This window comes from Squalius cephalus (genome assembly GCF_949319135.1).
Source record: "Squalius cephalus genome assembly, chromosome: 14".
Classification (NCBI taxonomy): Eukaryota; Metazoa; Chordata; class Actinopteri; order Cypriniformes; family Leuciscidae; genus Squalius; species Squalius cephalus.
Window position 1 is genome coordinate 908,001 of NC_137135.1, and position 72,089 is coordinate 980,089.

At 40.0% G+C, this 72,089-nt stretch overlaps 1 protein-coding gene across 1 annotated transcript; it reads right to left on the reverse strand.

Annotated features, from left to right (window-relative positions):
- Positions 1-6,028: 6,028 nt before the first annotated feature.
- LOC307171192 (polyunsaturated fatty acid lipoxygenase ALOX15B-like) lies at positions 6,029-46,311 on the reverse strand. Its single transcript, XM_079892675.1, has 15 exons — positions 46,080-46,311; positions 45,810-45,960; positions 38,658-38,859; positions 30,515-30,596; positions 30,271-30,393; positions 27,193-27,290; positions 26,292-26,461; positions 26,036-26,179; positions 25,321-25,524; positions 24,633-24,719; positions 24,290-24,459; positions 23,805-23,926; positions 23,439-23,539; positions 7,059-7,229; positions 6,029-6,734 (listed from the first exon to the last, which is right to left on the reverse strand). The coding sequence occupies exons 2-15, from the start codon at positions 45,951-45,953 to the stop codon at positions 6,555-6,557; spliced, it is 1,998 nt and encodes a 665-aa protein (XP_079748801.1). The 5' UTR covers positions 45,954-45,960; positions 46,080-46,311; the 3' UTR covers positions 6,029-6,554.
- Positions 46,312-72,089: the final 25,778 nt, after the last annotated feature.

The following is a 72,089-nucleotide window of genomic DNA, read 5'->3' on the forward strand; positions in this document are numbered from 1 at the left end:
AAATACAGAGTTTTGGACTTATTATCTTCAGATTTTAAACATAAAATGTTTAGACATGTGGCTTTAGCTGCAGTGCATTTCTAGATTGCTCCAGTGCCAACTTCAATTTTATTTTCATGAGGATGTTTCATAAAAAAAAATTTCTAATAACTTTACAAAACTTTGAAGCTATTTATAACAATTTTTGTCATTACGACAATAATTAATTCTACATTTACAATAAACTGCCAGGTGTTGGCTTTCAAACGAGATCATACTTGTGCTTTTAGTACCAAGGGTTCATGAACTGTATCTGTTTCAGTTTGGGTATGTCATTTCTGGGGATTTTTTAAAAGTGGGGTTGCAGCTTAACAGGTTAACAGCATCGCCAAAAAGACCAGATGGATCCACGGGTGCATCTAACAGAAAAGATCTATCTTTATCTTTTATATCTGCTAGATTAAGCCAGAGGTGTCTTTCAGTGGCTACTAATGCTGCCATAGACCGTCCAATTGCTCTGGCGGTCTCCTTAGTAGCTCTAAAGATAAGTCTGTGGCCCGACAAAGCTCTCGAATTTCGTCAGGCCCCACCCCCTCACTTTTGTCCAAATCTCCCAGCAGATCAGCCTGATATGCTTGGAGCACTGCCATAGTATGCAGGCAGGCTCCGGCTTGACCCGCTGCCGTATATGCTTTACCCACTAAATTAGATGTCACTTTTAATGGTTTTGTGGGTAAAGCTGAGGCCTTCATGGACGATGCTGTACCGGGAGATAAATAACTCGCGAGCGTTTGTTCTGCCCGGGGCATCGACTCATAACCATATTCTTTCAGCCCCCTTATTTGTGAATATGTGTGTACATGAGGGCTGAAAAGACGAGATGAATAAGGTTTATTCCACGATCTGGATAACTCATTATGAAGATCAGGGAAAAATGGAAGGTCTCGTGGTGGAGGTGCTCCACTCCCAAACACATTACACAAAGCTCATGTGTATCCCCACCCGTTAAATAACGCGGGCAAGGATAAGCACACTGCTTGAATACTTGTTTCGCCATATAAACGTGTGACAGACAACAGTAAATATAGACAGACAGTTTTGACACAGATCGCTTGCTGAGGCAACAGAAGTTAATGCCAGTTGCACCGGATGCGCTTTTATCTCTTCCTGGTCATGACGTCACCCGCCCGTGACGCTCATTCATTCCATTGGACTAGTTGACATAGATGTTTCAGACGCAATCACGCTAGGGGCGTTCCCAAAGCGTCATCGACGCATCGCGAGTTCCCACGAAAGGGAACCCATTTTTTGTTGGAAATTGTGTGTCCTTGTGCCTTACTACTTGGCTTATTGCAGCCCTGATAATGTACAAACATGGTCTGCAGAATCCTTGCTCAGCAGTCTCAGGACGAGGCCCGGACTGGTAATCTGGCAAACCAAGTTGGATCCAATCCAACTGCCGGAACGTGAGCCCGTCTATTTAAAAATTCTCAGTTGAGGCCCACTTGATGTTGGAACAACCCACCTGATTGGGGGTTACACATTCCCAAATATATACTGTATATATATATTGTACAAACATACTGTAAGGCAAGTGCAGGAAGTGCTGTCGGAAAAAAAGTCTCTTTGTGCGTAAACGGATTGACCGAAAGCGCCTGCCGGATGGGAGGAGCTGAAACAAGTTATGACAAGGGTGAGTGATGTCCTTGATGATGTTATTGGCCCTTCTCAAACAGCGAGTGTTATGAAGGTGTTCAAGTGATGGCATATCAATATAATGTCCTGTGCTGTTTTTACAACCTGGTGCAGAGCTTTTTTTGGCAGTTTTGGTATAGCTGCTATTAGTGTTGCTTTCGTCAACGAAAATTATGACGAAATATTGTCGTCAACGAACCGTTATCACCTGACGAAAACGAGACGAGACGAGACGTAAATGCTGGTCATGTGATGATGACTATAATACATGTATAATGCAATATCGTTGACGAATAAAAATGAGACTAAATGTGGTTTACAAAATGAAAACTATGCTAAAATGTCTCTTCATTTTCGTTGACCAAAACGAGATGAGACGAAATGTTATAACGTCACGACGAATGAGAGAGTTGTGCGTGAACCCATAGCTTTGTCAGGTTTAAATTCTGGTTTGCGATCTGGTCACCCGATTATCAGCGAATTTAACAATATTACTCCATTAGTTATTCTATTAAAATGTCTCATTGATATATTTGACACATTCATAATCATTACTTTTGCCGGTTCTTTGTGACAGCTGTATGTTGTTGGCAGCGTCTCTGGTTACATGAACGCGTCACCGCATCAGCACCAGAACATGGAGATTTTATTTTAGAGAATAATCGCACAACCTATTCGATATTCTATAATTAAATAAACTAATCGAATATCCAAAAATCGTGACTCATCCCTGCATGGAATCTCTTGTTTCTTTTCCCAAATCTTCACTCACGTCTCACCCATTTTCTAAAGGGATTATAAACGTTTCTTCATTGGTTCGCTTTTAATTAGGCCTATTATATACGTATTCTTTACTGTGGTAAAGTAGAAAAACGCTGTAGGACAGATAGCCTACATTTGTACTTGCATGTCAAATTCTTTTTTAACCCCCTGGGGTCGGCGGTATCGCCGGCGATACCAGCTCGCTTTTTTTTTATCAGTTCAAAAGAGATTAATTTTGCTCTGTTGACTTTGATATTACAAACACATTTCATACATCAATCGATTCTGTTAAATGTGTATTATTTTTGTGTTTACTCACAATAAAAACAAAGTGTTGTGCTTTTTGCCAAATAAAGAAAAATAAACATGATGTGAGTTCTGCTTTCTCTCTGTCAGTGTAGTCCATTCTGAAACGCGTCCGAAAATGAACAATAACTCAGCAAATACTCAGTCAAACAGACATACAGACACACAGACATGAAGCTTGAATTCTCTTCTTTTAAATGAAGTAATTTATATAAAAAACAAATATTCTCAGTTCATGTAATCTGTAAGAAAAGAACGAGATGTCAGTCGTTCTCATCTCATCTAATTATTTTTAATGTGACTCCTCCCACGGAGAGCGCGCACTATTCAAACGCAAATGGCTGAGGCAATCTACGCAAACCTGTGAACGCCCCCATATCAGCTCGAGAAAACACAAGTTTAATCAGATCATGGTACATGGTACGTCTCGCGGCGCTATGATTAATAATAATAATGGAAAATGTAACTCAGAAGTGCTGGTATTTCGAGGAGCAACGGATGGAATACTGTAGTAAGTTTTTTTCATTCTCAAGTAAATCGCGTTTCTGTGTGAATGAATGAACGGCAGAGATGCGCTGTTTACCACAACACGCAAAAAGATGGTTTAAATTTGAATTGCGTTTTTGTGTGTGAATGAATGTTTCGCTTTTAGCAAACTATTTTGCTATACTGAGTAAAAATCGACTGAAATATGTTGAAATAAAATGTATTTGTATAAGCAACGTATTAAACTGCAAATTAACATTTATATTCCTTATAATAAAAACGAAAGACCTATGTTACAGACATATGAAAGACAACATTTCGTTAACTAGTTTTGGATAGATTACACATTTTTACTGTAAAATATCTGCCACCTCAAATAAGCTTTTGTTTGCCAATTTTTGCTAATATGTTAAATATAGTATGTTTTGTCAATGTAGGCTATATTCAAAGTAATGAATCCTTAACTTTGAAATATGTATGATAAAATGTATACTTTAGTTTTTACAAAGAAAGATTATACTTGAATTGTTGTTGTAATTGTAAACTTTTTAATAAAAAATATATATTTACAAGGTAGATGTAAACAAATTTTAAAAGGTAAATATAAGCCTTTTCTTTAAATAATTTTTAATGTGTTTTATTATTGACAAATTTGGGGAGAAGATACATATTCCAAAACTGAAAATACAGTATGAGAATTAACTGCACAATTACTAGACATGTTTTCCTTGGATATTATACAATTTGCAAGCACAATTTGTGAAAAAAAAAAAAAAAAAAAAAAAATTTGAGATGCTTCCAACTGTGAACCAATTTGGTAGAATATACATATATATATTGCTCTTGCATTCTTTCTTGTGGCTATAGGTGACACACCTGAATGAATGGCTCATTAAGTATGCGGGCCCCACTGTCTCCTCAGGTGTGAATCACTAAATATGCATGATGGTGTTGGATTGTTGACGCCCCTTGCGCATATTGCCTTTACAAACAAAAAGTGTTTTACAAGATTTAAATCAATGTATTGTGTTATGTGAATGATTAGGCAGGATGATTTTCACATCATTTTGAAGAAAAAACTCTAGACAATATTTAGTATGTGTTTTGTGGCCTTATTTCAGAAACTTTAGTTTTTTGTTTTTTCAAAAACCATGCATAAACATTATTGTCTCAAAAATACAAACATGTACATGCAAGTTGTTCACATATTATGGTAGCCCTGTTTGTGCTAAATAGAGTGTAATTACACCTTTGCCATTAATATGTTTATAAGCAACTGAAAAAAGCACAAATGTCAGGGCATGTCAGAACATCTCAAGGACCCCAAAAACCCCTCAGACCCCAGAGGGTTAACAGAGTTTGTGCTTGTTATATTAGACATAGGGTGCGTCAAGTTTAGTTGTAAAGCGTGTTTCACACGCGCGGGTGATTTTTAGTTTCACTTTCTCTGGCAGCGCAATCTCAAACATAGCCTAAATATTTCGCCCTTGTGGAAGATAAAATTCGCTCTTCAGACCAATTTACATCAAGTAGAAAACACGAAGATATCATAAAGAGATCGATGGTCTCTTTCCTGCTCGTGTCCCACATCCCTCTCAGAGCGCAGATTGGTAGGCTATATCACGCGTCTTTGTGTGGAAATATAAAATGAGTTTTTATTTTTTTAAATACCGCGGTGGTAAAAAAAAAAACTGCCGCCGTCACAGCCCTAAAGATACTAAGTATACTAAATATAATAAGATAACCTTGTTTGAAATTCTATATTGACTGGGTTAAATAGAATTGCATTACTAAAAAGAGACTAAAATACAATTTTCGTCGACTAAAACTAGACTAAAATGTCATCAGTTTTCGTCGACTAAAACTAGACTAAAATATCATCAGTTTTCATTGACTAAAACTTGACAAGACTAAAAAGGGTATGAATGTGACTAAAACAAATAAAAACTAAAACGACAGCTTGACACAAAGACTAGACTAAAACTAAAATTAAAACAGGCCGCAAAAAAAAAAAAACACTAGCTGCTATAGTCAAGTCAAGTCATCTTCATTTACAACCAATCACCGACAGGGGGAGGGTGTTGTGAGGTTTTGTGCTCGTGCACGGCTGCACGCGAAGTCGGAGCTGAAGAAGAAGCTGGCTCAAAACCTCACAACACCCTCCCCCTGTCGGTGATTGGTTGGAACACTATTTGTTTTGGTTTTGAGTGTTTGGCTAAACCATTTGTTTTTGTGTGCAGATCTCAGAGCCTAGGCTGCCTACAGAGACGCAGTTTTTTGACGGCATGCTTATGGGGCGGGCAGCTAGCGGATCGTTAGGAAAGATTAGATGAATGTGATAAAAATATTTTTGGGCCTGAAATCACTGATACCACCTTTAATAAGAATCACAAGCTGAAGTGTAGTAAAATACATGAAGACTGTTTTTTATATCCTTTATAGACAGACAGATTGGACCAGCAGCACATCCTCTTCTACCACTGTTTGAAGAATTCATCTTCCAGAATCTGACAGTAAGTTTTGGGAGTTCATTGTTAGTCCATCTCTGCAAAACGGACTTCAGGGTAGGAGATGGATTAACAATAAACTCCAGAAACTAATTAAAACATATTCTGGAAGATGAATTCTTCAAACATTGGAAGCTTTCTTACACAAAACATGTCTTACAAATTTTAAAATCATTATATTGTTTTATCTGAATGAGTATGCAGGATGATTTTCACATAGTTTTGAAGCAAATATTCTAGGCTTTGTGATACAATTTTCAAAAGTCTTGTGAAGAAATAATCAGTATGGGTTTCATGACCTTTTTCAGTGACAATTTTTATTTTTATTTTTTTCACAAACCATGCATAAATGTCATTATTTCAAAACTACAAACTTTTACATACATGCTGCTGACATTGTATTTAGCACAAACTCTGCTACAATAATGTGTAATCAGACTTTAGCCATGAAAATGTCACAAGTAACAGAAATAAGCACAAATGTCAGAGCATATCAGAACACCTCCAGGACCCAGAAAACACCTCAGACCCCAGAAGGTTAAGTATAGTTCTGGGGTCTCTATTTTCCCCATTACCTGACGACCCTGCCACACATGCAATGTTTAATATTGCAGGATTGTACTGATTAATGTCACTAGATGGCACCACTAAATCAAATAAAAAGCACCACACATTAACTAGTGCCTTTCACATTATTTATCTTATTTTCCCTGAAAGGCAACATCCATGACTCACTTTGATTTATTTTTGCTTTAGTCTTATTTTTATTGACAACGCTATTTATAGAAAGAAAAATGTATTAAGGACTACTGTATCCTTTCAAATGGCTACACTGTTGTCCACATTTTTGGGGTTCATATAGGTGTAGGGAAGCTCCAACTTCTTGTTCCGCTTCTCGATGAAATCTGACAACTCCCTCAGATCCTTTTGAAAATCTTCAATGAGCTTGCAAGGGACCTTTTCATCATGCAGATTTTCAGGGAAATTTCCCAGAGGGTACTATGGACAGGGTATAAAGATTGTAATAGTAAATAACATGTTGATAAGAAACATGTTTATGACAATGTTTAACGCACTTCGTATGACAGCACAATAATATTCTGTAAAAGCCCACTGCAACACTACGCTTACAGTTTGTTAAATCTCCTTCTAATGTAACAGTCAGGAAATGCAAACTAGAGGAATAAAAGCAGTGTAAGTAAGCCATTGTCATCCAGAGTAATATGATGGCATACACAAGAACACCATTCAGATTTTTTACTTTTTCACAGCTAAATTGAATTCCAGTCTTTTAACATGTGCCCTGATGGTGTAAAAACTTACCTGGTCTGCAGAGTCGTTGCTCAGGAGTTTCAGGACAGCCATCCCATTCACTGTTGTGCCCACATCAGGTAGGGTTTCCAGGATCGTGTTCTCAGTGGTCTGGCCTTTCTCCTTGGGAGGGGGCTTTCTGAGGGCAGTGGGGTAGTTAGGCATCCAGCCGCCAAAGTCATACTGGGGGGAAATAATTGGTGAAAAATGTGATATATAAGCGAAATATTCATAAAGTATAACAAGAGCACATAATTAACATTACTTAGGCCATGGAAAGTGCATATGAACAGGTTTTTCTTGTCGTCATGGGCTACTTGACGGGTATTAAAGCTGACTGGGTGAAATTCAGGGAAATAAGTGATGGAAGAATGAGAGAAATTAATATTAATAATGAAATTGATTAATTAAATCGATTTAATTACTTGAGTTATAGCAGAAGCAGCAGGTCAGTCAATTCCTAGGCGTAAAGGAAATAGCAAAAAGAAGATTGTTCCATGGTTGACTGACGAATGTGGGATAGCAGTAAAAGAGCGAAACAAAGCATTTAAAAGACTTAAAAAGACTCATAACTTTGAGAACCTGATCATGTATAAAAGGATGCAAGCAAATGTCCCAAAAAAGATGCAAGCGATGCCCAACTGCCGACAGAACTCAGAGAACACGCGTGACTCAAAGTTCCTCCCCTGATCAGAATGCATCTCAGAGGGAACCCCAAAGTGAGCAAACATATCTTCTAACAGTCCCTGCATCACATATCCAGCCAGTCGCTCACATTGTGGGCAGGATGCCATACAGGTGCGCCTTGACAACTCGTCCGCATTCTGGTGACTTTCCCCCTTGCGATGCTGAATGGTGAATTGAAAGTCCTGCAGGCATTCTATCCACCATGCCACCTGTCCCTCTGGCTCCCGGAAAGACAACAAGCATTATCTGTTCGGACCACAAAATGAAGACCACAAAGGTGATGCCTGAAATGGCTGACTGCCTCTACCACGGTTAAGAGTTCTCGTCGGGTCACACAGTAATTACGCTCTGCCCTGTTGAAGGCCTGACTGTAGTAGGCAATAACCCTCTCTCCCTTTTCCCCCTCCTGGGATAGAACCGCACAGGAAGGTAACGGCTTTCTACAACAGCTGGCACTCTGGAAGCAATTTCAGACCTGCCTGGGCTATTCTGGTCATGACAAGGTCAAGGGCACTCAGGGCCGATTCAAAGTCTTTTCCATGCACTAAAATGTCATCCAAATAGATCAGGCACACCTTTCTTGGAATACCCTACAGCACCCGCTCCATCAGCCGCTCAAATGTTGCCGGAGCGTTGCACAGACCAAAGGGCATAGTCTTGAATTGCCAGAGGCCTGTCCCTGTTGTGAAGGCAGTCTTCAGTCTCGCGTCAGCACTGAGAGAGACCTGCCAATACCCGCTACGCAGATCTATCGAAGAGACCCACCTAGACCCAGCGATTCAATCCAGGGACTCATAAATAAGCGGAAGCGGGTAAGAGTCCTTGACAGTCACTTCATTCAGGCCTCTGAAGTCGATGCAGAAACGCCAGCCGCCATCCTTCTTAGGGACCAATACAACTGGCGAGGCCCACGGTCTTTCCGATGGCTCTATAATTTCCAAAGCCTTCATCTCTTCTAGGCAGTGATCTGCAGCCGACTGCCTTATGGGAGGTAACCGTTGCGCACGTTGCCGGATGGGTGGTGCATCCCCCGTGTTTATACAATGCTGTACCAACTTCGTCTGCCCGACATCACTGGCTGAGGCGGCAAGGCAAAGATGTTATCATGGCGTTCCATCACTCGCCATAATTTGTACTTCTGGAGTTCTTCCAAACCCTCACTACTTCTCTCCCAAACAGCTTTTGCCGCTTGCATCAAAACTGGGCTCTCCCCAACTTGACTGCAGTTCCCGCTATCAGGGACGGCAGGTGGTGGAAAGGTGTAAAGCCCTGACCGCAGAGCCAGGAAATGGTGTCTCTACAGACTGTAACGTTGGTGACAAAATGAAAGAGGGACTCCCTGGGCTTGTGAGCTAGGATTCAGACGCCCCATGTAGCGCGACTGAGGAGCCGGCCATATAGAATTAAAGTGAATTGGCACCGAACATTTTCTAGCTAGCGTTAGGGTCGCTGCCCTCAAGTCCAAAACCGCAGCTGCCTGGTGTAGGAAGTCGATACCCAGGAGACAATATTCTGGAATCTCAGCGGCCCAAACCCACATAACTGTACTGTGTCCCTCCACACAGATTTCTGCCTCACAACGGCCTATCAAAGTTGCCTTCTCACCCATGACAGTGACCAGGAGAACACGAGAGGTCTGAAGGACCCTTCTTGTCAAGAATTTAGAATGAATAATGATGACTGTAGAGCCAGCATCCAACAAAGACTGTACCAGTTGTCCATCCACTTTGGCCTCTATTCGGCAGCACTCTACTGGACTAACCAAAGTAACAGACGATCCACAGGGAGGTTCTGGAATGGCTGATGGGCCGAGAGCACCTCCCTCTACTCCTGCCCTGTCCATTTCCAGACGGCGGAGTGGACACAGCCACATCCAGGGTCGCACATTCATGGCGCAAATGACCTGTTTTTCCACAGCGCCAACAAACCACAAGCTCCCTCTGGGACGTATTTTCCTTAACAGTTTGCGACTGGGTCTGCTCCGCGGAGTATGCAGCAAAAACCCTGGGGTGGCCAACATTATTGTTGCTTAACCCTCTGGGGTCGGCTGATTGTCTCGCTTTTTTTCTTATCAGTGCAAAAGAGACTCAAATAACTCTGTTGATTTTTGTCATACAGGCCAGTGTTATACATCATTCAAAACTGTTAAATGTTTACTTTTATTTGTGTACACTCATAATAAAAACAAAATGTTCTGCTTTTCGTAAAATAAAGAAAATACGTTCGGCCGTCTCTCTCAGTGTGAAGTTCATTCTGAAATGGGACAGAAAAATGAACTGTAACTCAGTGAATACTTGCCACCCACAAGTGATAGTTATGTCTTTACTAAGCTTGGAGTCTTTGTTTTAAAATGATGTAATTCATATTGAAAACAAATATTCGTTTAAGTAATCTGTATGAAAGCAACGAGAGGTACATTTTCTCACACGAATGCTCATTATTTTTAATGTGACCACACCTACGCGCGCAAGAGCAATTGACATGCAAATCGTTCACGCGGTGCTGTTAACGCCCTCATCACCTCTAAACAAAGCATGAAGAGAAAAGAGAAACGTCATCATTGTTCTTCTTTTCATCGAGTTTGGAAGGCATCCTGTGAGTTTACACTGGATTTACTTTAGAAGAAGAAGAACGCGATTTGAAGATTCGATTGTTAAGGTAAGACATGCATTCCCATTTATAATAGTTAGTTAGCATGTTAATGGTGCATAAACTTCACATTGTACTAGTTGAACTGGCGCCAGACTAAAATTTAAGAAATCGATGGAAACATGTTAAAATATGAACTATAGACAGGTAGGCAACCTTTCAATGATAAATAAATATACATGTACGACACGATCCCAGATAGTGCCAGATCAGCATCCCAGATAGCTTAGAAGAACTTGATATCGCAACAGAAACTTTTAACTCTCTCTTTTCCAGCACTTTAGACACAGTTGCTCCGTTGTGCTTAAAGAAGATTAACCCTCTGGGGTCGGCAAAAGCGCCGGCACGTTTTCCTTGATTTTTTTCAGATAGCATCAAAATAGACTTAAAATACTCCGTCATGTTTTGTCATGCATGAAAAATGAAAAAATAAACTGTTAAATGTCTTCTTTTTTATGGGTTCACTTAAAATTGAAATAAAACATTGTGCTTTTGTAAAATAAAGAAAATAAACAGGGTGTGCTTTCTGCCTCTCCGTCTCCGTGAACTTTTTTTCAAGAGCACGTCTCTAAACTTAAACAAAACTCAGCAAATACTATTCACCCAGGCATGAGCAATATATCTTTATAATCATTTAAGTGTTTAGTTTTAAATTATCTAATTCAAAACTAAAACAAATATTCTCTGTTTATGTAATCCATATAAAAAGAGAGAGATATCAGCCGTTCTCATTATCGTTCTCGCAGCTCATTATTCTGTTAATGTGACACGCCCACGGAGAGCACGCGCTATTCAAACGCAAATTATCTGAGGCAATACATGCAAAACAGTGAACGCCCACATCAGATGGATAAAACACAGAGTTTAATCAGATTAATGTAAGCTACTATGTCGTCTTGCGAGGCTGTGAGGAATAATCCTGGGAAATTTACCTCAAGTGCTGGTTTAGTTTCACTTTGAGGAGCAACGGATCCAGCTGCAGATTGTGAATATTAAGTGCTTTATTCTTAAGTGCTTTGTTCTAATCGCGATATGGAATAGTGTCTGTGAACCGCAAAAAGACTGTTTAAATATGAATCGCGTGTCTGTGTGTGAATGAACGGCACAAATGCGCATGGTTGTTTATAGGCACTTACATTAGTAAATATGTTGTTTATACATGAACACATCTAACGTTACTAGTTTAGCTTTTACCAAACTGCTATATTGAGATGAGTAAAAATCGACTGAAATATGTTTAAATAAAATGTCTTTGTATAAGCAATGTATTAAACTGCAAATTAACATGTATGCCCTAATATATCATACAAACGATATTACAGACGAATATTTTGGATGGATTATAAAGTTTTTACTGTAAAATAGACTACTGCCACATCAAATAAGCTTTTCTGCATCAATTTCTGCTCATATTTTAAATATATATTATGTTTTGTCACAAATAAAGTCATCAACTAAGGTGTTATAGTGTTTGTTCCAATGTAGGCTATATTCAAACTAATGAATCCTTAACTTTGACATACATATGATAAAATTAATACTTTTTAAAAAGAAAGATTACACTTGTTGTTGATTTACATGTGAAAACTATTTAATAAAATAGCAATAAATATATTTACAAGGTAGATGTAAACAAAATCTTAATAGGTCAATATAAGCCTTCTCATTAAATTATTTATTGTTTTTTATTAGTGACACATTTGGGGAGAGGATATATATATATATACCTTATAACTTATCAGGCCTTATAACTCTCAGAAAATACAGTATGAGAATTAACTGCACAATTACTAGAAACGGTTTCCTTGGATATTATACAATTTGCATGCAAACAAAATTTGTGGAAAAATAAAAAAAATTTAAGATGTTTCCAACTCTAACTTTGAACCAATTCTGTAGAATGGCCCATATAGGTAGGCCATTCCAGGTATGACATGTACTAAAATTGTGCTTTTGACTTTCATTTATATTCAGATTTTATTGTTATATACAGTGTGTGTGTGTATATATATATATATATATTAGTGGTGGGCCGTTATCGGCGTTAACGTGCTGCGTTAACGTGAGACTCTTATCGGGCGATAAAAAAAATATCGCCGTTAATCTATTCTCAAAGTTGGGTTGGGAGCTGGGTCTATACTACGCAAGCTATGATGACTTTCACCTTGATATTTTAGCGCGGATGTACACCTAGCCGAATTCGGTTCAGTGTTCGGTACGCATTTTCAAACCGAACGGTTTGTTGGAGCATTTTTCCTGCTGACCAAAATTTCTTTATTTCAAATGTAGGCGCGTTGCGCGTGGCAAGCGCGCTCATAATGTAAGAGACGCTGGTGCGACCACAACATTGTCCGACATCAAATGGCAAACGTAATGTAAGCGGAACGAAACTGAGCTACTCCTTATTGTGTGGTTGACGGACCGTTGTTTATCAGTTTGGACCAAAGCAGCGCGATCGTGATCATGCGACACTGTAACTACACAGCGCTAAGAGATCCAGTAAAGAAAGCATTTTAATTCGCCACAGAAGTAATAACATTGCTGCGAGATCTAGTGAGAAACATTCGCATTTCTCCGTTATTAACGGATCAAACAGTGCGTGGAAGCCAGGAAGAAACATTGTGCCATGAATGAACTATCCATTATTCATATGACATTATGAATAAAATTGCTGTCCTCAAATGTTAATCTGAACTAAAAATAGACCTTTGTTTATAACTACTACAATATTAGGCTACGTTTCATTTTTTCCAAGGAGCTGTTTTGTTTTATTTGCTCATAAGAAGAGTCTATTATAGCTCCATCATTGCTCAAAGTAAAAAAAATAAAAATAATAATTCATACTTTATTATGTTAGTTTTAATAATAATAATAAAAAAATCTCTGGCATTTCTTCACAAGTTCTTTTAAATGTCACTTTGTATTTAAGAAACATGTGCCCTTTAGTCATTATTTGGGTAGCACACATATTCTGAATGCCTTCGGCAGAATTCAAATGAGCCATTTTAATCTAGATTAATCTAGATTAATTTCAAGATTACAGTGAGATTAATCTAGATTAAAAAAATTAATCTATGCCCACCACTAATATATATATATATATACTGTATATATATATATATATATATATATATATATATATATAAAAGAATTGTCCTCTCATTCTTTAGTTCCCTCTCAGAGACATACATGACTGAAAGGCTCATTATGCAGGTCATTGTCTTCTCAGGTGTGAATCAGAGCATTATTCATGATTATTCACGCCCACACGCATATTGCCTTTTCTAACAAAAAGTGTTTTACAAAATTTAAATCAATGTATTGTTATACGTGAATGATTAGGCAGGATGATTTTCAGATCATTTTGAAGCAAAAACTCTAGGCGACAACATCCATTAGTCAAAAGTATCATGGACACACATTTAGTATGGGTTTTGTGGTCTTATTTCAGAAACTTTCATTTTTATTTTATTTAATAACCATGCATAAACATTATTCTCTCAAAAATACAAACATGTACATACATGTTGCTCACATATTATGATAGCCCTGTTTGTGCTAAATAGACTGTAATTACACCTTTGCCATTAATATGTTTATAAGCAACTGAAAAAAACACAAATGTAACGGCATGTCAAAACATCTCAAGGACCCCAAAAACACTTTAGACCCCAGAGGAAAAAGAAAATAGTCCAACGCCATGGTACAACAAGCACACTTGGCCCTTAAGAGAGCAGCCAGAAAAATGGAGCGCAACTGGAAGAAAACAAAACTAGAGGTATTTCGCGTTTCATGGAAGGAGAGCTCGATTGCATACAGAGAGGCTTTAAAAGCTGATAGATCTGCTTATTTTTCAACCCTATTAGAAGAAAATAAACATAATCCTAGGTATTTAATTGAAACAGTGGCTAAACTAATGAAAAAGAAAGCTTCAAACCCAGAAGTTTCCAAGCAGCACAGCAGTAATGACTTTATGAACTTCTTCACTTATAAGATTGATAATATCAGGGACAAAATTATAACTATGCAACCGTCTACCACAGTATCGCATCAGGCAGTGCATTGTAGTCTCCCTGAGGAAACATTTGATTCATTTATTGCTATAGGAGAGGAAGAATTTACTAAACTCGTTAAATCATCTAAATCGACAACATGTATGTTAGACCCTATACCGACTAAGCTACTGAAAGAGTGTCACATGTCTGTCCTGTCTTGTTCTGCACTTGAGTGTCTGTTATGTTGAGCCATGTGCTTGTGTCATTGTTAGCCCCGCCCTACTTGTTATCTGATTATTGTTTGAGTTCTCCCACCTGTTCCCCCTGATTAGTTTCCCTTTATTAGTTCCCTCTTGTTTGCAGTCTGTGTGGATCGTTGTCTCTGTTTCCCCCATGTTATGTTCTTGAGTTTTTGGCCTGTCTTGTTTTCCCCCACGAGGGAGTTTTTTGTTCTGTTCTTGTTTATTATTTTTTAAATAAATTCCTTTCCTGCAAGTGAATCCTCGCTTTCCTTGACTACCATGACAGAACGATCCACCGCAATGAGGATTCAGCAGAAGGATTCCTGCCCTCACCTTAGGCGCATCATGAGAGTCAGCAACTTGGTTTCTCTCCGACAGCAGGGGACCAGGGTGAAGGATTTCGCCCTGAGATTCAGCGCGGCAGCAGAGGGACTCGGGCTTGGGGATATAGTCCTTAAGGACTTATTTAATGTTTGTTTGGACGATCCCTTGCCTCGATGGGAGATGAAGGGGCTGGAGATTTTAGACTTTCCGAGGTTCACTAAGTATCTCCACTATCGTGCTCGGTGGGATACATCGGACCCGCCTGCATCCCCGCTGCCCAGCCCAGAGAATGCATCGCCGCTGCCCAGCCCAGAGAATGCATCGCCGCTGCCCAGCCCAGAGAATGCATCGCCGCTGCCCAGCCCAGAGAATGCATCGCCGCTGCCCAGCCCAGAGAATGCATCGCCGCTGCCCAGCCCAGAGAATGCATCGCCGCTGCCCAGCCCAGAGAATGCATCGCCGCTGCCCAGCCCAGAGAATGCATCGTCGCTGCCTAGCCCAGAGCTCCATCCACCATTAATTCCGTCCAGACCAGAACCTGCACCTCACCATCGAAGACGGCGGAGGAGGAGGAAGACCTCCGGCCTCCCCAATGTCCCGGAGGATTCCGTTGCGGAGGAGCCAGAGACTGTTCACGTCACGTCTGCCCAGCCAGAGACTGTTCACGTCACGTCTGCCCAGCCAGAGACTGTTCACGTCACGTCTGTCCAGTCGGAGCCTGGTCACGTCACGCCTGCCGAGCCTGTGTCTTCGGACAAGATGGCCGCCGCCGAGAGCGTTCCCGTCACGTCTGCCGAGCCTGTGTCTTCAGACAAGATGGCCGCTACCGAGAGTGTTCCCGTCACGTCTGCCGAGCCTGTGTCTTCGGACAAGATGGCCGCCGCTGAACCTGTTCACGTCAAGCCTGCCGAGCCTGTGTCTTCGGACAAGATGGCCGCCGCCGAGAGTGTTCCCGTTACGTCTGCCGAGCCTGTGTCTTCGGACAAGATGGCCGCCGCCGAACCTGTTCACGTCACGCCTGCCGAGCCTGTGCCTTCGGACAAGATGGTCACCGTAGAGCCAGTGTCTGTCCCTGAGTCGGAGCCCGTGTCTGTTCCTGAGTCTGAGCCCTCAGTGACCGCGACACTGGCCATTATGGCCACAGCCATGTGGTGTGTGTGGGCTGCACACACACTTGAGCCGGTGGTGTCTGTTCCTGAGCCGGTGGTGTCTGTTCCTGAGCCGGTGATGTCTGTTCCTGTTCCTGAGCCAAAGCCAGTGTCTGTCCCTGAGCCGGAGCCCGTGTCTGTCCCTGAGCCGGAGCCCGTGTCTGTCCCTGAGCCGGAGCCCGTGTCTGTCCCTGAGCCGGAGCCCGTGTCTGTCCCTGAGCCGGAGCCCGTGTCTGTCCCTGAGCCGGAGCCCGTGTCTGTCCCTGAGCCGGAGCCCGTGTCTGTTCCTGAGCCGGAGCCAGTGTCTGTTCCTGAGCCGGAGCCAGTGTCCGCTCCTGAGCCGGAGCCCGGGTCTGTCCCTGAACTGGAGCCCGTGTCTGTTCCTGAACAGGAGCCAGTGCCGGAGCCAGTGTTTGTTCCTGAGTCAGAGCCAGTGTCTGTCCCTGAGCCGGAGCCCATGTCTGTCCCTGAGCCGGAGCCCATGTCTGTCCCTGAGCCGGAGCCCGTGTCTGTTCCTGAGCCCGTGTCTGTTCCTGAGCCGGAGCCCGTGTCTGTTCCTGAGCCGGAGCCCGTGTCTGTTCCTGAGCCGGAGCCAGTGTCTGCTCCTGAGCCGGAGCCCGGGTCTGTCCCTGAACCGGAGCCCGTGTCTGTTCCTGAACAGGAGCCAGTGTCTGTTCCAGTGTCTGTTCCAGTGTCTGTTCCAGTGTCTGTTCCAGTGTCTGTTCCAGTGTCTGTTCCTGTGTCTGTTCCTGTGTCTGTTCCTGTGCCTGTTCCTGTGTCTGTTCCTGTGTCTATGTCTGTTCCTGAGTCGGTGGTGCCAGTTCCAGGGCCTGAGCTGGTGGTGCCAGTCCCAGTGCCTGAGCCGGTGGTGTTTGTTCCAGTTCCTGCGCCGTGGCCACCCGAGAGGTCTTCTCCGCCGTGGCCGCCCGAGGGGTCTTCTCCGCCCTGGCCGCCCGAGGGGTCTTCACCGCCCTGGCCGCCCGAGGGGTCTTCACCGCCGTGGCCGCCCGAGGGGTCTTCTCCGCCCTGGCCGCCCGAGGGGTCTTCACCGCCCTGGCCGCCCGAGGGAAAGTCTCCGCCCTGGCCGCCCGAGGGAAGGTCTCCGCCCTGGCCACCTGAAGGAGAGTCTCCGACCTGGTCGCCCGAGGGAAAGTCTCCGCCCTGGCCGCCCGAGGGAAAGTCTCCGCCCTGGCCGCCCGAGGGAAAGTCTCCGCCCTGGCCGCCCGAGGGAAAGTCTCCGCACTGGCCGCCCGAGGGAAAGTCTCCGCCCTGGCCGCCCGATGGACAATCTGCTCCACCCTGGCCGCCTGATGGACAGTTTGTCTCTTCCGTCCCGCCCTGTTCTGTCCCTCCCGTCCCGCCCTGGTCTGTTCCTCCAGTCCCGCCCTGGTCTGTTCCTCCAGTCCCGCCCTGTTCTGTTCCTTCCGTCCCGCCCTGGTCTGTTCCTCCAGTTTCGCCCTGGTCTGTTCCTCCAGTCCCGCCCTGGTCTGTCCCCCCCGTTCTAGTGGAGTGTCTGGAAGCCACTCCTTAAGGAGGGGGTTATGTCACATGTCTGTCCTGTCTTGTTCTGCACTTGGGTGTCTGTTATGTTGAGCCATGTGCTTGTGTCATTGTTAGCCCCGCCCTACTTGTTATCTGATTATTGTTTGAGTTCTCCCACCTGTTCCCCCTGATTAGTTTCCCTTTATTAGTTCCCTCTTGTTTGCAGTCTGTGTGGATCGTTGTCTCTGTTTCCCCCATGTTATGTTCTTGAGTTTTTGGCCTGTCTTGTTTTCCCCCACGAGGGAGTTTTTTGTTCTGTTCTTGTTTATTATTTTTTAAATAAATTCCTTTCCTGCAAGTGAATCCTCGCTTTCCTTGACTACCATGACAAAGAGATGCTTCCAGAGGTCACAGATCCTCTTCTTAATATCATTAATTCATCTTTGTCACTAGGATACGTACCAAAAACCTTTAAGCTGGCTATGATTAAACCGCTTGTTAAAAAAACGCAACTTGATCATACAAAATTAGTCAATTACAGGCCGATCTCAAATCTACCTTTTCTGTCAAAGATATTAGAAAAGGCAGTATCCTCACAACTGTGTTCCTTTCTAGAAAGAAATGATATCTGCGAGGATTTCCAGTCAGGATTTAGACCGTACCATAGTACTGAGACAGCTCTCGTTAGAGTCACAAATGATTTGCTCTTATCATCCGATCGTGGTTGTCTCTCTCTATTAGTGTTACTCGATCTTTGTGCTGCATTTGACACTATTGACAACAACATTCTTTTAAATAGACTCGAACATTATGTTGGCATTAGTGGAATTGCACTAGCATGGTTTAAATCATCCTTATCTGACCGTTATCAGTTTGTAGCAGTAAATGAAGAGATGTCTTATTGATCAAAAGTTCAGTATGGCGTACCACAAGGCTCAGTACTAGGACCGCTGCTGTTCACTCTGTACATCAGGGATGGGCAACTTCAGTCCTGGAGGGCCACTGCCCTGCAGAGTTTAGCTCCAACCCCAATTAAACACACCTGAACAAGGCAATCAATGTTTACTAGATAGATACAGGCAGGTGAGTTTTTATCAGGGCTGAAGCTAAACTCTGCAGGACAGTGGCCCTCCAGGACCGGAGTTGCCCATCCCTGCTGTACATGCTACCATTAGGAGATATCATTAGAAAACATGGAATTAGCTTTCACTGTTATGCCGACGATAGTCAGCTCTATATTTCTTCAAAACCTAACGAAACCTACCAATTCACAAAATTAACGGAATGCATTGCTGATATAAAAAATTGGATGACTCGTAATTTCCTACTCCTAAATTCTGAAAAAAACAGAGATTCTAATTATTGGACAAAAAACATCCACAAGTAATAATCTAGAACAGGGATTCCCAAAGTGTGGTACGCGCACCCCCAGGGGTACGCGAGCTACCACCAGGGGGTGCGCGAGAGGAAAAATGTAATGGCGGTCTGTTTTTTTAAGTGGGATTTTTCCACACAATAAAAAAACATGAACAGTAAACATTTCCTTTGTAAATTCCTTTTCCTTTTATTTTAAATAAAAAACTATAATTCATTAGTTTTTGATAAAACAAATACATATGAAATGCACAACGACACACCTAAAGTTGCTCACGCACATACAAGCAAACTCTACACACACGAGATACTCACATACTCATATGAGACGCGCGCGCGCACACACAAACTCTCCACGCACATACTTATATGAAACGCGAGCACACACACACACAAACTCGCGCACATACACATACTCAATGTGAACCGAGCACACACACAAACTCTCCGCGCACATACTCATATGAGACGCGAGCACACACACACACACACACACACACACACACACAATACCATAAAGATGTGGAAAAGTCTATCAAAAGTGTGGCTACATTTCTCCAGGCTCGATGCCAACAGCGCGCGATGCAGTATTTGCGGTAAAATAATTGCTGCAAAGACCGGTACCACGACAGATATGATGAAGCCCTTGACAGTGCACGGAGTAAACATAATAGCAGAAAGTTGCTCCGTCTTCGACTGGTAAATGAAGATATACCTTGTTGATCAGTCTGATAGTGTTTATATTGCAATAATGACCAACTGAATGTACACTGCCGTTCAAAAATGTGTTGGTTAGTCAGAATTTTTTTTCAGTAAGGATGCATTAAAGTGATCAAAAGTGACCTTAAAACATGTCACATGTGTAATGTTACAAAATATTTCGTTTTTAAATAAAACTAAATTACGCGGCTGAAAATAACCGTGCTTTCTGTTACTGAGCCTGTGTCTGTCACTCCTCTTAAAAGTGGAAGCTTGTGCGTAGCTTTGTTGCATTATATTGAAACTTTGTTGATGTTGATGTTGTCATGCGTGTTCTGGTTATTTGCGCATGATTAAACATGAGTCTTTATATGGCGATAAAACAAAGCTTTGTTGCGTTATTTTTTTGAAGTGGGGGGTTGGGGGTGCGCCAACCCGGTTGGGACATAGTAGGGGGTGCGCAGGAAAAAAAGTTTGGGAACCGCTGATCTAGAATACTGTCTAACACTCGATGGCTGCTCTGTTAAGTCTTCGTCGTCGGTTAGGAACCTGGGTGTGCTCTTTGATACCAATCTTTCATTTGAAAGTCACGTGTCTAGTATCTGTAAAACCGCATTTTTCCATCTTAAAAATATTTCCATCCTAAATTACGCAATATGCTCTCATTTACAAATGCGGAACAATTAGTTCATGCGTTCATGACCTCAAGGCTAGATTATTGTAATGCTCTACTGGGTGGTTGCCCTGCACGCTTAATAAACAAACTACAGCTAGTTCAAAACGCAGCAGCTCGAGTTCTTACCAGAACCAGGAAGTATGACCATATTAGCCCAGTTCTGTCAACACTGCACTGGCTCCCTATTAAATATTGTATACATTTTTAAATATTGCTGATTACTTACAAAGCACTAAATGGTTTAGCTCCGCAGTACTTGAGCGAGCTCTTAACGCATTATAGTCCTTCACGTCTATTGCAATCTCAAAATTCCGGCCAGTTGATAATACCTAGAATATCAAAATCGACTGCTGGCGGTAGATCCTTCTCCTATTTAGCACCAAAACTCTGGAACAGTCTTCCTACCATTGTCCGGGAACCAAACACACTCTGTCAGTTCAAATCTAGACTAAAAACACATCTCTTTGACCTAGCATTCACATAACACATTATAGACTTCTATAATTCAATGTTAGGCTGCATAGATTAGGTCAGCCAGAACTGGGAACACTTTCCATAAATCCTGATGTACTCGTAACATCATAAGAAGAATGGCATCTACGCTAATTTTAGTGTCTTTGTTTATCCCGAGGTTTTCCCGCAGCCTGTTGGATCCAGGACGTATCCAGATCTGATGAAGGACCTTCGCTTGGACCCGATGACAACGCAGTGCTGAAGTGCCAACTAGTCTCTCCCGTGTGAAGGATCCCTTTACCACCCTACAGATAAAGCGTTGTTGGGATAATTTCGGTTTCACGTATGTACCCTGAAGTGATAGAATTCTGTATAAAAATGTTAAGGCCAGACAAGTAGTTTGTTAACCCTCTGAGGTCGGCAAACGCGCCGGCGCGTTTTGCTGGATTTTCTCCACATTGTAGCACTATAAACTTAAATTACTCCATCTTTTATGGTCATACAGAAAAACGAAATATAAAAAAAGAATCTTTGATATTTCTACTTTTGTATGTGTCCACTTACAATCAAATCAAATTATTGTGCTTTTGTAAAATAAAGAAAATAAACAGGGTGTGCGTTCTGCCTCTCTGTCGCGGTGAACTTTTTTTTCTTGAGCACGTCTATAAACTGAAACAAAACTCAGCGAATACTTGTCACACATTTATGAGCCATATACCTTTATAAACATTTAAGTGTGTACTTTTAAATGATTGGATTGAAACTGAAAACAAATATTCTCTGTTTAAGTAATTTGTATAAAACCAACAAGATGTTCAGCTTTTCACGCGCTTCCTAATTATTTTTAATTTGAACACGCCCACTCGCTCAAAAGATATTCACATGCAAATCTCCACATGGAACGCGATCGCGCTCATTACCTCAAAAACAAAGCACGAAAACACTTCACAAGTCTCTGCTTTTCGTCGAGTTTGAAAGACGCGCCGTGAGCTTACATTGGATTTACCTCAGAAGAAGAACGCGATTTGAAGACAAGAAAGATGTAAAGTAAGAAGTTCTTACATATTAGTTTGTTATTGTTGCATACATTTCACATTGCAGTTGAACTGTTGCTAGATATATGGTGATTATTATAATATTTAGACCTGTGTTTACTGTTACTGTGTTTGTGGATATCTGCTCAAATGTAGATATGTATATGGTAACCATAATGTTTTATATTTGAGCGTGATCGCGTTTGAATGTATCATATTTTGGATCGCGATCGCGTTTGAAAAGCACCAAACGGCTTCATGTTTTTACTATTATCTCATTTCATATCATCATAACGAATGGAAACATTTGAAGTAACATGATAATCAATATATTTTTCTCTAGCTTAGTTGTTACTGAAATATTTTGGAAGATTTATAGGCTGCTATGGTTGTTGCTATTATTATTTTATGCAGCACTGCGCATAGCCTATGCCTACAAGGCACAACAAACCTGGTGTTCATTATATTATATATTGTTGGAAACATTTATGTGTGTGTGTGTGTGTGTATTCTGTGAATTTTAAAAAGCAATTTTAACCAGAAAAATCTAAAATTTATTCCCAAAATCGTGAAGGCCTTTCTCTTGATATCAGTATGTTCACTTTTTTTTTTTTTCAGGGCCCAGATGCCACTGAGTCCTGCTGACTTCAACATTCACATGAGTCTCTGTACATGAACATGGTAAAGTGAAAATCAAACACCTTGGAAATGAAAGGTATGTACAATGTTTTTAGGAATGGCACAAAGGTCTCTGTCTTTGGATCATTGTTTTCAATGAGTGCATTTTTGTCATTTGTTGTGTATCTTTGGATTATGTTGTGTTGTAAATAAATCCAAAAAATCTAAAAGCCATTCTTTTTTAAATCTCCTCATTCTTTGTGCAAGGTTGCTCAGGGCCTGATAGCTCCTAATAGGGCCGTTAGGGGAGGGTCTTTAAATCAATATATTGTCTTCTCTGAATGAGCAGTCAGGGTGATTTTCACAAAGTTTTAGAGCAAATATTCTAGGCTACGTCATACAATTTTCAAAAGTCTTGTAAAGAAATTATCAGTATGGGTTTCATGACCTTATTTCACAAACCACGCATAAATGTCATTATCTCAAAACAACAAACTTTTACATACATGCTGCTGATATATTATTGTAGCAGAGTATGTGCTGAATACAGTGTAATCAGACTTTAGCCATGAAAATGTCACAAGTAACAGAAATAAGCACAAATGTCAGAGCATGTCAGAATACCTCCACGGCCCAGAAAACAGCTCAGACCCCAGAGGGTTAATCGGCTATCGGTGAACATGTCAAACTAATGGTCAAAGACTTCAGAATTTAGCCAAAGATCAGAGGAATCTTTTAGGATTTGATCAATTTGTCTCAGACGACCAAATCGTGGCCAAAATCCCACAGTGTGCACTCGGCTTAACACACAGGCCGCAAAACACTAGAACAGAACTATACACATGAATCAAAACACATGAACACGTGACACTGAATGTACAGCTCGAGGAATGTGAGGAGCAATTCGCTGGGTTTGAGGAAAAGTGTATGAGATTAGGACACACGGACTGCAGCTTTAATGGCTCTGTGAGATTGGAATTCAATCAATTGAATTAACTTGTACCAACTGACCTGTCCACTGTTTACAGCAGCATGCTGGGCTGATGCAGTGAAGATCACCATGGTGACAAACTTGATAAGCTCTTTCAATGTCTGAAAAGATGATGGTATTCCTGTGAAGAAGAATGAAAGGCTGTTTCTGTGAGGAACTCAGTTTAGGATGTTTATACATGCGTGCTCACACACACACACACACACACACACACACACACACACACACACACACACTAGCACAGAAATAGCAAGTGGAGCCATAATTCAAACTAGTTTTGACTATTGACCTGGTTCAATTATTTTCCATAAAACAGTGAATTACACTGAAATCACACTTGCAGCATCTTCAACTGCAACAGCCCTGATAACGGATTGATAACAGACCTGAGGCATCACTTCTCAGGAAGCCATTGGTGAATATCTCACTGATCCAATGCTGCAGCTCTGTGTCCTTCTGCACGTGTTCATCTTCTTGATAGTAGTGTGACAAGTGACCCGCAACAAACCTGTAAGCACCCACAGTCAGATGTTTTCCAGGTTTACATATTTACAGCTTTACTTTTTTTGTACATTTTCTTTTGCATTTATTTCTTAAGCAGGAATTTATTCAAAGCGACTTACAACACAGTACATGTACAGCATGTGCTTACTGACTAAACCCATGAACCTGTGTAACTGACACTGTATTTGTTGAAATATGAATCAGAAATTGCACCAGGATGTATTAGTACATCCAGTTTTTAGGGCTGAACTATGTAACACACACACACACACACACACACACACACACACACACACACACACACACAGAGTAGAAAGCATAATGCCTATCAATAAAACACTAGACTAAACTCCACTGGTAGTCATACTTGTTGATGATATCCCACAGTCTCATCCCGTCATCTCTGTAGTAGTAGCAGGGCACAGTCTCCAGGCCTCTCTCAGAGATGTTATCAGGAAGACAGAGGGCGCTGTAGGTCAGGGAGGCAGTAGCGCGCTTCAGCAACTTTTCCAATGACTCTCCACCTACTCCTGCATGCTAAGAGTAGTATCATTAATGGAGAGAAGACATAACATAAAGTTAGGTTAAAGGCTACTGTATAAACAAAGTAAATTAACCCTAACATAGGATAGTGAACTGAATTCAACAAAAAGTGTATTGGATTATAATTGAAGACCTTTAGTGCCTCTTTAACCATGACATATGCATACCGTTGTAAAGAACCCATCCTTGGATATCAGTTGACTCCGGGCCATGATGTTGATCTGGAGCGTGTATCGGATATGGGGGAAGAGGAGCTACAGAAGGAAAAGTATTTAAGAGATTAGCATTCACTGCCTTCACATTCTTTGAAGATAAAAATATATGAATGAGGAATGAATTTTAATTTCTTGTCTGTGAGTGTGTGCGTTATTGCACCTGCGTGTGTGTTTACCTGCACCTGCAAGCCTGCTTTTGTATGTGACTACCTGAATTCCATTCCAGTTATTTTTACATGATTTACAGAATGATTCTATTTTTTGAGAGAATTGTTAGAGGGAGGTGAATGGGTTTGAGAAAGACATTACTTGTGTACCTAATGTTCTGTGTAGTCTGTGACCACAGGCTATAGATCAGCCCCGCTCTCCAAAGGTAAATAATGAAGGGCAGGCTTTTTAAGTGAGCAACATCTCTGAGGTAAAATAGACAGCTGTGACCACAGACTACAGCTGAAAAACTCCCCTGCCGTCAAATATTATAGAAGTAACATACATTATTTAACTGTCTATCATTCTCTCTCTCTCTCTCTCTCTCTCTCTGTGTGTGTGTGGATGTGGTATGTCTGGAACACGCTCCTGTTGTTCTATGAGCCCTCACCGTTCACACGTCAAACCAACTCATGCGCGACAGATTCAATACCTTGTAGAGAGGGTGTGGAGAGGGAAGATTGCGCAACGTGGCCACGGTGAACACCTCCGCCAGCAGGTGAGTCCTCAGCAGGTGAAAGTCCACCTCGTGAACGGCAAACTCTGCGTTTCGGACGAAGATCTTGGCCAGTATCCAGTCAGCCTTTGAATCCGTCGGGAGGAAGATGGGGTTGTCTTTGCTCGGCTTTTGCATTAACTGTGCAGATTAAGTTTGAACATACATGAAATTAGTACAAACGGTTTCTGAGGGAATCTTGAGTATTATTTTTCTCTTTTAAGAAAATGAGAAAGGATTTCCACAGCATCTGTCATAATTACTCTATAAAGACATTGACATCTTAAAAAAAGGTTTATTTAATGTTTAATCATTTAGACAAGTTTGCCTACTCATCAGTTGTACATTACCTATATATCACCTTTTCTTTGTTTCTTTGTAATAATTTGGTTATTTACCTCATCTTTCAAGATTTATTCATCTGTATTTAATTTAATAAAGACTGACCATGTAGTTCTGTTTCGGTCAAAGCACTTCGACGTCACCCTGGGATATCGCTTCTTGAGCATTTCCCAGCTGAAGCCAATTCTAATCCCTCTACATGCTCAAGGAGCGATATCCCATACAGCGTGATGTCTTGTATTCTCCCTCAAAGAGCCGAGGTTTTGTTCATAAGCCGAGGATTTCTGCACTCCGGATGCAAGACACGCACCTGAATGGCGATGGGCAGCATCATGCCATGAGGGTTGCAGTACAGCAGGACCAGGGGAGCCGTGAGATACTGCTGCTTGTCATTGACCACATTCCCCACCAGCCCGTCCAACATCTTATAGTCAGACAGGAAGATGTTCCCTTTCTGGGTATGGGGGTAGATCACACCAAAGAATGAAGAAACACAGGAAATTAGACAACACCAAAGCAAACCAGACCCAGTCACTGCAAATCATTGCCAGGAGCAAGTAGCGTACCTCCATCTCCTGCTCCAAGCTGCTCCCTCTTAGTGAGTCTTTGACCATGTCATCTGTGACCGGGAAATTCTCAGGCAGAGTTGAGCAGCGCTGGATCATCATGGGATTGAGGCCATTCAGAAACTGGTAGCCAAAGAACTCGTCCTTATCCCAGTTCTCCCGACAGTATTCTGCAAAGCATGCTGTGTCAGAACATATCCCTTACGGAACGAAAATATATTCCCCATATATGAATGATCAATATATTAAATGGTTTAACAATAATATAGTGTGTTCATATATTACAATGTATTGAATAATACATAATGAATTGCCACTTTTTATATATTGAAAAAATGTGACAATATATTTACTAATATATCATAATGTATGTAACTTTATATTCAGTAATACACTTCATAATATATAGATGTATATGTGATTAGATATGGTACTGCATGTGTAATATATTGCCGATATATTATTAATTACTCATATAACATAAATACACATATATAGAGAAAAATAGAATGTAATATAATGTAAAAAATAAAAAAACAAATATATATATAAGTGTTTCATATTTTCAAGCTAGTTAACAAAAGCACAAGCACACCTGCATGTACTAAAGTATTCAGCCAAGAGACAAGAGACTTGTGAATATTACATGTAATATTACATACATTTATAAATATTTTATATGTATTATTATATATCCATGCATGGTCAATGCATATATTGCATTATTTTGAAAAATATAAGCACTAGTTTCCCATATATGGACATTTATTATGTAATATATTGCATTATATTTTGCAGTATATTCCCATATATTTATGTTCAGTAAGGGATGCTACAGTACAGACAGTACTTTATTTGCAATACAGTCATTTTGAACAGTTCATTCATTTAAGATGAGTACCAGTTGTTTTCGATCCGTTTCCACAAATGTCCAGTTTGTTGATGCTTTCCCATGAATTTCTGCAGTCAGCATATCTAGTTAGCTTCAGAGCAACTAACCTGCACACACAGAATACACAGGTACACAGTGCAAACATTAATAGTGTAACTAACCTTGATATACTACCTATGGTCCATCCTAGCTTTAGTTGTGAGCATCTTTGTAGTTACTATTAGATATTACATCATTACTGTCTTTGAGAAAACAAAGCTATTTTGCGAATGCCATCCACTTCCATGCAAAATACACTGAATATACAGGTGCTGGTCGTATAATTAGAATATCATCAAAAAGTTGATTTATTTCAAGAATTCAACTTAACAGGTGAAACTAATATATTATATTGACTCATTACATGCAAAGTGAGATATTTCAAGCCTTTATTTGTTATAATTTTGATGATTATGGCTTACAGCTTGTGAAAACCATGAAATCGAAATCCCAGAAAATTAGAATATTACATGAAATCACACAGTAATTACACAGTGATACCATGGTCATTGAAGCAGGTTTTGGTTATTTTGCCAGTGTGGGCCGGTGCAAATCCTGCGGGGAAATGAAGTCAGCGTCTCCATAAAGCTTGTCTGCTGAAGGAAGCATGAAGTGCTCTGGAAATGTCCTGGTGGACGGCTGCGTTGAGTGGACAGCACAGTGGACCAACACCAGCCGATGACACGGCTCCCCAAACCAACACAGACTGTGGAAACTTCACACTGGACTTCAAGCATCTTGGACTGTGTGCCTCTCCATTCTTCCTCCAGACTCTGGGACCTTGGTTTCCAAATGAGATGCAAAATCTGCTCTCATCAGAAAAGAGGACTTTGGTCCACTGTGCTTTATTAAATCCAGAGTCAACGCAGCCGTCTACCAGGACATTTCCAGAGCACTTCATGCTTCCTTCATTTTCCAGCAGGATTTGCACCTGCCCACACTGCCAAAAGAACCAAAACCTGGTTCAATGACCATGGTATCACTGTGTAATTACTGTGTGATTTCATGTAATATTCTAATTTTCTGGGATTTCGATTTCATGGTTTTCACAAGCTGTAAGCCATAATCATCAAAATTATAACAAATAAAGGCGGTAACCCTTCCTTTTACAGTTCCCTAATTACTAGGTATTTACCTGGTAAATATATGGTAAGTTATAGTTGGTTATTGGTAATTACCACAGGTAACAAGTATGTAAATGCAGAGAAACTACTAAGTATTTACCTGGTAAGCATATGGTAAATTATAGTATTTTAGTGTGTAATTACTTAAGGTGATTAGTATGCAATTACAGAGAAACTACCAGGGAAAAAAACACCACTGTTAAATATCAACTCAACAAAGTACTGTGTACTTGTTACCTGTTTAGGTTGGTAATAACTCCGATTTAATTGTGTACTTCCTCAGAATGTAGGGAGACAATTTTTAGAAACACCTCCAGTATTACCCATCAATTCAAGTTAGGTTTGTAGTTATCCTAGGGTTATGTTGGTAACAGTCCATGTTTATTTATTACTATCTTGAAATTAAGACGGTAGTTTCCAATAAATTACCTTGTCTCACATAGTTGTTGTTCATTGCTACACCCATTTATAGAGGGTTTATCAAATAATTTACCTTACACTTACCTGGTAACTACCCCGCAGGAACAGTTTTCCCTAATGTCATGGCACATCTTAAATACTGGGTATGTTCTTGCAGATGTTTTTACAATTTACTCAGTAAGTAAAGTGTAACTGTACTGTAAAATGAAGCCTTGTTTATTTCCATGGCATTACCGGAATTCTACCATATAACCTGATCATTCCCTTTTCCATATAGTCACAATTTTTTACCTTGTATGTCCTGCAACGTTACCAAGGAAAACATGACAATTTACTCGGTAAGTAAAGTGCAACTGTACTGTAAAATGAAGCCTTGTTAATTTACGTATGAACAACTCTACCGACGTCAGCTGGTATTATTAAAGGTTAAAAATAACAAATTAAATATAATGCTGTTTTCATTATAATAACAATTATGTAATGACACAAGTAAACATATAATAAATATGTAATTAAGTGCACATATTTAGCAAAATACTCCTCTCTATAGCTATTTTTTCAACTAACGTGCTCTGGTCATTAAATGGCTTTCCTGAGGTAAATGTAACGTTATGTGACAATTGTTCTCCTGCAGTTTTATTGACCTCTTTCCGTGGTTAAAAAACACTGATTGATCGATATTATGTATGAGGCATATATACCTTTCGGTAAGTTGTACTGTATCTTTAAATAAAAAGTAACAGATGATCGGTTTACTTGAACTAAGGCGCTACAGCGATCCGTCACGTCACATTTAAAAGCGCCAAAACTGTATTTATTGTCTGAATTTCGTAATAAAATGGACAGAACCCGAGAGCTAATCAGAGTGCGCACGTGTTTTGCACAGCATATATGCAGTGTTTGTTTAAGCGGTTGATGGAAAATAAGCTAATGCGTGTTCTAAAAATCTAAATTCGGATCTATTATTTTTCACGGTATTTTGAAGTGCCCACGATAACAATATCGTGCATATCCATTACCGTGATTTATCGCATTACCGAATCCGCACGTCTAACCTGGATGCAACAGAAATGTGTAAATCGTAGGTGAGAAAAAGCAAACATGGTAAAAAACTGTTAATCTGATGAAAAACAGATGCCGTGCAGTGTGAGAAGCTACACCACCAGTCAGACACAGTTGCAAAAGTGATATATTTTAAGCACGAGAATCTATCTTCTCCCTCATGTGAAACTACACTGATGGGAACCTGCTGCTGCTACCAATAACTGTGATCTGGAAGAGGAAGCCTATATGGCAAAGATTAACCATGAATAGGCCTACTGTCTATATTGTTTGTAATTTCAATTAAAATAGAGTCGACACCTGTTAAGTTGGTTCCCTACATTCTTATGGTTCTGTTGTTCTAAAAACCCAATATTGGATCCAGCAGACATGTGAACACTGAACAGTGTGTAACAAAGAGATGAACACTACAGGAGGGTTAAAAGATGACTTAGTCACTTACTGTGTTCCTGCGGTGTAATAAAACTCATTTTCCTTTGCGTAAGAGAATTGGACTTCAGGCGGCAGAGTGAGGGGAGTGTCGCAATCAATAACTTGAGGCGTGCCCTCAGCATAGACACGCCACCTGGGGGTAGAATATTCAGCTTTATTTCAACGGAAGGAATTTCATTTCTCTGAATTAATTTTAATATAACACAGACACTTCACTGTTACACCCGACTTGTATTGGCGTGCTGCCCACCAACCTAAATAACTTTTGTTGCTCCTCTAGCTGCCTCATCCTTTGTCTTTGGGCTATTATGTTCTCGTCCAGGAACACAAGTGAAGCTGAAATGCAAATGCCAACATTAATTCACAATCTAAATTTGTTTATGTTTGCATTCGAAAACATAAATTTAAAAAAAAAAAAAGTAGGCTAGGCTATATTTTGTATATATATCGTTTCTTGACCATAGGACGATGACTTGTCATCCATGTCATTTTTTTTTCTTAGACACTTTAATTTGATTACAAATGTGCTTTATTTGAAAAAGGCTAATAGTAGCATTAGTCTATAGCTAATATAGCACAGTCTTCTGAGATACATAAAAAAAAGATGTCTTTGTAAAAAAAACAAACACATGAATGACAACTACATACGGGTCCGTGTAACGCTTCACAATTCAGTTTTCAGACCATACAATGCAAATGAAAAAATGAAAAATTGAAACCAGACATTCTTTTTTGTTTGTTTTCCAGTACATTATCAATGGATATTTGCCTTTTTCTCCCCTTTTTTTCAATTTTACTTTTGCTAAATTGTGACTTAAGAAACAAACATTTGAATAAATGAAATCTAACCGATTTTCTATTTTTCCATTTTTCGTCTTGTAATTTGTGTGGGCGGTACCATTAGCACGGGGGTGTGGCCGTGGACTAACTTTACTATCATTTCATTGATGTAACTGCTTTATTTACACTGCATGCACGTTTGAGGAGAAGTTTAAAAGACGAAACACAGGACAACATTTTTCACCCGAAGTGCCATAACTTTTATTATTAGGCTAATAGTCTACGTGTACTAAATTATAAGGCAGTCTCGGACCGGCCATCGGGAGCAGCCGGGAAAAGTGAAATCCCGGTGGCCTGGGTATGATTTGGCACATTGCCCTTGTTTGTATTGACCTTATTAATAAAAATACTACCAAGCGAAAATATAGAAAAAAAGCTTCTTCTTTTTGTTAGGTTTTTAGCTCTCGTTTGTAATAGCCTACAATAGGCTACAATAAAGATGCAGATGTTTTCATTGTTCGTTACCACGGCATCCGCTTGAGCTTCTGTGTGCTTTAGCTCTACACCGCTTCTCGTTCCCGTGCCCTTAAATCTAGCATAGTTGTAGAACTCTAGTCTGTTCATTACAATAGAAGCAGTTCGCCGGGATATGAGCATGAGGCGATACTAGGCTATAGCTAACTATCAAGAGCAATAATATTTATTTATTTTCAATAAATAAACAGAAATACCTTGCAACGTTTGGCACATTGCCCAGCTTGTTTTTTATTTATTTATACGAGCACATTAAATTCGCCATTCGATAATGAATCAGCACTAGACATTAAATATTGTATTAGCCTACAAACGAAAGCTAACGAGAGAGGGGGGGGGGGGGGGGGGATAAGAAATATGCTTATTTCTTTCTATATTTTTGCTTAGTAGGCTATCATTTTTATCGTTATTCTAGATTCCCGTGAAGGATCTTGGAAAGCGCTGCTGCTCGCGAGCCACCCCCGTTCTGCTGCACTGAAAATGAACTGTCTGGGATCTCGTGGTTGTGGCTGCCTAGGCTACTGTACCATGTAAAATGAACAACAACAATGATATAGCTATATATTAATAAAATTAAGTAAGAATGAATAGGTAAATACAAACAAGGGCAATATGTGCCAAATCATACCCAGGCCACCGGGATTTCACTTTTCCCGGCTGCTCCCGATGGCCGGTCCGAGACTGCCTTATAATTTAGCACAGACTATTAATAATAAAAGTTATGGCACTTCGGGTGAAAAATGTTGTCCTGTGTTTCGTCTTTTAAACTTCTCCTCAAACGTGCATGCAGTGTAAATAAAGCAGTTAAATCAATGAAATGATAGTAAAGTTAGTCCACGGCCACACCCCCGTGCTAATGGTACCGCCCACACAAATTACAAGACGAAAAATGGAAAAATAGAACATCGGTTAGATTTCATTTATTCAAATGTTTGTTTCTGAAGTCACAATTTAGCAAAAGTAAAATTGAAAAAGGGGAGAAAAAGGCAAGTATCCATTGATAATGTACTGGAAAAACAAGAAAAATGAATGTCTGGTTTCAATTTTTCATTTTGCATTTGCATTGTATGGTCTGAAAACTGAATTGTGAAGCGTTACACGGACCCATGCGCAGTACATCTGCAATCCATCACCCAATGAACATCATAACAATGACAGCCAAGTAATCTCTAGTCTTGACCCTGTGCAGGAGTTATACTTTATTTGAGCATCTGACACTTTTGACATTATCTCTCCGTCATATGAAGACACAAAGGTTCGCTTAAAGGATTTCTTCTGCAATATACAAAAATGTGTGTGTGTGTACATGTTTTTCTATCCTGATGGGGACTTAAACCTGAATGCACACAGACTCATGGGGACTCGTGTCATTGTGGTGAACTAAACTGAGGTTCCCATGAGAAAAACAAGCTTATAGACCATTTCAACGGCCTTTCGTCTGTTTAAGGAAGTGACGTATTTGGCCCTAGGACGTTTCCGGTTAGTTGTCGAGCGCATTCAAAACAATGGCGGGATGCGCTTGATGTACAGTGGGATTGCGATAATTTATTTAATCCTGCTATTTAGAATATCTAAATTAAAATTAGGTCCTTGTTGCTCGTTAGTTGGGTCCTCCTTCTGGCCCGAAACGAATTTTTTTTTGGAAATTAAAATGTTTAAATTCCTGAAAAACGCGCCTGGATTGCATCAGTGAAGCGAGAAGGCGGAACGCAACTAGCAATATACAGCACACATTTCGATTCTGGTAAGTAAAATACTGGATTATTTGTATTTCTTTACGTTAACTGTTTATGTATGCTGCAGCATAATTTAAGATAGCTCTGTTCGTTATTGTTTACATATAAACCTAGCATTTTGACGCGTGTAATTTAGTGAGAATAGGCCAAGCTTTTAGTTCCGTCTTTTCCCCTAAATGTTCTGTGGGCTGTAATTAAGTAGAGTTAACATTTGTTGGCTAGTTGTCTAGTTAGTTGACAACTGCAGTAAGTAGGTTAACACATTACAGAATGTATACTGTATAACAGTTACCTGAATGGTGTGCTGCAGTAGTTTACAAAAGGTAACGTTAACGGTAAACATTTTTCATCACTTAAGATTGGCTAATGTTAATTCCAACATTTACTATAGTACACAATAGTAGCATTAGTTCTTAAATATTGTGCATTAACCAGATTAAGTTAATATTTGTTTTTCTGCTTTTGTCTTCAATAGGAAAGCCATCATTTGTAATTTAAGACGTCCAAGACTACTACAGGGAGACAGGAACAACAGCCAAACCACATGTGACCATACAGTGTGTGCAGAATTATTAGGCACCTTGATTTTCTGATCATATTTTGTTTTTCAGACACATTTTTACCAATTCAAAACCACATTAATAACTACTACCGCTTAATAACTACTATTCATTTTGTATTTAATATATTTAAGGGATATATAATTGTACATGAAGACTGGAAATGAAAACGCCTTATATTCAGGTGTGCATAATTATTAGGCACGTTTTCTTTTACAGATAAAATAAGCCAAAAAAAGAGATTTAACTCAGACTGAAAAGTCACAAATTATTAAATGCCCATGAGAAGGAGCATGACCATTGGACAGTGAAATCCTCATTGGGTCAGCAGGGTCAGACAAAATCAGGTGGAGAAGAAAAGTTAACTGCAAAATAATTAAGTGTGAAACCATCAGGAACCCTTTAGTCTCCAGCGCCACCATTTTCCAGAACTGCAACTTACCTGGAGTCTCCAGAAGAGCAAGATATCAGGATCTCAGAGACTTGGGTTCACAAGCTGAAGTGTAGTAAAATACATGAAGACTGTTTTTATAGGCTTTATGGACAGACAGATGGGACTGACTCTTGAAGGACCAGCATCACATCCTCTTGTTCCACTGTTTGAAGAATTCATCTTCATCGGTAAGTTTTGGGAGTTCATTTTTAAAAATGAACTCCTAAAACTTAATGCCAGATTATGGAAGATTAATTCTTCATGTATTTTACTACACTTCAGCTTGTGATTCTTAAGTGTGGGGCATTTTTTAGTATTATTTACCTCTCTTTTTTGGCTTATTTTAACTGTAAAAGAAAACGTGCCTAATAATTTTGCACATCTGAATATAAGGTTTTTTTAATTTCCAGCCTTGATGAACATTTCTATATCACTTATAAATTATTAAATACAAAATTAATTGTAGTTTTTGTGGTTTGGAATTGGTAAAAATGTGTCTGAAAAAAAAAAAATATGATCGTGAAATCAACGTGCAAAATCAATAATTCTGCACACATATGAACCCCCAGATGTGTTCGAGACCTTGAGGATTGATATTGAGCCCCTTTTTTCAGGGACTCATAACTCCATTTCTGTTTGTCAAAAAAAGTCTGTGAAATGTGTTTTATGTTGTTGTCTCAGTTGTTGAAGCAGATTATGTTCATACAAGTATTTATTTACACATTAAGAAATTTGCTGGAAATAGCTGTTAAAAGTGAGAGGATGTTTCTTTTGTTTATGTATTTTTAATATACAGTAGTCAACATATGAAGTGGATAAAAACCTTTCATTAAAGTTAACATTCATTTTGAACAATACCCGTTCTTGTCTTAGGACAACTTTGATTAACTTTTTTGATCCACTTCAAATGTTGACTACATAAATACACACACAGCTAGCAAATCTGTATGTGACTATACTAACCATAAAATAAGATTTTCCCTTCAAGGACCTAAAAAGTGTATTCTGTATGTTTTATTCTTAATTTTACAATTATTAATCTTCACGTATACATTTCTCTTAAATGACTAATACAGGTTTATGCATTAGAAAAAAAAAAAAGACAGCCAGCATTACATTGCTTTCACCTTCTATTTATTTGTGACCACATGAGGGGCTCAGATAGGACATTTAAACCCTCTCGCACACCGTTCCACAGCAACACACTTCACCCAACTAATGCACACACATTTGGAAACGAATGAAATGAGTACTGGCATAACTTGTCATAAATGAAGTCCGTTTACTAGCGTACATTTAGCGTTGTAATATACATGCATGTTCTCTAAAGCTGCTCTGAAACGATATGTATTTTGAATAGCGCTGTACAAATAAATATGAATATTTGCGCATAGATATGCCAGCAAATGCAAGTGAAATGCCCACTCGTAACCTCCCCGGACAAACCATGATAAGTACGTTTTTGACGCTGTTTGACTTGCTTCATCTTCACCAAACACAAGACAGATGTCATCAACATTTTACGAACGAATGTTCCCAACCTTTCTGCTAAGAAATTAATTGTAAGTATCCAGACTGCGATAGTTTTTTTTTTTTGCATCTCTCGTGTACACGCAAGCAGCCGCAACACCCAATCGGACTAACTTACTCAGGCAAACGTTGTTCTGTGTAAAAAGTATACGCATCAAAGTCTTATTTAAAGGGTCCGGTAATTGCAATCATCGTTTATTTTCAGTTTTTGGAAATACTTTAACTGTTGCCTTTTCGCTAGACGTAAGTTACGCGCTTGTTTTCACAGACAAACGCCGCCACCGGAAATGCTTCAGGGCCAGACATGCGCAGTAGCATTCCAACGGAATGTTATTGTTTACGTCCTTGAAATGGTCTATAGAGAACAAACAAGCACCAATGCTAAATTTTTCTAAATGTCATTATCATTTGTTAACAAACTGGTATTTTTACTTCAATGTGCTCATTGTTTCTGCATTAAATTATTACATTGTTTAAATTAATACATTTTTCACTAACTGTGATTTTGTACATTTCTGAAATACATAACTTAGACAGTTTCCTCTGAGAACCCATCACCCTAAATTGTAATATGGACTCATGCTCTTTTTTGTAACACCGTGTCCTAACTACACGTGAGGGGTGTAACGGTACGTGTATTCGTACCGGACCGTTTCGGTACAGGGCTTTCGGTTCGGTGCACGTGTGAACCGAATGACTGAATGCAATATTTTGTGTGCGGAACATAGGAACATTTTCGTGTTTCCACACGAACATATTGTGGCGGAAGTCTCCGCGTTCAGCGCAAATCCCGCCCTGCAGCTGATTCTAATGTTTTACCAGTGTTTTACCCGTCGTCACTGTAAACTAAACCAATGAAATCGACTGCAGGGCGAAAAAAAAGCTTTTCCGCGCCGTGTGCGCCGCCGCACTCTCCGTTCCGTGTGTGTGTGTGTGTGTGTGTGTGTGTGTGTGTGTGTCGGCCCGCTGCGCTCTCTGCTCAATGTTCGAGTCCGTGTTTGCGCTGCGCGTTCTGCTCTGTCGTTAACGGTCCAAACACTCCAATCATGTACCGATCACGCACTGGAAAAGCAAAGTCCGCTCAAATAAGCTGAAATTTCTCAGTAGTAGACTTCTGTTTGCTGAGCTGGTATATAGTTATGCTGGCAACAATGGTAAAATGACCTGCTCTGATCACATGCTCTGGTAATAATAGGTTTGTACTATAGCTTTGGACTATATTTTATTTTGATAATTAGTAAAAAAGTGAAAAAAAAAAAAAAATCTTAAATTGATTATGTTGATTGATTATTGAAAAATAACAATACATTGATATATTTATGTTTAATATTATTTTAATATAGGGCTATTTTCTGTTCCTTTTTTCCCCGTGTTTTATTTAATTAGGTGATTCTAAGTTTAATTATTGATGATTACAAGCTTGGAGGAATTTCAATTAATTACAGCAAATTGTTCAATTAATTAGTTTTTTTTTTTTTTATCGATTCCCAGCCTTAATTTTTAAATATGAGCAGGCCTACAAGCTGGGATTGGTAATGCTGCACTGTAATCATAGTTATTTATTTATATTTTTCATTATATTTTATTGTGTGATATTGAGACTGCGAGTATTTTATTTAGTGGAGAACTTTGCAGCAGTATTTTATTTCTTATTCTTTTTTTTATTTATATCTATTTTATTATATTTTATTAAAAAGTGTTTAAAAAAGTGTAAACAAATTGTTAAAAAAAGTTTATAGTAATAAACAACCTGCAGTTTAATGTTTGCATTTCTTTCCCTTACTGTACCGAAAATAAACCGAACCGTGACTTTAAAACCGAGGTACGTACCGAACCGTGATTTTTGTGTACCGTTACACCCATACGTGACATGCAATAAAAGGTTATTTTCCATGTTAATCAGAGTTTTTGTCCTAACCAGCCGCGACGGCGACACGTGACGACTCTATTTTAGAAACTATTCCTATTTCTGCAACGTTGCAGCTGGAACAACAAACACAAAGTGTGGCAATGATAATCTCAGGCACTGTTTATGTGCTTTATTTAAAGAAGCATTATGCAGCTTTGCCGATTTCTTTGCTGTTTTCTCGCTTTTTGCTCACGGGTTTCTCTATAGAGCTCCCACTACAGCTTCGGGGAATAGATATTTGACAACACTGTCTTCAAAACTCGTTGGCGACTCTCCCCCCTCCCTTCTTCTCCCGCTGGTCATGTGCATTTGTTTTCAAACAACCCGGCGAACGCACAGAGCCATGTCCACTGAGGTGTGTATGATACACAGAAGGCTAGTATATAAATGTTTAGATAGTGTATGTGTGCAGTGCCGTAAAGCAATTCGTTACATCGTGAGACCTGATATCACGCGATACTTCCTGATGCTGAGGCCGGCGGCCCAAAGTTGCAAGGGTGGTTTTTCCGCTCACAGGCTCTTGGGGGGTGCGAGACGACCACCATTCAACCCGAAAAAAGTCATATAACTATTCCAATGACTCCGAAGCTGTTCGGTTAAGGTAAAAAAGTTACTTCGTTCACCTTTAATGTTAAAAGCGTGTAATGTGACTTTGAATATCATTTAGTGCTTCTAGCTTTGTAGCTGTTAAAGCAACAATGGATAATTCACCCCAGATCATGAAATTAAACAAATCAAAATGAACCAGACTGTGTGTGTGTGTGTGTGTGTGTGTGTGTGTGTGTGTGTGTGTGTGTGTGTGTGTGTGTGTGTGTGCGCGTGCACATGCAGTATATTTGCAAGACATCACCACTGAACTTTCAAGTACACCGGTAAATGTTAATTTTGGCCATGACTTGAAATTGGAGTGCTTACCTTTAGCAGGTCTTAAATAGAGCTTCTCGTTCCAGTCAAGCCAGCAGTAGCAAGGAAACAAAATCTCATGACCCTCTGGCGTGTTGACCTTGATCTTATCGCAGAACCACTGGTCGCAAAGACCCATAAACGGCTTGGAGTAGAGCTTGACTGTTATGAGCTCGCCCAGGGACGCTTTACAGTCTATCTTAAATTCTTGTTCCTAAAGAGACATATGTGCAATGGCGTATTAGAGCCATTGTAGGTAAAAAAAAAAAAGAATAATATGCAGTTGGGGGAGGGGGGGAGGGGGGAGGGGGGGGGGAATTCAGAGAAGCAACTCCAGAATTTCCATGAAAAAACATTCTTATTTTTAAATATTTTTAGTTTTTATCATTACTCCATACAACTTTTATACTCACTCTTTCATTTATCTTCCATTAAATGTAGCATTGACTGATAGTTTTTAGTCCAAAACTCCACACTGTTGGTTTAACCCTCTGGGGTCGGCAATCACGCCGGCGTGATCTGCTCACTTTTTTTATTATCAGTGCAAAAGAGAGTCAAAATACTCTGTTGGTTTTGATTTTACATTTAAGTGTTTTACATCATTCGATCCAGTTAAGTGTCTATTTTTTTTTTTGTGTACTCACAATAAAAACAAAGTGTTGTGCTTTTCGCCAAATAAAGAAAAATAAACATGATGCGAGCTCTGCCTTCTCTCTGTCAGTGAAGTCCATTCTGAAATGCGTCCGAAAATGAACCGTAACTCAGCGAATACTTGTCACTCAGGAACGAGTGATGTGTCTTAATGGTCCGTGTATCTTTTGGTCATGTGATTTCCTGTTTGGAAGGAATAACGAGAATTGAAAACCAGCTAGTTTATTTGTTTTTTAGATTAGTTTAAAGAACGAAAAATGAGATTTTGGCTTGATTTTTTTTATTTTTCGTTTGCGGTTTACAAATCGGTTTATGGGTTCGATATTTCATTTGCACACGTGGGTGGCGCTGAAACGCCCCTTTAATCTGATTGGTCAAAACGCTCCGCCTTCAGTAAGCTATGAGCTTTTCTTTCTGTCAGGCAGAATAAGAGTCAGTACGAGTGCGGCACTGACAAATGCACTTTAATAAAATAATGTCTGAAACCACTACGCACAATATTTGAAGCAGAAATATGTTGCTAGTCACGTAATTCGTTCTGCTGCGACTTGCAAGTGACCCCAATAATGTGAGCCACAGTATATGACAGATTATTTTAGCATGATGTATTTCCCATTGATAAATACAGTGCAAATAGTTCCGTCTCTTTGGATAAAAGGGTAAAAAATCAATAATAGGCTGAACTGTACCATGATAATATGTCCGTAACAGTAGATGTCTGTAGATTACCTACTCATAACTGTTATATTAGAGTTAGGGGATAACACAGTTTGTACAGTATAAAAATCATCATGTCTAAAGTTCCCATTAAACATGAAAATCCAACAACCCAATGGGAATATATACTTGTTGTGTAAAACATCCAGAGGTGGACAGTAACAAAGTACATTTACTTGAGTACTGTACTTAAGTACACTTTTACTGTACTTAAGTACACACAAAAGCCCAAAAACTTTAAATATGGCACTATTTGAGGGAACAGCCATTTGGGTGTCTGAAACCATTGTGGACGTTCTTGAGTGACTTATTCAATCTCACATTCAATCCCACTACTGGAACTGTGTTCTAGAAATAAATTTGATATTGATATGAGGGTAGGCAGGCGTAGATTCAGAGGCATACAGTACTTTAAAGGTACAATATGCACGATTTTTTTTTGCCGCTAGAGGGCGCTACATTCCAAACAACAACAACGGCGTAGCTTGATGACGATGTGAAGGAGCGTGGAATGATGGGAACTGTCGTTTTAAACTCCACCGTGGATGTAAATCAGTCAGACGGGAATTGAAAAATCATGTTCATGGATGAGGCTAAGTTCTATTTTTATAATGACATGCTTTTGTGGCGAGGGGGGCGTGGTTCAGCGCGGTCTGTAATGGGAGAGAGAAGAGACGAGCGGGACGAACACCTGTGTGTTTTGCTGTGATCCGCGTGGAGAGACGCTTAAAGCCGCGCTGGAACGAGAGAGAGACTGAAGAGAAAATTGGACGCAGAGAAAGAAAACCGGTGGATCCAAGCTCTCGTTTTTTAACTGTTTTGTGCCGTCGCGGTTGCCTCGGTGAATGCGCGTTGTGCGCGACTTTTGTTTGTTTTGCTTTATTTTAAGTACGAGTCCCAGTCACGCCGACCCCTGTCTTCTTCCTGACTCCTGAACCTCATCACACTTTTATTTCATTAAAATGAATTAAGCGCAAGAAAAGTAAGTTTTAATACTAAATTGGTGATCATAGATGTTACTATATGTCGAATTCATTGTTGTGATAACGCGGCGCAGTTTTACGTGTTCTAAACAATTGTTGTAAAAGTACATTCGAACATACCCACATCATTTGCCAAAATACTGATTAATCTTTATGTATAACACATGCTATATACATGGCCATAAACACCAGACGTGATAAACAATGTCAATAAACTAAACACAAATCTAAAGCAATAATACTTTCCTTAAATAAACATAACTATTACCGAATGCTACATTTGGAAAATATAAAATTAAGCATGCTTAGTTTGTCGACAGAACCAGCTGCAATCGGTAAAGAATAATTGTGTTCCATAACGACGGCAAGATACAAGCTAACGTTTTTTGCTTGATAGACCCTACAACTACAACTTCCGCCTTTGTCCAGGACTCCACGCAGTACGAGCGGAAACCGAGGGTAACGCGGATATGACGCCATTGACTAGCGACTCCCAGCTCCCCCCTGCTCACACGCCCCGTTTCCTTGGTTAAAATCACAATTTTCTCACGATTTAAAAATAGTTGGAAACATTTGGGATATTGTAAGTAATCAACTTAACAAAATATATAACACTGGCCTTGAGATTTTGGGATGTTTTAATGCAAAATTCTTACATATTGTACCTTTAAGTATTACAAGCAACAATGCAACAATAATAAAACAATGCATTGACATTTACTTTTGATACTTAAGTACTTTTAAAAATGAGTACTTCTGTACTTTTACTCAAGTAAAAATCGGTCTTTACAACAGAGTAATATTTGACCAGTAGTATCTGTGCATTCACTCAAGTAAGGAAGTTGTGTACTTTGTCCACCTCTGAAAACATCTGTTCATAATCTGTGATTACACAATTCCAATACGAACAGCCCCGGGAGGCGCCTGGAATAACTCTGCAATGATCAATCCACATTTTTAAGCCAGCTAATTTTACAGTAGGCTCATATTCAAAATGTCTTTCTCACATAACACCAACAACCGCACAAATGGGCTTTGTGAAATATAGCAGATCACCATTTTAAATAACATTTTAAAAAAGGTGGTCTGCTATTTTTCTCAAAGGAAGCTCAGTCAGATAGATAGATGGATGGATGGGATGGATAGATAGATACAGTAGATATATATATAGATAGATAGATAGATTGATTGATAGATAGATAGATAGATAGATAGATAGATAGATAGATAGATAGATAGATAGATAGATAGATACAGTAGCAATTTTGCAGAGTAAAAACAGAGTTTATGTTGTTGAATAATTTTTTTTCTAGTAGGCTACATCTTAAAATATAGAGCTCATGACAAATAAAAGTTCCAGATAGACAAACTTTAAATGTAAAAAACAGTGTGAATAACAATATGTTAAAATAAACTAGAGAGTGGATACACAGATATGGCCTATTTATGAATGAAATTCATGCATTTATTTGGCATTTAAACTGATGCAAACAGGGAAAGAGTAGAAAAGACTTATCCTGTCCCCCCCTCTAGTGGACAGCATTAAGTATTACGGCCTTCATTGCTCCGGTAATGCAAGTCAATGGATTTTTTGGAAAAAAAAGGAAGTCTGACCAGAAAAGATATAAGCGAGTCAGACCAGTCTTAAGGTCTGAGCTGAGTTTGGTGAAGCATTAAAGTTCTAGGCGGAGTCAATTTCTCATAATAATTATAAATAATAATAATAATGTTCAAATATGCTGGCTTTCTTAAGCCAACATAATAAAGAAAACTCAGAGAAACATTGACCAATTCAGTATGTAATAAAATTTTACTAGTTTTATAATAAAACTAATAACATTTTAAAGGTATGCCGTGCTCTTCAACCGACATGATTTAATTAATCCCAAACCTGGTAATTTTATCAGTATTAATGTACGTTCACTGATTCTAGCTTCTCTCTTTTCTGTCTCTTTCTTTTCATGTGAACTGAGTAGGCCACACATATGCTTACATTCATAAATATAAACTTTATTTCTATTCAATTTTCTGAATTATTTATAGCCTACAGTCTGGCATATGTCACACACACACATATGTGTGTACATTTCAGATTTCACGAGTTCACATGTTAATGAAATCTGATGTAATATTATAATGCATATTTGGCTTGCTGTCCGGGGGAGGCCCGACCCCAGAGTACTCCACCCTATGAATGTATAGATCATGGGTATCTATGAGCAGACCCATCTGAATGTGAGGTGATGGGGTGGTGGCGGGATGCTGAGAAATTTGTCATGATACAGGAGGTAAGGGAAGGCTTATTTATACTGGCTTCTTCTTGTGCTGATTGGATGATTACCTGAACATGCTCCTCCCGAACTTTGTTACATAAAACTTCATATGTCACACACGCCTTTTGATGTAAATAAAAGACGAGAGTGGTAGGCTACATGTTACGGACATATTATCATGGTACAGTTCAGCCTATTATTGATTTTTATTTCCACTTCCCCTTTATCCAAAGAGACGGAACTATTTGCACTGTATTTATCAATGGGAAATACATCATGCTAAAATAATCTGTCATATGTTGTGATGTTTTACACAACAAGGATATATTCCCATTGGGTTGTTGGATTTTCATGTTTAATGGGAACTTTAGACATGATGATTTTTATACTGTACAAACTGTGTTATCCCCTAACTCTAATATAACAGTTATGAGTAGGTAATCTACAGACATCTAATGTTACGGACATATTATCATGGTACAGTTCAGCCTATTATTGATTTTTTACCCTTTTATCCAAAGAGACGGAACTATTTGCACTGTTTTTATCAATGGGAAATACATCATGCTAAAATAATCTGTCATATACTGTGGCTCACATTATTGGGATCGCTTGCAAGTCGCAGCAGAACGAATTACGTGACCAGCAACATATTTCTGCTTCAAATATTGTGCGTAGTGGTTTCAGACATAATTTTATTAAAGTGCATTTGTCAGTGCCGCACTTGTACTGACTCTTATTCTGCCTGACAGAAAGAAAAGCTTGTAGCTTACTGAAGGCGGAGCGTTTTGACCAATCAGATGAAAGGGGCGTTTCAGCGCCACCCACGTGTGCAAATGAAATATCGAACCCATAAACCGATTTGAAAACCACAAACGAAAAATTAAAAATCGAGCCAAAATCTCATTTTTCGTTCTTTAAACTAATCAAAAAACCAATAAACTAGCTGGTTTTCAATTCTCGTTATTCCATTCCAAACAGGAAATCAAATGACCAAAAGATACACAAACCCTGAATGAAGCTTGAATTGTCTTGTTTTAAATGAAGTAATTTATATAAAAACAAATATTCTCAGTTTATGTAATTCGTTTGAAACCAAGGAGAGGCACAGTTTTTTCATTCTCCCTTCATTAACTTTAATGAGCTGAGGCAGCCACGCCCCCCGGCGCTTTCACATGGTAATAGTTTAGGTGATCTGCATCGCACACGACACGCCCCCCGATCAATGCTACAAAAACACAAAGGATTCGCTGATAGTTCATTGCGTTTTTGAGGATGGCACGCTTCTCCAGAGGCCCTTCAGATGATTCTGGACAACGAGGAAGAATATTCAGAATGCATTTTTTAGTAATGTTGGAAACAGTTGTGCTGATTAATATTTTTTAAAACCTGTGATAGGTTTTTCAGGATTCTTTGAATAAAATATTAAAAAAGAACAGCATTTATTTTAAATATAAATTTTCTTTTTTGGAAAGGATGTGTTAAGTGATAGTAATGACTTATTAAGAAAGGTTTCTATTTTGAATAAATGCTGTTCTTTTTAACTTTTTATTCATCAGTGAATCCTGAAAAAAAATCAGGATCAGGTTATAAAAAAATATTAAGCAGCACAACTGTTTCCAACATTGATAATAGCTGATTATCAAATCAGGATATTAGAGTGATTTCTAAAGGATCATGTGACACTGAAGACTGGAGTAATGATGCTAAAAATTCAGCTTTGATCAAATAAATAAATTCTAGTTTAAAAGTATATTAAAATAGAAAATCATTATTTTAAATTGTAATAATATTTCACAATATTACTGTTGTTTCTGTATTTTTGATCAAATAAATGCAGGCTTCTTTCAAAAATATATAAAATAGTAATGTGTCCAAACTTTTGACCGGTACTTATGTTTATATATGTAGCACTGTGGTCTTGTGAGGCACAACATTTAGTTCCTCCACATAAAGGAATTACAATAAAACAGATTGAAAAACAAAACCTTTGAATCTCATCTCATTCCTTTGTTCAGGCTGCCTCACAGCACCTTGATGGGGCATTAGCCATTGGGGGAGTGTCTTTTGTCTCCCCTGGTGTGAATCACATTAATATTCATGGCCATCAACACGCCTACGCATACAGCAGTGCTGATACAAAAACTGACTTACAAAGTTTAAATCACAAATATTGTTGTTTGTGAAAGAGTGGTCAGAATTTTCACATCATTTTGTAGTAAAGATTCTAGCCTACAAGAATGGTAACGTAAATGTCTTGTGGACAACATTCACTGTGTGTTATATGGTCTTATTGTGGTGACATTTTTTTCCCCAAAACGTACTAACCACGCATACTATTTTTTTTTCTATAAAATGCAAACATGTAACTCCATTTTGCTCACATATTATTGTAGCAGAGTTTGTGCTGAATACAGCAAAATTACATGTTGGCCAATGATATAAGAAGCTGAAATAAGCACAAATGTCAGGGCATGTCAAAACATCTCAAGGGCCCCAAAAACACATTAGACCCCAGAGGGTTAATTGTGTGTACTTACCGATCCTGGCCAAAATCCCTGAAAGCAATATAGATTCTGTTCCTCACTCTCATCCTCAGTACCACGCAGTTTGATGTAGATAAAATTATTGGTGCCCGCCATGAGCCTATTTCCTGTGTACGCCGTTACTGTGTAGATCACCATGGCTGTTCTGCAAAGTAATGGACAATGATTTTTAAGAGAAAATACAAACATGATGAGACCACCAAAGAATATCACCACGTCCAGAGAGGGAGAGAGAGAGCACGTTAGTGAAAGAGAGAGTCTTACCTCTTACTCACAATGTTACTGCTGTAAGAATTGCAACAACTGTTGTAACTAGATTGATTGTAAAGAGATAGCAGTTTATGTCATGGAAATTACAACAAAAATGAAATAGATTTTAATTGAACACTCCGTTGCAAAGATCGATTTTTTGCCAAAACAACGACCTTGTTCCTTTCCAAATGACCTGAACAAGAAGAAGCCAAGCATTTTATAACTTCCTTCTAATGTATTCATTTTCGTCAGTGTCATGACACCCGATCTAAAGAGTAATACCTTTTTTTGTAGAAATAAGGAAACGTCTTCAAACTTAATCTTATGATTGGTTGCAATGTTTCGTGACACTGACATTTACCCCTCTGGGGCCTGAGGTTTTTTCTGGGATCTGGAGGTGTTCTGACATGCTCTGTCATTTATGCTGATCTCTGATACTTGTATAATTTTCATGGCTAAAGTCTGATTACACAGCACTGCATGAAAAGGGTTAAATCCGGAAATATCTGGCCATGGTAAACTGCAGTGTAATTTCAGGTTTGCCGGATGTAGGTGGAAAAATCCTGAGCCAAATTACACAGAACAGCCAATTTCCAGAAATACCCAGATACTTGGTGTACATGGACATATACAGGAATCCATGAAGTTTCATAGACACACACAGCTGAAACACTGTAATCCTGCACAGTTCTGAGCAGAATTCACTTCAACATCATGCACAACACAGGTAAGACTGATTCCCTTTCGAGAGGTCTCTCGTATTGTGTAAGCTTTCGCTTTGGTAAAACTCTGTTTCTTGAGAATATTGAAGCCAAATTAAACACCTAGCCGAGTACGAAGAGCGGTCATTGGCTGTGCTGCGGCAACTGCTCAAACCTATGGCGAGGCAGCTAATGCGCACGAACCAATCAGGTCGCTTTGCGCCCTGACGTGTTATAGCCCACCAGAATGGGTGTGGCTTATGACTATAAGTATAGCCCATTTTCGCCATTCACCAGATTTTATCCCCTTCAGCGAGTCTTCACTTTGTTGCCGTCGAAAAGGCCCTCTCAGCGGAACACGCGCCTGTGACGCAGCCTGAGGACGCCGGCTCCTGTTTCTACTTGACGCTGCCTTCAGCCTGCTGTTCTGCTGTGCCATGCGGTGCGTTATATCCTTTGCAAAAAGCTAATTCAAGAGTGCTCGCAGCCGTGACTCTCTTTCAAGAAAGAGCAATTTCCAAAGGCGTTGTTTCAAATTCCTCGGGTTTCCTGCTCCTCGTGCAGAGGCTCGCTCTTCGGCGGAGATTGCCACATCCTCTGCGCTTCCTGCCTAGGCAGCGACCACGCAGAAGCTGCACTCTCTAAGGGCGGCTGCCCGGAGTGCGATGTGATGGCGCTCTTGACATTGCGGGCTCAACTGGCCAGTTTCGACGACCCGCGTAAGAAGAAACGCCGCGCACAAAGGATGCCTGAGCGGACTGTTACGAGTGAGCACACGCCGGCTCAGTCCCCGCATGCCTCACTCTCGCCTAGAGAAACCCCCTCGCCGGCCCTGTTCACACAGGTGGACCAGCGCCCCTCTCAACGAGCAAAGACCTGCACCTTTCTTTCCTGAGGTACATGATGAGCTTACGAAGTCATGAAAAGCACCGCACTCAGCTCGTCTAAAGCCATCATTCTCTTCAACGCTCTCGACTGTAGACGTCGCTGTTGAAAAAGGCTACGAGGCGATGCCTCCCCTTGAGGTAGTGGTGGCCGCACATCTCTGCCCACACACCGACACGGAATGGAAAGCTAAAGCGACTCAGTAAAAAGTAAGGTGCTGTGCCAGTTTGGCAACGTTATAGGCATTATTACATGTTTAGGAGGAACATATTCCCCTTAAAGTGTTGAGAGATGTGGTAAGTGTTGTTACCAAAATTACCATTTGTCATGTGGAGATTATAGAAATGCATTTTTTTTTTTGCAAACATGCCAGTTACAGGTTATTTGTGTGTTTGCTTTAATAGAAATTATGCTATTTTTTTGACTGCATTGTTGAAATAAATGTTATTCTGCTGTCACATTTAAGCATCATTTCCTCATATTTGGACACTGTAAAATAATGATTGTTTTGCAGCTTACAGTAATCAGATGATTTGCCTGCTTACACATTTCTATTGCAACAAGTGAAGTAATTAGGGGATGTAGAAAGGGTTGTAAATGCCTTGTATACACGTACAGATCATTTGTAACAGTTAAGAAAGATCTACAAATGACTTGTAACACATTTACAAGTGATGAACAGTTTACACTTTAGATTAGGGGATGTAGAAAGGGTTGTAATTGCCTTGTATACACGTACAGATCATTTGTAACAGTTAAGAAAGATCTACGAATGACTTGTAACACATTTGTAACGTAAGATTAGTTAATCATTATCTTATTACTTGTAAATTACTTATAACTGAATCTGCAAAACATTAATAAATAACTAACATATCACTTATTAATCATTTATGAACTCATAGTCATGTTTCATAAATGATTAGTTAATCATTTACTAATCACTTGTAAATGATTTGTAACGGCATTTACAAAACATATATAAAATGTTAGCATATCACTTCCTAATCATCTATATATGTTTTGTAAATGATTAGTTCATCATTAACTAACCACTTATTAATGACTTACAACTGAACGTTATTATAAAGTGTTACCGTTTTTTCTTCAAAATTATGTGAAAATAGTCTTGCTTTATCGTTCACATACATTTATCGTACATTGATTTAAATTGATGTAAAACAGGTTTTGCTTGGAAAGCCAATATGCGAGGGGGAGGAGTAGTTTACACCTTAGAATACAATGTCCCACCCACTCTGAATAATTAGCCATTCATTCAGGTGTGAAACTGACTGAGCCACAATGCAAGGACAAAAGATATATTTAGAAGAAGACTTATATTGACCATTTAAGATTTTGCTTACATCTATCTTGTAAATATGTTTTGCTATTTTATTAAAAAGGTTACAATTACAACAATAATTACAATTTCAACAATATTTCAAGTGTACTCTTTCTTTGTAAAAAGAATGATTATAGGCCTACATTTTATCTATGTATTCATATTTCAGTCGATTTTTACTCATCTCAGTAGCAATACAGTTTGCTAAAACATCATCATTCATTCACACACGCGATTTAAATTTAACTTCTGGCAAAGATGAAGTTGACGATAGGCTATTGACTCACGATCTTCGCAGTAGGCTTGTGAACGCACTGGAGAAATGCACATTTATTAGGCTACATAGTTTTTTGTTTTGGATGGTTTTGTTTAGAACCAGCTTTCTGTAAATATATTTCACATTTTTTAGACATGTGAGGCGAGTGGGCTACGGTCTGGTTCATGATGATCTCCAGTTCAAGCACCTTATGTTGTGATTGCTAGCCTATATTTACTTTAAATCCAGGAAATTTGTTAATGAAAAAATTATTAAAATTAAGATACAATTGATACAAAACGAAATTCGTTTTAAAGAAAGGATTTGTACTTTCTGTTTTGAGGTCTCTGTGAAAGTTTGAAAGTCTTTTAGTGCTTTTTTTAGAGCGCTCGCGTCCATAATGGAGAACTGTCACGTAATATTGTTTTTTCCTCATAAATGCGAACACGAAAAATAAAAGACAAAAGACTTTTAAGTAAAACTTACTCCGAAATTGTGTTCTCGGCGGAATTCGCTCTTCAAAATGCTGCCGTTCGTCCTCTGAGGAAAAGGTGCATTCTTCCTCGCTGTCCAGAATCATCTTTCGCATTGATCGGGGGGCGTATGCGATGCATACTAGATCACGTAAACTATTTACATGTGAATCGCGCCGGGGGCGGGGCGGCTGCAGCTCATTTAGAGATAATGAAGGGAGAAGGAAAAACGGTACCTCTCCTTGCTTTCAAAGGGATTACATGAGTTGAAAACATTTGTTTTTATATAAATTACTTCATTTAAAAGAAGAGATTTCAAGCTTAATAAAGACATATCTCACGTGCCTGTGTGAGAAGTATTCGCTGAGTTATTGTTCATTTTCGGACGCGTTTCAGAATGGACTACACGGACAGAGAGAAGGCAGAACTCGCTTCGTGTTTATTTTTCTTTATTTGGCGAAAAGCACAACACTTTGTTTTTATTGTGAGTATACACAAAAATAATACACATTTAACAGAATCGATTGATGTATGAAACTCCTATGGAAAATCAAAGTCAACAGAGTATTTATGAGTTTCTTTTACACTGATAAAAAAAAAGCGAGCTGGTATCGCCGGCGATACCGCCGACCTCAGGGGGTTAAGCATACCACCTCGAGGAGTTACCCAGAGACACCACGAGACCAGACAAGATAATCAGTATCAAACTTTGTATTTTTATTGAATTAAAATAGGCAAAATCCTAAACTAAAATCACATGCTGGTCTGCCTCTCTTCTTCGTCAGGCTGCGTGGGAAGTTCACACAGCGATTCCTCTTCGGACAGCCAGAGGTAAGTAATGGGGCGAACACTTCGGACAGCCAGAGGTGAGTACTGAAGCAGACACTAGTATGGGATTCACACAGCGATTCCCCTTCGGGCAGCCAGAGGTAAGGAATGGAGCCGACACTGGTAAGGAATTCACACAGCGGTTCCTCTTCGGCCAGACAGAGGTAAGTAATGGGGCAGACACTGATACAAGGTTCACACAGCGGTTCCACTTCGGGCAGCCAGAGGTAAAGAATGGAGCCGACGCTGGTAAAGAATTCCCACAGCGGTTTCTCTTCGGGCAGACAGAGGTAAGTAATGGGGCAGACACTGATACAAGGTTCACACAGCGGTTCCTCTTCGGACAACCAGAGGTAAGGAATGGAGCCGACACTGGTAAGGAATTCACACAGCGGTTCCTCTTCGGCCAGACAGAGGTAAGTAATGGGGCAGACACTGATACAAGGTTCACACAGCGGTTCCACTTCGGGCAGCCAGAGGTAAAGAATGGAGCCGACACTGGTAAGGAATTCACACAGCGGTTCCTCTTCGGCCAGACAGAGGTAAGTAATGGGGCAGACACTGATACAAGGTTCACACAGCGGTTCCACTTCGGGCAGCCAGAGGTAAAGAATGGAGCCGACGCTGGTAAAGAATTCCCACAGCGGTTCCTCTTCGGGCAGACAGAGGTAAGTAATGGGGCAGACACTGATACAAGGTTCACACAGCGGTTCCTCTTCGGACAACCAGAGGTAAGGAATGGAGCCGACGCTGGTAAAGAATTCCCACAGCGGTTCCTCTTCGGGCAGACAGAGGTAAGTGATGGAGCAGAACACAAAAGGCTGCAGGTTGCAGGATCGACAGACGGTGGATTTTCTCTTCTCACAGGACAGCATCAGATAACTGAGTGTCACCTCTCTTTCACAGGACGACAAGGGTTGGACGGAGGACCAGGACCTTTTTGGTGAGGAGCAATAAGCAGTATATGGTAGGCAGAAGGCAATAACCATCTGATAGGATGCGGTAGTCAACAGTAGATGCCGGGCAGGGCACAAGAGGCTACAGGTGGGTGGCAGCAGACAGTGGGCTTTCTCTTTTCACAGGACAACGTCAAATAACTGGGTGTCACCTTCCTTTCACAGGCCAGCGGCAGTTGGAGTGCAGCGACGGATAATAGGATCCCCCGCAGAGCAGCGATGGCAGAATGCAATGGCGGATAGCCATTTCTCTATGTTCACAGAACCACAGTGGTGAGTACAGAATCCAGCAGTTAACAACTTAGTCTTCTTTCTACAGGACAGCGATGGCAGCATGCAATAGTGGATAGCAGTTTCTCTATGTTCACAGAACCACAGTGGTGAGTACAGAATCCAGCAGTTAACAACTTAGTCTTCTTTCTACAGGACAGCGATGGCAGCATGCAATAGTGGATAGCAGTTTCTCTATGTTCTCAGAACAACAGTGCATGAGTACAGAATCCAGCAGTTAACATCTGAGTCTTCTTACCACAGGGTAGCGATGGCAGAATACAGTGGCGGATAGCAGGTTCTCTATGTTCACAGAACAACAGTGGTGAGTACAGAATCCAGCAGTTAACAACTGAGTCTTCCTTCTACAGGACGGCGATGGCAGCATGCAATGGCGGATAGCAGTTTCTCTATGTTCTCAGAACAACAGTGCATGAGTGTGCAACGAATCCTCTTTAAGTCAAACAGAAATCAAGTACTCACGTCAGGAATCCTCTTCATTGTGGACAGTTCAATGGGCAGAGAATGCTTCCTCTTCGAGTCACAGAGTCAAACAGCAGTGCATAGATACTCAACAAATCCTCTTCAAATCAAAAAGTAATCAGATACTCACGCCAGGGATCCTCTTCAGTATGAACAGCTCAATAGACAGATAATGCTTCCTCTTCGAGTCAGGGAGTCAAACAGCAATGCATGAATATTCAACACATCCTCTTCATTGTCAGACAGGATGGAGCTGCAATCCTGCACAGCATACACTCAACACACAGCAGCTAGTTAATTTCAATTCGGAACTCGAGACCAACGAGTATGCCAACTGGGGACACGAGCAGACACAAAATTATAATATCCACACCTGTGCATGCATCAATCACTTCAAGTGGTCACACGTGTTCACTTCACACTAAGCACTGCAACTCACAACAACTCACAGTGAATAAGGTCTCCACTCGCGGTCCCAGCCAACTCCCTCCTCTCAATTGACGATACTGTACATCCAAAACTGTGTGGGAAGTGTACTATGAACACACATCTGGCATTAGAGTCTTCAAATCGGATCTCAATAAACTCCGGGGCAGTTTCACCAAACTGTTGTATACAGCGGGTACTGAAGGCATTAGGTTTCCTAATAAGAATTACAGATGACACTTAACTGCTTGATGGAGTAACATAGATCCACTGCCTCTCTTCCTTTGTTAGCATTATCTCTCTTTATGAATCCAGATCCATCAAAAACCACTGATTTAAGGTTCCTTCCTCCTAGTGTGCAGTCTCTCCCCACTCTGTGTGACCCCTCTCTCCACACAAACAGGTCTTTTTATAATCCCCCTCGCGAATACATGTCTCTCTCGCGGCTCAATTGCGGCTCGTTACACAGCTTCTTCTTCTTCTTCTTCTTTTGGATTTGATTGGCGGCTGGCATCCAGCTTATAGGTGCATTGCCGCCACTTACCGGACTGGAGTGTTAACACCTTAAACCCTATACATTAACCCTGTTTCCCTCAAGTATTTATATACATGCCTCCTAATGTTTCCTGATCTTTGCAACATGTTTTCTACTGTGAAACTAACATTTTCCTTTTGCAGTGCGGCTCTTAGTTCTCTCCTCTCTCTCTCATATTCCTTACATTCCATAAGAACATGCTGTACAGATTCAGATTGCTCACATGATCTACATTTCCCTGTAGGATGTTTCCCAATTCTTTGTAACGTGCTGTTAAGGTCCGTGTGTCCTAATCTAAGGTGGGTGATGACCACCTCCTCCTTCCTGCTTCCGCCCACCACTCCTCCCTTCCCCACCTGTTTTTGTATGCTATAAAAGTGTCTTCCTGTCTCATTTATATCCCAATACTCCTGCCAAACTTTTTGCATTTGTATTTTAATAATTGCCTTTCCTTCTGTTTTCCCCAGTGGGATATTGTTCACTGTTTGTAAACTAAGTGCTTGTTTTGCGAGTATGTCTGCATCTCGTTACACAGCTGATGCTCATTTCCCCATTTACTAAGCCCGGCCGGACTGTTTACACAGAAGGACCCGGAACCGGCCCGTGAAATCGCTCCCACAGGGAAACAACATTGGGCAAAAAATAGTTCCGCTTCGCGTCATCCCGTGACACTATCATTGTGCAGAACACTATCAAATAGTATATTTTCTGTCTGATTTTTTTATCTGATGCTAAATTAGATCACAGAAGATTATTTAAAAACACTCGACTTGCGTTATAAAGTAAGTTTGGAGCATAAACATGGTTTTAATCTCATAAATTGTCATGTATTGATGGTGTGCTAAGCTAACATGCTAGCTAGCTCTAGGTGCTTCTATCTTGAAAAACATTTAACTAAATACAGAGTTTTAAACTTATCATCTTCATATTTTAAATATAATATGGTCAGACATGTGGCTTTAGCTGCAGTGCATTTCTAGATTGCTACAGTGCCAACTTCAAGTTTATTTTCATGAAGATGTTTCATAAAAATAAATTTCTAATAACTTTGAAGCTATTTATAACTATTTTTTTCATTATGACAATAATTAATTCTACATTTACAATAAACTGCCAGGTGTCAGCTTTCAAATGAGATCATACTTGTGCTTTTAGTACAAAGGGTTCATGAACTGTATCTGTTTCAGTTTGGGTATGTAATTTCTGGGGATTTTTCAAAAGTGGGGTTGCAGCTTAACAGGTTAACAGAGATGAAGGATGCGGATAGGGCAGCTTTTCTTAACTCCCCTATTTCCACCACCGGTCTGTTTGGTCCAGCTGTCAAGGGTTTTGCTGAACGCTACACCAAGGCCCAGAAAGCATCGCAGGCTATGTGGCATTTCCTCCCTAAGCGCTCCAGCTCTGCTTCGGGTCGCCACACGATGGCACCGTCTCGCCAGCCATTAAAACCAGCACCGCCGGTCTCCCAGCCTCGCCCAGCGACTGAGGTACGTCAACGCTCTCGTTCTGCGAAACGTCAGCAGTTCACGGAGTGACAGGGACCCCGAGCCTCGAAAGCCTTCCTAGCCGTGAAGGCAGGAAGAAAGAGGAGGTGTTCAATTCACGCTGCGGCCTGACCAGCCTCCAAGAAAGCTGTCACTTTTCTTCCAGTCCCCTCTTTACAGGCGGCTGGAGATATACGTACAGCAGTAAACTAGCCTGTTTATGAAACATTCACACTTGCAAACAAACGCCGTTTTTACGGCGACCCAAATAAAACACAAAAAGAGCATTTGTCTGTCTATTCTCCCTCCAGCTTGGGCTGGAAATGTAATAAACGTAGGTCAGGTGCCCTCTGTGAAGTATGCACCCCTGCACATAAGCACTGTTTCCACAATGCCAAATCTCCCCCCAACTCGCGCTGGAGATGTAATGAATGTAGGTCATGTGCCCACTATAATGTACGCACTTCTACTCACAAGCACTGTTCTCAAAGTGTCACAAGCCCAAAGCAGTTTTTTTTTGCCAAAACAACGACCTTGTTCCTTTCCAAATGACCTGAACAAGAAGAAGCCAAGCATTTTATAACTTCCTTCTAATGTATTCATTTTCGTCAGTGTCATGACACCCGATCTAAAGAGTAATACCTTTTTTTGTAGAAATAAGGAAACGTCTTCAAACTTAATCTTATGATTGGTTGCAATGTTTCGTGACACTGACATTTACCCCTCTGGGGCCTGAGGTTTTTTCTGGGATCTGGAGGTGTTTTGACATGCTCTGTCATTTATGCTGATCTCTGTTACTTGTATAATTTTCATGGCTAAAGTCTGATTACACAGCACTGCATGAAAAGGGTAAAATCCGGAAATATCTGGCCATGGTAAACTGCAGTGTAATTTCAGGTTTGCCGGATGTAGGTGGAAAAATCCTGAGCCAAATTACACAGAACAGCCAATTTCCAGAAATACCCAGATACTTTGTGTACATGGACATATACAGGAATCCATGAAGTTTCATAGACATACACAGCTGAAACACTGTTGGCTGTCAGGTGTGAAGACCTTTCATATGTTATTGACTGGCAGTTAAGGTGCTTGCTGCGTTCTTAGATGGAGGGAGGGGGGTGAGCCAGGGAAGTTTCACAAAACAGCCTCAAAAATAATCTTAATATTATTGAACTCAAATATAGCTAGCTTGATCAATTTTGACAAAGCCATTAGAGAGCATATCTATGTTTGGGTTAGTTCACACTTTCACACTTCTCGAGGAGTCGTTCAAACACACCAACAGCTACAGACTGAAACACTGTAATCCTGCACAGTTCTGAGCAGAATTCACTTCAACATCATGCACAACACAGGTAAGACTGATTCCCTTCTCACTCCAGCTCATGCTGGAAATGTAATAAACGTAGGTCAGGTGCCCTCTGTGAAGTATGCACCCCTGCACATAAGCACTGTTTCCGAAATGCCAAATCTACCCCCAACTCGCGCTGGAGATGTAATGAATGTAGGTCATGTGCCTACTATAATGTACGCACTTCTACTAACAAGCACTGTTCCCAAAGTGTCACAAGCCCAAAGCAGCTGGGCTGCCGGGTCCCTATCACAAAGTGGCCCCTCCCCAGATATCATTCAACCCCTAGCTATGCGGGCAAAGGCCTGGAAGGCCATCCCTGGTATATCAGAATGGGTTTAAACAAGAGGTGGGCATAGATTATTTTTTTTAATCTAGATTAATCTAGATTAATTTCAAAATTAATCTAGATTAATCTAGATTAAAATGGCTCATTTGAATTCTGCCGAAGGCATTCAGAATATGTGTACTACCCAAATAATGACTATAAAAGTAAGTCTTTGAGAACGGGTTTCTCAAGCCAGGTGGCGCATTAGACCAGGGGCTTATCTCCTGTTTCCAAAATGCATCACAAACTGCTTGAGAAAGCTGTTCTACTCATAGACTGTAAAAGGTTACTACTGTACTGTTACCGTCCGTAGGCAACATTAGGTAGGACTACTATAGGCTATCAATTAGGGATGGGCGATATGGCCTAAAATCTATATTGTGATATACATTGCAGCCTCTTGCGATAACGATATACAGTATATTATAATAAAACCATTTCAGAACAGATTACACAGACCCATGCTAAACAACTGCTAAATGTATTTTTTTTTAAAGGGTGTATGTAGTTTTGAGAACATATATTGTGCAAAACTGTAAGTATACAACATAATTTTGCAGATAAATAAAATTTAAGTACACTAGCTGCAGAGACTTAAGTAGGTCTAATGTTTATTATGGCTTGGAGCTTATGAAACCCCAAATTTAAAATTAGAATATTGTCTAACTGATGTCTTTTCAGTTAAAAAGAAACACAACAACGATTCTTAAAATCGAGATTATGTGCTACACCACTAAGATATATTGGAATGGGAATAATACGCGCGCGCTGGTATTCAGTGATATCATGTTTCGTTTTGAATTTGAGGTGGTAGAACGGATTAGTCGTGTGTTAACTTACCGAACTGTTACCCCACACACTCTGTATTTGCTGCTGCTCGTCTGACGGCTTAAACCCGAACCAAGTCCAAATAATGGATGTTGCACCGATCTTTTTCACCAGCTTTCACTTTCAGCCGTGTTTACTTAAGATGACGACGAATATGCGTTGCAGCCGGGTTTACCTCGCGGCCGCGGGTAGATTGCGTCATCATAGCTTGTGTAGTATAGAGCCATCTCCCAACCCAACTTGGAGAATAGATTAACGGCGATATTTTTTTTATCGCGCGATAAGAGTCTCGCGTTAACGCAGCACGTTAACGCCGATAACGGCCCACCACTAGTTTAAACATAATAGAACGAGGCTACTCACTACAGTAGAGAACTCTCAGACCAGATGCGCTTCCGAGCCGTGGTCGAGACAATAGTGAAAAGTGACGTGGCTCACATCCTTCGCACAGAAGTGTCGAAACTGTTAGCAAAGGGGGCAGTAGAACCAGTCCCGTTGCCACAGAGCTGCTATTGTCTTGTTCCAAAGAAGGATGGCGGCCTCAGGTCCATCCTAGATCTTGGGCACCTGAACAAAGCACTGATGACACGCCCGTTCAGGATGTTGACAACCAAACTAATCCTTGCGCAGATCCGCCCGGGGGATTGTTTTTTCTCAGTGGATCTGAAAGATGCTTATTTTCACATCCAGATAACGTCCTATCACAGGCCATTCTTGAGATTCGCTTTCGAGGGGCAGACTTATCAGTACACGGTCCTACCATTTGGTCTATCTTTAGCACCTCGTACTTTCACAAAGTGCATGGTTGCAGCGCTCGCCCCCCTGAGACAACAGGGAGTGCGAGTGCTGAACTATCTTGACGATTGGCTGATTATAGCGCAATCGCGAAAACAGTTAATAACTCACAGATCCTGGATCCTCAGCCATCTAGAATGCCTGGGTCTCAGAATCAATGCTTCCAAAAGCGCACTGTCTCCCAGCCAGAACATTTCCTTCCTGGGAACAGTCATAAACTGTATAAATGAGAGCGCGCGCTCACTATTCAGTGCTGAACCATTCTGAACCAGGGTGCAGCTATGTTATCCAGGGACAAAGTTCCCCCAGGGGAATGGTCGCTTCACCCGAGAGTGGTTCAGCTAATACGGAGCATTTTTGGCGAGACAGAGATCAAACTCTTTGCCTCAGAAGACAACACTCACTGCCGAACATTTTTCTCCAAGGACAGGGATGTGCTCGCCCACGACTGGCCGAGCTGCCCACTGTATGCATTTTCCCGGGTCTCGATGCTTCCTCAGGTCATAGATCAGATCAGGGAGAGCAAATGTGCTGTGCTTTTGATAGCCCCACTCTGGAAGAACCAGCTATGGTTCTCCGAGTTGACTCAGCTGCTGGAAACAGCTCCATGGCCGGTTCCGCTGTCGAGAGACCTCCTCTCACAAGTGAACGGAAGAATCTGGCATCCCCGTCCCAACCTGTGGGCTCTCCATGTATAGCCCCTCAACAGGTACCCGGGGACCTCCCAGAAGGGGTGTTGAAAATTATTACTGAAGCTATTGCGTCCTTTACCAGGCGGCTTTACGCTTCAAAATGGTCAGTGTTCTCCAGCTGGTGCACAGCCGGGAAATTGGACCCCTACTCATGTGGATTACCGACGGTCCTCTCCTTTTTACAAGAGCTTCAGGACGTGGGATGCTCCCCGTCCACACTTAAAGTATACGTTGCAGCAATAGCAGCGTTTCATGTTAATGTGGCTGGACAATTACTGGGAAGAAGCGACCTCGTCGTGCGCTTCCTAAAAGGTGCCAGAAGGTTAAACCCACCTTGGCCATCCTCCGTGCCCGTTTGGGACCTCTCCATGGTCCTGGAGGCTATGAAAGGAGCCCCATTTGAGCCACTTCAGCTCGCTGACCTGAAGTCTCTTTCACTCAAAACTGCTCTCTTGCTGGCACTGGCGCTGCGCTGGCGTCAGTCAAGCGAGTAGGTGATTTACAAGCACTCTCTGTAAAAAAGTGCAAACCAACAACAGAGCAGCCGACGGAAAATTCTGCGCCATCACTCCAACGGGGCCAGAATTGGACACTATCTTCACCATCATACCCTTCTCCAGAGAAAAGCTCACCAGTGCCCAGGGTGATGACGACACGCTCCAGGGACTTCTCTCACACCACTCAACCAACCAACCGAGTCGAACAGCGGGAACACCAGGGCTTGCTATATTGGTGGATCCACTAGGGGAACGACAACATGAAGATCCAGCTCGTCGTTCCCAAGGTCCTGATCCAGCAGACGTTACAGCACTTCCATCGGAGGTAGAGAGACATCATGGGCGGCTGAAGACCCTACTGCTGATCCTGGAAGTTGCCTGGTGGCCCACTATCTGCAGTGACACCTGGAGGTTCATCAAGGGCTGCAAGTCATGTGGTGTGGAGATCAAGGAGTGTGCTGTCTTCAACCCTGACAAGAAACCCCCTCACCATCAACATCATCACCGTTCATCATCATCACCGTTCATCATCACCGAAATAGACCCTTAAGCCGGATAGGAGGAAATGCTGGGGTGAGTGGCATGCCAGGAAAGATGGGTGCTTTAGGACCCTGGGAGGAATTGTGTCACCGACCCAAGGACATCCAGGCTGGTATCTGATTTCACTTCTCCCCAGTGTTCCCATAGATTCTTCCGGCAGACTAGTGCCTGTGTGTGAGCGCCTAGTTTTATTTAATTTATTACAAAGACCTTTTAAGACACACCTTCAAGGGGATACCCACTATATGGACAATGGATGACAGTACCTTCAAGGGACTAGTACCTGCCCCGGGGGGCCATAGGCTAGGGGAGGGGACTATGTGACACTGTCACACATGACACATGTTTTAACCACTCTATATATTTTATGTATATTAGAGTTTTAATAGGTTTACATGTTGTCTTAATCAGAGTGAACAATCACTTAAAGGGTGAGCAATTACATGACAGGAAACAGGAAATAGACAGTATAAAGGTGGTAGCATGTCAACGTTGCTCACACGGCCAAAGGGTGATCAAACTGGACTGTGGAGTTATTTTTGTGGCACTTTCCTTTCCGGCACTATTTGGATCATCACGTCTGTGGACTTTGTATATACACCGATGGACATGTTGTGGCAAAAACAATAATTAAACAAACAGCATCACAGCATAAGAGACATCAAGATTCAAATTGTATTTCAAAAGATGTTTATTCATCTTCCATGAGGCCTGTTCACAAAAATACCACAGCAGCTACCCTGTGGTAGGAGCAGACCTAATCACACAGAAAAAGACAGCCTTCTTATACAAGGTCCCTTCTCATGTAATTTTCCGACCAGATCAAGCTGGTTTAGACAAAAGGTCTTTCTAACCCTTACTGTCTTCACACCCGTGAGGTCAAAAGGTCTTTATTCATGGCTAAATAACCCCTCTGTTTTTCCTGAATGCAAATTACCCGCACTAAAGAGTTAAAAGGCTTTCCCAGCAGTCACTGAACCATTTGGCTTGCTGTGTGTGTGCCTTTGCACAAACATACATACATTCCAGAAGAGAAATACATGGTTTAAAATGAAAAGAAAACCCACACAATGTCTAAGAAAGTAAATAATGTAAAAGGAAAAGAAAAGTAATAAAATAATATACATTTTTCCACAACAATTCCTCCTCTTTATCATTCACTGATAACTGAATAAAATCCCTCATTTCAAACCCTGTCCTTGTACGCCATCTCATAACACGGATGACTGCTGCTTGCAAAAAACAAAAAAACAATAATACATTTCCTTAACTCAATTAATACATTTCACTGTAACTTCCGCTACTCGAATCGTCTGCATAATTTTGTTCATCCTTCTAACCAATGTAGTTGTTCAAAATTAACTCTAATATTTCCATTACGGACCGTCTTTTTTGCTTATTACACATCAATAGATTTGCTTAAATCAAGTAAAATCATCAAAATCATCACAAAAACAGATTCTTCTGCTAAACTTAAACCATTAGTTGGTCGAATCGTCTTTCTCCAGGTGTGTTGATCATCTCGTTGCCCCATGGACGTTCCATCTTCACCAGTTTGACACTTTGCACACCGTTGCAATGGTCTTTCCTTCGTAGGCAAGGGAGGCCGTTACTAACACGAGCCTTTGATCCCTCACTTTGTGTTCTATAGGATGGTTTGAGGCTTGTCAGTGTAGTCTAAGGTGAGAGGCTTGGACCCAGGTCTCACACTCTCCAATCATTTTCCGATCCTTACAAGATTTTCCCTTAGATCACGATCGCACCCCACTGGTATGAACCATTTACTGTCTGCTGTCACCTGCGAATGGAGACCTTAAGTGATTTTGTTAGTGACCGCTTGTCTAGCCGGTCGTCCCTTTTGGTGTGACCTGTGGAATTTTCAACCTGAAACATATCATCGGATAATTTCTTGAATGTAAATTCCTTACACTAACCTTTGACCTTTGTTATTCAGACTTTTAAGCACCATCATGTCTTATAATGGTCCTTTGTCATGCCCAATGACCTGCATTAGTCAAAACTATGATATAGACAATATCAACATCAACATATAGTTAAAGGTCCCGTTCTTCGTGATCCCATGTTTCAAACTTTAGTTAGTGTGTAATGTTGTTGTTAGAGTATAAATAATATCTGTAAAATTATAAAGCTCAAAGTTCAATGCCAAGCGAGATATTTGATTTAACAGAAGTTGACAACATCGAACGGCTGGATTGGACTACATCCCTCTACTTCCTTCTTTAATGACGTCATTAGAACCGTGTTTTGACTAACCTCCGCCCACAGGAATACAGGCGTATTGATGGCGAAATGTCAACAGATGTGGTTGATGTTTATCTATAATCGGATACCGCAAAAGTTTGATTCGAAGTTGTTAGTTTGCTCTGTCCATTTCACCACGGACTGTTTTTCAAACCTGGGACAATATCAAGCAGGCTTCTCTCAGCGTTTCATACTGACGAAGGGGGCAATTTCAACTATATTCCAGCAAGCGGTAAGTAGTGATTTACTATGGAAGTAGCGATCAACTTCACATCGTTTCTCTTAGTAGGATGAAAATAATCTTACTTAAACTGTGATTAATATACAGAAAGCGATATAAGAACAATCCCTTTCCAATCGCCCAAGCTGTCAATCACACAGCGCGAGTTTATCTGGACACTTGCCAAAACTCGTTATGAAATCAATGACGCTGTTACACTGCACAACGAAGCTCTTACTGTATTTATATGCCTCATGTTTGCATTGGTGAAATCATTAGTGAGAGTGCAGAAACTGCGTTGCAATGATAAGATCTTTTTTCACGTGATCAACAGACTGTCATCTGCTCAATGCTCATCACTGCAACCTTTTATGTGACGGGAATAGATCTAAATACTTAAAAAACTTCTCACGATTCGTTAATCCCGATAGCTGTAATAGTAAAAACGTATAATAGCTGTAATAGTAAAAGTTTTCCAGATAGTTCCCCATGTAATGCCAGATATTTCATATGCAAGCATGTCAGCCAATCACAGCAGAGGGCGTTTACACTGAAGTCTCACAGCAGACACACCCCTTCAAACAGAGCGTTCAAATCAGGGGATGAAATCAGGCTAGGAAATATGCCTTTTATTTCTAAATTATAACAATTTTTGATCTAAAAACATACTAATATTATAAGGGCACCCCAGGAAACATTCTAAAATTATAAAATAATCCATGCAATGGGTTTGCAATGCAATGGGACCTTTAAATATCAACAAAATCTCTGCATTTTCTTAAGGCAACTAACATCATAAAACATTTTGTTACTGTCTCCACAACATATAATTGCATTCACCTCATGGTCTCAGCTGGCTCTTGAAAGCCCATTTCCATTAGCTCTTAATCTATAATTTTCTTCTCTTCAGGGTGTTGTCCCCTGGCATAGTTGTAGACACTTGTCACAATGAAAAACAAGCCATAGAATGAATGCGGTTTCTGGTGAGTGGTATAGAGGAACTTACATTTCTGGGGCAGACTGCCGTAACTTCTCACAGCTTCATCCCCCCTTAATGATATCAGGATGCAACTGGCCTCACAACCATCTGCTCAACTCTCATACCCGACAAGCGTTTTTTTTTATTTAGTTCAAAGTTACTATCAGATTTAATGTTATACCTTGACAAACTATACATCATTAAAAAGATATAAGGCTCAAGTTTCAGTATTTGACCACTATTGTATTCTGAGAAACTTATATTGACAGTTAGGTCTTAATTTGTGTCAGGAGTTATGAAATGAAAAAATGAGTTGATACCTTTAATATGAATTATGCGCGTCATCCTCTCCCATTCAGAAAAAAACCTCTGTGCTGTCGTCATGACAGCACTTGACAAAACAACGTCCCTCGGGGCTTTTAGCTCAAAAATGTGCAGATTTGGAGAAATATTGACAGATTCTCATAAAATTACATCATATTTCTATAGACAGGAATAATATTTATTGAATTTATACCCAAATGCGACGATGTAATCATTATGAGCGCTTCATACTGTGATGTAATGTGTTTTCAATCCATACCAGCAGCCTGAGGGCGCTATATGCACAATAATAGTCCATATATTGAACATGAAGAAGAGCCATGATCATGTGACATTCCAGGAAGCCACGAACACACACAAAGCTAACAGATGTCGTTGTAACATGCAGATAAAGACGTTTTGAAGACAATAAACATGATTGCAATGATATTTGATTAACCTGTGTTTTTCAAGCCACGTCAGGTATTTTCATAATAATAGATTATATTTATAATGTAATGCTAATCGATATAGACTTTATCATCGTGCAGAATACTATAAAATAATATATTTTCTGTCTGATTTTTTTATCTGAAGCCAAATCAGATCACAAAAGATTATTTAAAACACTCGACTTGCGTTATAAAGTAAGTTTGGAGCACAAACATGGTTTTAATCTCATAAATTGTCGTGTATTGATGGTGTGCTAAGCTAACATGCTAGCTAACTCTGGGTGCACCTGCCAGGTCTAGCAGTTATTCTTTTATGATTTTTTTCTAAATAGGAATGCTTACTGAAATGTTTCTTTATTCAAGAAGGGCATTTGATACAGTTTCAAATGGGAAGTGAGAACTTTGATAAAAGAAATTAGGGTTTGAAAACCTATGAATAGCCCGTGAATAGCCAGTCGTTAGTAACTATAATGCAGACAAAAGAAATGCATATTTAGAGCCATAACCAGGCTGGAGAGGTGTGAATGTGTGCAGGGGGAGACTGAGACTGAATGGGGATTGTTTGCACCACAAAACAATAGAGACAAAAGACTGAATAGATGACTTAGAAGGTGACTATAAACATCAGTAGCATTTTAGAGTCTAATCAAAATAAAGTCATATGACATGATCTTGAAAAACATTTAATTAAATACAGAGTTTTAGACTTATCATCTTCAGAATTTGAATATAACATGGTCACACATGTGGCTTTAGCTGCAGTGCATTTCTAGATTGCTACAGTGCCAACTTCAATTTTAGTTTCATGAAGATGTTTCAAAAAAATACATTTCTAATAACTTTATAAAACTTTGAAGCTATTTAAAACATTTTTTTCATTATGACAATAATTAATTCTACATTTACAATAAACTACCAGGTGTCCGCTTTCAAATGAGATCATACTTGTGCTTTTAGTGCAAAGAGTTCATGAACTGTATCTGTTTCAGTTTGGGTATGTCATTTCTGGGGATTTTTCAAAAGTGGGGTTGCAGCTTAACAGGTTAACATAGGGAGACAGGTTAATAACAGCAGTATTTAATCACTTAAATCCATTAACCAGCTTAAAAGCAGCAACCTAGCTTTTAGATTATACTCAGTGAATTTAGATCACAACCGTACATTCAGTGTACTGTTACTTCTGTAGCCGGAGCGATCGGCCCTGTTTCATGGTGGTTACTAAAATGAGACAAAGAAGTCTTTAACTTCTTTAAAGTCATTCAGTTTTACTTTTAAAACATTTACAATTGCCCTCTAATTGTATAAATTCTTTTTTTTTTCTTTTTTTTCTGTGTCTATAATTTTCAACTGAAACACTGTGCTTTACTATAAATAACTTATTATCACTTATGACACAGGCTCAGATAACAGCTTTCAGCTGACATTGAATGAGAGAGAGGCCTTCAGGACTGGTACACTGCATTCTCATACTAAACATTCTCAACTTTTTCTACCATCTTTTAACTCTAGCCCAGCTTAAGGCATCTTCGCCAGAAATGACATGCGTTTTTCAAATAATCATATTTTTTCATATATTCACTTATAACAATTTTTTTTTCTTTTTTTTTTCATTTGATCTTTCCTTCAAAAGGATTTTCTTACAACTTAAATCTTTCAATCTTCTTACGACTTCCATCTATCAACTTTCTTTTCACTTTCCTTAGCACTGCGTTCACATTCTTAGTTCTTTCTCAGACGAAAACTTTAATATCATCATTTAAATACTGTTCTATTTTCAAACCCACATTAATACACGTCACTTTCACATTTATTACTTTTTTTACACCCACTGAGGGGGCATTTACAGTTACTGCTAAATGACCCTGCTGACCACAATTAAAACACTCTCTGTCACCTTGCCTATAGTCTTGATCACCGTGAGCTTTCAAACAGCTCCAGCTTACTGCACACCCTTGAAGCAGTGTGTGCCATTCTGGAATGCAAACAGAGCCACTGATAAGCAGTTCTCTGTATTCTTTTGACAGTCCACCAGTGGCGGGTTATATCACAATAGTCGAATCATATCTTCATCATTATCATTGGCAGAACATTAATTTTCATAAGCTGCACGGAAATGCATCAATTGTTTCTAAGTTTTTTTTTTTTTTCACAAAGTTTCTGTTTAACTTTAGTCACGCTTGTCCAGGGGAATTATCCCCGATCCATAATTTCCTTTATAAAACAGACAATGTCCTTGTCTTTCAATGACTCAATATCAACAAAATATCCAACTTTGTACATTATTGATTTCCAAAATCTTTGGACATAGCTGTCTTTACATCTCTCTAATTTGGTGTTATCATCAACAACACTGATTACAAAACAGGTACATATTAACATCCGGAAGCCGGCTTAATAAGCCAGCACTGTTGCTGTACTTTAGGTTCAAAACACAATGGTTGTCAACCTAAAACTAAACATAATTTCAATCATTATTTTACCACTAAAATATACAATTGTTCTCCGTTTTGCTTAATGAAACATTTATTATCTTTATATCATGTTAATCCCTGTTAATCATACTCAATGCCTTATTATTTGCGACTCACTTTTCATACCATTTCAACTTAATCTGACTTAGCAGGCGTTCATAAATAGTTCCATAAATTCAGAAATGTTATTTTCATAACATACATTTTTCTACTATATCTCTCCTCAAAATGGTTATTCTGCAGTTTCAACAAGTATTATCATTATTGTCTCAGTCCCACTTATCTCTACTGTTGTACAGAGACCAAAATATTATATTACTCATATCTCAATCCCTTAAAGGTATAGCGGAGGATTTTTTACTTCCGGGTGGGTGACCTATACTATTGGTCCTCCTAATTGTCAATCATTCTGGTGAATCAATCAAACTTATCAAAAAGTGGAGAGGGCGGGTCTTATCTAAAATTCGGAAAGATCCTCCGCTATACCTTTAAATTGCACAGACAGCCTTATAGCTACTTGCTCCTTCAACTCTTGTTACAAAAAAATCTCCTGACATCTAATGTCATGAATCCATCTATTGGATGAAAAATAAAACCCTTTTATAAGTTATATTCAACCTTAATCCCCTATATGCCAATTCATTCTGCATCAACTTTACTGTCTTCACACCCATAAGGTCAAAGGTCTTTGTTTATTGCTAAATAACCCCTCTGTTTTTCCTGAATACAAATTACCCACCCTAAAGAGTTAAAAGGCTTTCCCAGCAGAAACATACATACATTCCAGAAGAGAAACACATGGTTAAAAATAAAAGAAAACCCACACAATGTCTAAGAAAGTAAATAATGTAAAAGGAAAAGAAAAGAAGAAAAATAAATAATATGAATTTTTCCACAACACTATGCAGACATGTTTCAGAAAGTGTGATAACACTGGGCTTATTATAAGAAAGCCAAGCTCTTAACAAATACATTTTATGTGCCAAACTTTCATGTGTCATAAACTCAAAATATGAATAACAAATAAACCTTTACCTATACTGAATCATCAGAAAAAAATAGACAGGGAGGACGGAGAGAAAAGGGTGAAGTGGAGGGGAGAGCATATCACACAGATATTTACAAACATTTACCAACAAACACAAACATATACACACACATACCTCCATGCACACACCGAGACACACAAACTGGCCAAACCAAGGCATAGCCTTGAATTAATAAAAAAAACAAAAAATGCAGCCTAAGATTATTAACTGGAAATGCTTTATATCCAAAATGTTTCCCTGTGTACAGACCTAATTATGAGACAGCCCGTAGGCTATAGAGAGGGAAAAAAACGGGGGGAAAAAGAAGCAAAAAAAAAACATTCCACCACGAGATTCATTTTAAACCAGCCATATATGCTAAAGAGATTAAGAGAAAAAGAAAACCGTCTCAATATTCTGGTCTGAGAGAAAAGGGGGAAAAAAAGAAGAAGAGGAAAAAAAAATTATAAGTCATTTCCATATCATGTAAACCTTCAAGATGAAAGCAAATAAATCCCGATTACGCTACTGCAAGGAAACAAACATCGTTAACGACAACCCATTATTTTTTGTCAATAGTCTACCTTGAACAATACAGGAGCAGTCCATCATTCAGATAAAGTTGCAATTCCTGAAGAAACTTTTCAGCTTCCCCTGGGGTCTTGCACAGCACCGATTTACCATTGGATATGATCTTGAGCGTGGCAGGATAGTGCAAGGAGTAATCCATGTCAAGTTCACGGAGTTTCTTTTTAATAACATCAAACTCTCTACGCTTTTGGAGAAGACTCGTACTGAAATCAGGAAAGATATGGACCCGTTTGTCGTTATACTTGAGTTCATCTTTTTTACGGGCAAGTCGTAGGATTTTAAACTTATCCTGAAGACTGAGGAGTTTCACCAGGATAGGCCTCGGAGCAAAACTCTTCTGGTTCTGTAACTGTTGTGTCGGGGAGCGGTGAACCCACTCTAGAGCTGGAGGTACCGGGAAGTTCTCCACACCTAAAAGCTGCTGGATTAGGCCGCCGATAAATATGTGGATGTAATTACCCTCTGCTTTTTCAGGAACATGAATGAAACGAATATTATAGGCCCTACTTCGGTTTTCAGCATCATCCAGTTTATCCCGCAGGTAGGAATTTTCACTCTCGAGTGACTTCAGGCGTTTTTGTATGTCTGATAAATTGTCCTCATTGGAGCTGACCTTATGTTCAAGCTCCGCTACATGATCACCTAAAGTTGTTAGAGAGCCATGAATCGACGTTAAGCTTGACTGAATATTGTCCATTTTTGAGTCGAAGTGTGATAGCATTTCAGCATTCAGTTGTTGTACAGTGTCCACGATAAACTTGTTGGTAACTGATTGCTCCATTATAGACATCAAGCGCTGTGGATCAAAGGCTTAGAGGACGTTGTTTGTATGAAGCGTCAGTTCGCAAAGATAAATTGCATTCGTAACGAGATAATAAAATGATTTTCTAGTTATTTGAAAGTAAATCTGATCATGCTTGCAGGCCTGGCTGCATCAAATGCTCACGCCGCCGCCATGTTGCTTTCTACGAGATCTGTAGATGGTTGGATGTTTCACCATCTTGTCTGAAGCAGCTTTTTGCTTGGCATAGGCCTTAAGGGCTAAGTCCCTCAGCTGTCGAGTGGACATACTGCGTGGGCAGGCAAGGACCCCTAAATGGTGGCTCACTGCAGGATGCAGATTCCAGAGGAACAGAGTTCTGTTTGAGATCCATGGTGGCGGGTGACTCTAGGTCAGAAAACTCTCTGATCAAGGCCAGTTGTAGCTAGTGGTAATCGGATCTGACAGTTTCTGACTGCCGATCAAGGAAGCTTTGCGCTTCACGGCTGGATGTGATTCTTAACAAGTACAGTCTGTCTTGTGTGGTCACATTGGTCATAGCCTGTAAGTGAAAATCAATGTCGTAGGCATGCACGTCCTGGCCTCCTGCAGGGTTCGGGGTGAAAGTAGGGATGTTTCTGGCCAGCTTGTTAAGGTCTCTGGGAGACACACCGTAACTAGTGGCAGGAGTCCTCTGAAAGGGCTTCCATTCACCTTACACCCTGGGGTCGTCGGATGCTGGCTGGTGACATCTCGAGCAATGGGCTCTCACCCCCCTTTCTTGACGTGAGGCCCTCGATGATCTTGGCCAGCTCTTTGTGACTTGGCAGGTAGTAAGGTGTGGGCAGACGGCAAAATAAACATCTTTAAGAAGCAACCTTCTGTGCTGCCTGCAAAGGTATCTCCAGATTGCAGCTGTGTGTCTCCTGATGTATTTCCAGTTTGTGCTGTTACCCGCGCTGCCTCTCGTAAGGAGGTTGAGAGTAAGCCAGAAAGTCTTGAGTTGCCAGTTAAACTCCAGACAGAACAGTTGACTAGTTCTAGAGATTCATTGATGGCTGAGCAAAAGGCCGATACTACCTTGCCTTCCTGATTCAGTAGTGAGGAATAGTGCTCAGTGTTATTTTCTTCTTGATGGGCTGTTGGTCAGGAAATGTGTTCCACACTGTGAACAGGGTCTAGGAGAACCAGTCTTTCAAATAGTTGTAACCTACTACCTTGCGAAATAAAGTGTTGCAAACTTCACATGGTGATGTGGCAGGTCATATGGGTGTTCGTAAAACTTATGATCGCATACTCCGTTATTTTTTCTGGCCACGTTTAACCCCCTGGGGTCGGCTATCGCAAATAAAACAAACAAATTTTTTTATCTTATATGCTTGTGTTATACATCAATCGATCCTGTTTAGTGTGTATTTTTTTTGTGTATACTCATAATAAAAACAAAGTGTTGTGCTTTTCGCCAAATAAAGGAAAATAAACATGATGCGAGTTCTGCCTACTCTCCGTCAGTGAAGTCAATTCTGAAACACGTCCGAAAATGAACTGTAACTCAGCGAATACTCAGTCAATCAGGCATACAGACACACAGGCATGAAGCTTGAATTCTCTTCTTTTAAATGAAGTCATTTTTATAAAAAACAAATATTCACAGTTTATGTAATATGTATGTAAAGAGAGAGATGTCAGTCGTTCTCATCTCAGCTAATTAAAGTTTTAATGTGACTCCGCCCACGGAGACCGCGCTATACAAATGCAAATGTGAGGCGATTCATACAAACCTGTGAAACGCCCCCATCAGCTGAAGGCCGGTGATACACTGGATGCGTGGTGTAAGTGTCTCAGCTGCGTGGCGTGTCCGTTTTTATTTCGGCTCCCATGTTAGCAGTTTAGAGTTTGCACACTGCCTAAGTGAGCCGCGCGTCTCAGGCGCGGCACGAGCCGCGGCACGAGCCGCGTGGAAAACGCGCGCATGCTAGAAATAGAACCGACGCCTATTTTTCACGCGACACGCAAGCGTCTTGGAAGCGTTTCCATGCAAAATTGAATAGGAAAATCTGTTTGTATGTCATTTTGACACGAATACATATTAATAAATGTCATTTTGATGTTTAAAAGTGTCTAGGTTTTGACATAAATGCAAATATAAATGTAATTTTACTAAATATTATCGATTTTCAAATACTGCTGTATTGAATGAACAGCTTTTAGCAAACTCTATTGCTATACTGAGATGAGGAATATATACTGTATGTGTTTTGTCAAAAATAAAGTCATCAACTAACTAATGAATCCTTTACTTTGAAATACATAGGATAAAATGTATACTTTAGTTTTGAAAGACGTTGACTATAGATTATAAAGTTTTTACTGTTCAATAGACTGCCACATCAAATAAGCCTTTGTTTGCCAATTTTGCTCATATGTTAAATATAGTATGTTTTGTCAAAAATAAAGTCATCAAATAATACGTTTTGTATACTTTAGTTTTTACAAAGAAAGATTACAGTTGAATTGTTGTTGTAATTGTAACCTTTTTAATAAAAAATAAATATTTACAAGGTAGATGTAAACAAACTATTAAAAGGTAAATATCATTTTTTTTCTTTAAATAATTTGTATTGTGTTTTATTAGTGACAAATTTGGGGAAAGGATAAATATAATCCAAAACTGAAAATACCGTATGAGAATTAACTGCACAATTACTAGACATGTTTACCTTGGATATTATACAATTTGCAAGCACAATTTGTGGAAAAATAAAAAAAATGCGATGCTTCCAACTGTAAACCAATTTGGTAGTGTGTGTGTATATATATATATATATATGTATGTGTATGCATATGTATGTGTATGCATATATATACAGGGTGGGCCATTTATATGGATACACCGTAATAACATGGGAATGGTTGGTGATATTAAAGTCCTGTTTGTGGCACATTAGTATATGTGAGGGGGAAAACTCCTCAAGATGGGTGGTGACCATGGTGGCCATTTAGAAGTCAGCCATCTTGGATACAACTTTTGTTTTTTCAATAGGAAGAGGGCCATGTGACACATCAAACTTATTGGTAATGTCACAAGAAAAACAATGGTGTGCTTGGTTTCAACGTAACTTTATTCGTTCATGAGTTATTTACAAGTTTCTGACCACTTATAAAATGTGTTCAATGTGCTGCCCATTGTGTTGGATTGTCAATGCAACCCTGTTCTCCCACTCTTCACACACTGATAGCAACACCGCAGGAGAAATGCCAGCACAGGCATCCAGTATCCGTAGTT

Coding starts and splice junctions, on each gene's coding strand:
- LOC307171192 (XM_079892675.1), bottom strand. CDS start 45,953: ATGGTGATCTACACAGTAACGGCGTACACAGGAAATAGGCTCATGGCG. Junction 26,462..27,192: donor AAACGGATCGAAAACAACTG/GTACTCATCTTA, acceptor CATGCTTTGCAG/AATACTGTCGGGAGAACTGG. Junction 24,460..24,632: donor AGGATGGGTTCTTTACAACG/GTATGCATATGT, acceptor TACTACTCTTAG/CATGCAGGAGTAGGTGGAGA.